Source organism: Sebastes umbrosus, chromosome 20, assembly GCF_015220745.1.
Source record: "Sebastes umbrosus isolate fSebUmb1 chromosome 20, fSebUmb1.pri, whole genome shotgun sequence".
Classification (NCBI taxonomy): Eukaryota; Metazoa; Chordata; class Actinopteri; order Perciformes; family Sebastidae; genus Sebastes; species Sebastes umbrosus.
The window spans coordinates 15,773,842-15,842,807 of NC_051288.1; the positions used below are offsets into that span (position 1 = coordinate 15,773,842).

The 68,966-nt window shown below is 38.6% G+C and overlaps 3 protein-coding genes across 3 annotated transcripts; 2 read left to right on the plus strand and 1 right to left on the minus strand.

The window, feature by feature from the left end:
- Positions 1-273: 273 nt before the first annotated feature.
- LOC119479149 (rho-related GTP-binding protein RhoN-like) lies at positions 274-33,332 on the minus strand. The gene is made up of 5 exons (XM_037754429.1): positions 33,006-33,332; positions 30,658-30,745; positions 10,057-10,166; positions 4,705-4,839; positions 274-1,331 (listed from the first exon to the last, which is right to left on the minus strand). The coding sequence occupies exons 1-5, from the start codon at positions 33,111-33,113 to the stop codon at positions 1,077-1,079; spliced, it is 696 nt and encodes a 231-aa protein (XP_037610357.1). The 5' UTR covers positions 33,114-33,332; the 3' UTR covers positions 274-1,076.
- Positions 33,333-39,561: 6,229 nt separating this feature from the next.
- Positions 39,562-56,770, plus strand: LOC119479143 (synaptic vesicle membrane protein VAT-1 homolog). The gene is made up of 6 exons (XM_037754424.1): positions 39,562-40,212; positions 47,091-47,298; positions 51,661-51,831; positions 52,036-52,125; positions 53,129-53,367; positions 54,435-56,770. Exons 1-6 carry the CDS (start codon positions 39,817-39,819, stop codon positions 54,663-54,665), a joined length of 1,335 nt encoding a protein of 444 aa, XP_037610352.1. The 5' UTR covers positions 39,562-39,816; the 3' UTR covers positions 54,666-56,770.
- A 5,322-nt stretch (positions 56,771-62,092) lies between these two features.
- LOC119479148 (probable phosphatase phospho1) lies at positions 62,093-66,094 on the plus strand. The gene is made up of 2 exons (XM_037754428.1): positions 62,093-62,228; positions 65,009-66,094. Exon 2 carries the CDS (start codon positions 65,045-65,047, stop codon positions 65,804-65,806), a length of 762 nt encoding a protein of 253 aa, XP_037610356.1. The 5' UTR covers positions 62,093-62,228; positions 65,009-65,044; the 3' UTR covers positions 65,807-66,094.
- Positions 66,095-68,966: the final 2,872 nt, after the last annotated feature.

Here is a 68,966-nt window from a genome sequence, read left to right on the forward strand (position 1 = left end):
TTCAGATTGGAAATCTATTTCAAGTAAAAAAGTTATATCTTCCCTGACAGAAGAAGCTTTTTCAAAGAGAAATGTTCTTGTCTTTCTGAGACAAAATGTTCATAGCTGGAAACTACTGTGCTCTCTGCAAAATAAAACTGAGATCCAAAGACAAAAGTCTAACGAATCCAAGATTTTCCCATTCATACACTTAAAATTTCCAAGCATAATAATTCAAGATAAAGGCAAAAGCACAGTCAGTGAATAAGTTACATATTAAAGATGTCCCAACAATCAGCAGAGCACGTTTTTTTATTTCATTATCACATTTACAACATAACAGTCACCCCCTTTACTCTCTCCGTGACTTTCCTTCCCAGTGTGGATTATTAAAACAATTTTAATTTCACAAAACTTTAGTCTTATGTGGTGAGTGATTATTCAGTTTTCAATATTAAAAGCACTTGTGGTTTAAGAAAATTAGTGTCACCTCAGCCCACGATGTTTTTTTTGTCTGTCCAGATTTTCAACTTGTTATATATGTGGAACAGCAGCGTTCATTTCCTGACATTTACGAATAACTCTGAACAGTTTGCGTGCATCGTCTTGTGCTTCATTTACTTAAACACTTAAAGAGAGAATAGCATTTCAAAACAGGAAACAACATAACAGAGGTCAAGACCAGCATTGTTACTGCTGGTTCCTGCAAAGTGATCTTTCCATTTAGTATTTTTTTTCCACTTTCATCTCTTTTTATTGTCCTTGTTTCATTTGCTAACCAGCCTGTTTGTGTCCATGACCATTTTTGTCCACTTGTTTCAGTAAAAGCATTAAAGAAAAAGAGGTTTTGCCACAACAATGACCTCCCCTGATGAGAACACGGCCACAGAGAAAAAATAACAAGGAGAGTTTTGCTAAAGATGGACAAACACTTCCTCAAAAAACTCCACAGGATAGCATTGGTTCTTGTTTTCATCATATTGTCCTTTATACAGTGCAAATATCTGACAAGAATTCACCAATAAATTAAGTTCAAGTGCAGTATGGTTTCATGTCCATCGGCACACACAGGTCAGGCTGCTGGTTAGACTCTGGTCCTACATGAGTACGCAGCTTTTGGCCCGGTCCTTTCTAATGGGAGGTGGATGCTCATGAATCTCAGTCCGGGGCGGCTGCTGGGAGACCCGCTTGAGTCCGCGACGCGAATTGGCGCGTTTGAGCTGAGGCCGACTGATACGGGACACAGATGCCAGTGTGGTGACGTGGAAAACATCACGGACGCTGTTCTCCGAATACTTCGATGTGCACTCTGTGTAGGCCACGGCTCCGATCTGCCTCGCCAAAGTAGTTCCCTAAAAACACAGAAAAATGCAGAATATGGGTCTGTTAAGAGGACAAATGAACAGCGAAGACACAGGTAGTACATCCAGCAGACAATTAGCAAAAGTAACATTCATTTTGAGCTGTGTTTCTGGCCACCTGACAAATGTAAATCCAATATTTACTCTGCTTTTTAGCTCTGGGTTTGGTCTCCACCAACTCCTGAGAGAAAAATCTGTCTCTTAGCTGCTAGTTGTTAACTTTGTTTTCTATTCCCTGCTGCTCATGGAGAAAAAAGGTTCATGAGAATAGTGAGGCTGAACCAAAACAGTAAATCTGTGGGTAGTAAAAACAAAAACAAAAAGCTTAAAGACCCTAAAATGCAGTCGAGTTGTAACTCTTTGTGGGTCCATCGCTGCAAGCGAGTTTGTGTTTGTTTGTAGTCCAAAAGAGGGTGACTCACGTAGAGAGCTGCTGAGAGCTAGTACTTACAGCTATGACAAATAAATTGTGTGTATGTGTGTGAGAGAGACAGGAAGGTCATATGATGGAAATGATGCTTTTTACACTCTTAAATGTCCTTAAACCATGTTGAACCTCTGGCATACTCTTGGAAGCTTCATGTAATTCAATAGAGGCAAAACATTTATACTTAATTTTTGCCACAGTGCTATGAGTGCACAAACAGTGGACTATGCAACGCTCTTTTAAAACGTCCTCTTTAGTTTATTATTATCACCATTTGTTACATGCTGTTAGATTATCCTTACCTCATCCTTTTGTGGATATCAGACCACTGGTCTTGGTCATGTACAGTAAACACTCCCCTCTTAATAAAAGCTCTCAGAAGCATGATAGTTAGCTGGGGCATACAAAAAAAGCTAAGATCCTCCACACAGCTATGAAATATTCAAAGGCCTATCTGTGCAGTTGTAAAACTCAAGCGTAAAACCTCAGCTTATTCCCAGTAGTGGTTATCACCATCTTAAATCTGGACTGGTTGAACTTGTATTTTGTGCTTTCATGTTGCTTACCTGTTCTCCAACACTGATTTTTCTTATAGTAAGAAAAGAGGGAACCTAGATTTTGTATTGATTTAACGAATCCGTCTTTAGATCTTATAAATAGCATTTCTACTCTGTCGCTTACTCACTATCTCTTGAGTTTCTCACTTTATGTCATTGGCGTGTGTCATCAATTGGAGTCATCAACTTCTTTGGCAATGAAACATCGACACTGTGTGACAGTGTGGGTGTTCATCCATCAGTGTTAGAGATATTCCGTATTGAAGGAGTATCTAGCAGTCAGATGTGGTAATAATATTCCTCTTCTATGAAAAACCTTAAAGGCTTGGGCTGTGCTTCCAGGGAGGCTGCATTATGTTTGCATTAATGGAAATGTTCCAACACTTCAAGTCTCTATTTTGATGCCTTTAAGCCGATTACAGCAGTAGTGTTAATAGTTTGTGTGCGGTTCATTCTGGTGAATGCACTTCCCCTGGGGATCACATCAGTTGGTTAAGTGGCTGAAGTGTAAAGGTCCCAGTTTGTGGCTGTTTGTAGTGCAGCCCATTGAATGGGGCCCATTAAGAAAATCTGTATAGCAACACTTTTAACTCCAGCTATTTTCAGCCTGTGCTCTTTTCTCCATCTTTTTGTATTGGTTAATTGTTTGACCATGCACAGAAGTACTGTGCTTATGGCTTTTTTTGTGCCAAGATTAAGGGATCTCTTGTACGATACTATAGAGTGCTACAGGAATGAGTCCTAAAACCCGGAAATGACTTAGCATTTTAGCACTTCCGGTTCCCTCGTCTGGAAGTCAATGGGTTTTTTGAATGGGTTTTTAGTTGGATGCCTCAAATAAGGTCTGTGGTTAAAACAACCTTAAGAAATGTTAACGTTTTGTTCTATGATATAAAATACGTAAGTAAATATCCCACTCATGAATTTTGAAGCCTTTATGTGTTTTAAAAAACGAGTGGCTAAATGAGACTACTAAATGTCATCACGCCGACTCGTCCGCCTTTACAGCCTCGTTGTGTTTATTCACGCTCATGCGACCGTGGTGTAGTTTGTCTATATAGCCTAATGTTAGCTTGTTACTTCTGGCGATTGCATTCACACTTCAAAAATCATAAAAGTGTTCACTTGTGAAGATTATCTTTCTGAACAAAACGTGTAAGTATCATAAACGTTTTTGCCACAAAGCTTATTTTCTCCAATTATCCAAAACCAATGGAAAAACACCATTTTCTTTTTACTGAGGGAACCCAGAGTGATGCTAACTTCCTGGTTGGCCTACAAAAACACGTCATCCCTGGAGCACTCTATAAAGCCAGTGGACACACAGTTCAGCCTCAGATGCACCGCAAGTGTTTCACTGTTGATTGTTCACTCTGTAATCGCTCACTTTGGCAAAAACAAGTAATTTAAATCATGTAAAGTCATTGTTTTCACACAGTTTTGATGCAGCTAAATTGGACACATATAATAAGACATACTATGGGTGCCTTTGGGATGATTATTTTAAATGTTCTTTAATTAGGACTGCACTGGAAAGCTACAATATACATCCAGCCAAACAAGGTAAAAGTGGCCCTTACAGTGAGGATTTTAGTCAGAGTGGATGGGAAAGAAAGAAAGAGTTTCAAAGTTGAAAATTGCTGCTGTTACAATTTCAGGAAAAACATTTGGCGTAATCAGAGGTTTCAGTTAATTTGGAGCTAAATCACTTTATCCAGAGAAAGTAATCTGAGATCTTGATGGATCAATTTTGATGCCATTACGGACGGGGAAATGAGGGTGGTTACCTTTGCTTTGTCGGAGGTATGGGAAAATATTAATATGTTGACAAAAGGCTGCCCAGAAGTGTGAATTCAAATTTACATGAAAATAGGCTATTAAAATTCATGCATGCCATGCCACTGTTCATCGCTCCAAGACACAAACAAAACTATTGTATTATCGCACATCCGGCTGTTTGTCTCTATCTCTGTTCAGTCCCAGCTCTTTTACTCTCCTTGTGTTTCCATATTTGTGTAAGTTATGATCTGAAGCAAATGTCATCCTCCCAATTCATTTTCAGAAGTTTTGTTTATGTGTACAAAGGGAGCAAAGTAATGGGTGTCATTTGTCTAGGATGATACTATTAGAGTTGTATTTAAGTCAGTGTTGTTATAGGCAAATGAAAATCGCTGCAGCGGAAAATTACAAAGGACTATTTAAAACCGTATCTCATGGATGTTCTTAATATTATAACATAAATAAATTAAATCAATACTGTTCAGTTCTTCGCACATGCAAAATTAGGCTATGGTAGCACGAGCAGCAGTTAATTTCAAGCTAGCTTTGGCACTGTTGATGCAAACAGATAAAGAGAGATGAGTTTCTCTGCACTCCTCACCTGTTCGTGGGTGACAGGAATGAGTCTGTGTTTGGAAAGCTCTCTCATGACGTTGAGGTCCGTCCTCATGTCCAACTTGCAGCCGACCAGCACCACTTTGGCATTAGGACAGAACTCCTGCGTCTCCCCCTGCCACTGTGTAACAACAGACAAATACATATGAGTGCACAGGGTCATTATATAGGCTCATATATACATTTAAATTAGGTTAATAGACAAAACATCTCATTTTCATTCTTCCTTCCACAATTCCACACGAAACTAGGCAAGAAAAAATACTCAACAAACTGTTTCCACAAAGCGGGACGCACAATTTTGGCTATAATATCATTATATTTTGTAGCATTAAGATTTCTCTTAATTTGAACAAAGGGGGCCTAGCGCAAACCCTGAAAAAAGCCCCAGTATGTGAATAGGGGTATGCACATATTTATGGCTATATAATGTGGCCGTGACAGTCTATATTTGATAAACATTAACCTGGAGTTACCGCCTAAAGGGTAACTTTTTGCGGACCTCCAGTGGTTAACTTCCCAACCTTTCTATTCAAAACAATTATACTTATTTGGATTTGTAAGAAAATACTAATCTTTGTTAGTGACATGTTGCTGTTACAAGAAAACCATGTTAATCAAATGCTGTACGTTTTTAAATAACACAAAACTGTGTACACCTTAAAGCAGGGGTTATCAAACTTGTTGGGGCTTATAGGACCCCCCTCTTAATCGTAACACCAATTAAGCCGTTGCTACTACCATTTGTACTTGATGCCATTGGAACTATTTGTATTGTATTTTATATTTTTCAAGCAATTTATCTTAAAAACTTCCAGTCTAAAGCTGACTTTCAGTAAGTGCTTCACCTTTAAAATAATGAACTTATTGCTGTTTGTCACAGTCATATCAGAGTTTCTATTGACCCAAAGCTAACGTGGGTGGGAGTAGAATGCGGACCCCCCTGACAGAGGGCCACGGACCCCACTTTGAGAATCACTGCCTTAAAGGACTGTGTTATATATACATATTTTTGCTACCTTGATAACTTAGTATTAGTATAAATCACTGTGTCTTTGTGTCTGATAAGCTGGACTTTCATCCTCTCACCTGTAACTTGGAGCAAAAATATATAAAAACACTCTGAGTTCTGAACTTGCAGCACATTACATCATATAATTGTCATTTGACATAAGAATCTTCATGCATGAAAATTGGCCACAGTAGGACAGATGAGAAGCAATGACTGAAACAATACACCATTATAGATGTTCCGTTAGTTACAACACGACAGCATGATGTTCATCGTCATAAATTCTTGAAGTAGACATAGAAACCGAGACACAACACAGACATGACTCAAACTATTAAACTCTTTCTGTCGTCTTCTTTCTCTCTGAGACTCTTGTCATTATCTCCTCACACCATGGCACAGACAACCACTTTGAGCATTGCTGCTCCATTTGTTCTTCCTTACAAAGAGATCTTTTCTCCCGGATGCCTGTGTCGCTGCTGTTACGGGCTGCAGCGTGTTGTGCAGTTGTGCAGAGTGAGCTGTTGCCTTTCAATAGACCGCTCTGCCAAACAGTGTGCAACTGGTGAATAGCAGCAATTTAGATGAGTCACAAAGGACCCATGGGAAGAGTATCTTACTGTTTGAGTTAATGTTAAGAATTGGTAAAAGTTTTGTCCGGGATAAAGAGCATGAATGCGAGCAGTTGAAGATGAGTGTCTGCTTTATCAAAGGAAGGAAATGGAGGCTGGTTATTTTTGATAACTTCGGTTGACAGTTTAGTTTGAAAATCTATGTTCAATCCAGGTAACTGCACTTTCAAAATACACATATCTAAACCACCAGGAAGGGCTGTAGCCATTGAGGACACTGAGGTCATGTTCACAGTAATATTTCTGGGAATTTCCAGGGGTCTAATTCCCTGTGAGGAGTTGGCATTATGTGATTACAAACATATAAAACATGTTGAGTTTTTAAGGCTGATTCTGATATTTTTATCCATGCTAGCAGCGTGGCTCTGGGAAGGGCAATTTCAGTCTTTTGGTTGGTCCACCACTTTGGTCCAGACTGAAATATCTCACAACTATGACTTTATGACAAAATATGACTATATTTTGTACACACATTAATGGTCCCCAGACGATGAATCCTAATGTCTTTGGTGATACCCTTACTTTTTCTATAGCTCCTCCATGACGTTGACATTTGTGGCTTTAATTGAAATGTCTATAATGGGATTGCCATGAAATTTGGTACAGCCATTCATGTTTTACTCAGGATGAATTAACAACTTTGGTAAACCCTTAATATTTGATCTAAAGCACCATCATCATGTAAACTTTCACTTAAACTTTCCAATACTTTGGTTTATGACTAACTAGCAAATGTTAGCACCCTAACCTGCTAAGTAAGGGATAATGTACAGCGAGCCGGTTATTGTTGTGAAATAAACCCCGACAGGGCGATGCCACGACGCGAAGCGGAGGGGTCTCTCATCGCCCTGAAGGGGTTTATTTCACAACAATGACTCGCTAGCTGTACATTATTCCGCTTATTACACGGCTACTTACTTAAGAAATCAATAATTTGACACAAAAATGGTCCACCAGAGTCCGACATCAGATCTACGCCCTTAGCAACGGTCTGTTATACATAGCAACGGTCTGCTATAAAGAAATAACAGACAGTAGAACGCTTTGATTGAACAATCTGAATTAAATATTCAACAAAGCCGTGTAATAAACTAAGATAATTAACAGGATAGATAACGTAAGCATTATATTTGCTGAACATCGGCATGTTAGCAAATGTGCATTTTAGCAGCATCTTGTATTCTGATGTTAGCATTTTAGCTCAAAGCATCGCTGTGCCTAAATACAGCCACAAAGAGCCGCTTAATCTGGTTTAGACTATTTATCTTCAAAGGTGACTGGGATTTAGTATTCTTCGCCACAATACATATAATACATGGTAGTAGGGAGGAGGCTTTGAAACATAAACAAAAATAGTAGAAAACATATCATTTAAATGTTAAACTGTGAAACTTTGGTATCTGTTAAATCTCTGGAAATTTTATTTAAAATTCAAGACTTTTTTGGCGGCTCGTCAAAGATTTCTGAGGTGGGATGAGTTGCTCTCAGGGAGAATTTGAACTCATGAACTATTTCTAACATATTGGCTACAGCTCTGCCACCAGGTCCCTAAGCTCATGAAAAACCTGTAACTAGTGTGTATGAGTCCTTCGAGCATTGATGCCGCGCTCAAATGTTATTAATATACTCTCTTTATACTGACTGACCCCGGGGTGCTTTATTCAGCTACACTGGTTGGTAGAACCTGTGATTACAATTATAGACCCTTTCATCATCAGCCAGTGAGTTTGTGTGTGTCTGTCATCCTCTGCTATTTTCGTGTAGTGTTTGTACAGCTCCTGGTCCTTATATGTACGAGTTGAGGATGCTTTATGTTGTAGCCTTGAAGGTTGGATGTAGAGATGTTCCCATCACAGCTTTCCAATATATAGAAATATATAGAAAGACAGAAAAGAGATAGAAAGCAAGAGATGCGGTGACGCTAGTCAGAAAGTTATGAAGAAAAGGTGAGAAAATGTTGCCAGCTGAAAAGGAAGGGTTGAAGCCTTAAAAAAAAAAGGTGATAGCTGGGTAGAAACTGGGATAACATCCTTGAGTGCGTAATGCTAGATGAGAAATCGAATGAGTATTTGAAGAGAGATTGGACTGAAGAGAACAAAGGATATAAAAAGGAAAAGGAGAAATGATAAGGAGTCAAGGGGTATTTTTGTAGCTTAGCAATACTGAGAAAAAATAGTCCCTCTAAGAGGAAAATTGGAGGGCACAAGAATTGGTTAAGCGGAAGGCTGTCAAAAATGGCAGAAGAAAAAGTGCTATGTACTGCAAAGGCGTTATTTGAAGATAGGGGCTTGCAATGTCAAAGTAAATGGAACGGAGACATGGTGGCACTTAAATTAGATAGAATAAGGATAAGTTCCTTTGTTTTGTCTCTAAACTTTGAGCAGAGTGACCCATCAACATGTCACTTTGGCATCCTGGGTATGCATTGTGAGATCAGTTTGTTCACCGCTATTACTAAGGTCATCTGATAAGGTCAAAGTTCAAGTTAGTTCTCAAGTGGACCCCCTGTCGTTGAATGAAGAATTTGTCCAACATAAAAGATAAATGTTTTTTTGTCTTGTATTGATGATGTCATTGATGAATGATGGTGCGCACTGCAGGAATGTCTACAGACTGAAAGGTCAAACGCTCCAATACATTTGATGTTCACATCTCGCATATGTTCGTTAGCAGTTAAAAGGACAAAATCCACAGTCCTAGTTTGTGCAAAAAGGCCTTCGTAAGTTTGGCCAAGGCTAATTTGAGGCTTCAAATAGAGTGGACTCTTTCAAAGTTATCAGTACAAAATTCAATATTTTAGCTTCATTGGACAGTGTCCACTTTGCTGAGCTACGGTGGAGGGCTATTGCAGAGACAAAGCACCAGCAACAAACCTACACACAACTATCAGGACGGAGACACCGACTTGGTTTAGCTAACTCAGACAGCTACAGGCTCATGTTAGCTTTGGCAAAACTTAAACTTTCGAATCATCAACAATGTGTCAAATGACAATTGAAAAAGGGTTTCTCGCTGTGATGAACCTACGGAGAATCATCACCCGAATCTGCAGCTTTACAGAGCGAGTTCAGCTCATTGTTTATGTGTCTTACTAGCGTCGTTTTCGGACCGCTGCAAGCTCTAGGAACCACTGCGCACTACCCGTCAGCACCAAACAGGAGACAGACACAGTTGGCGACTAGCTGGTGAATATAGTGGAGCATTTAGCAGCCAAAGAGCCAGATATTTCCCTCAGGAGTTGGTATAGAGATCAAAAACTGAGTGAATATTGGACTTTTTGTCTAAACAAATGACAATGATGCTCCGTAACTGCTGGATGTGTAAATAAGAAACTGTTTGCCAACAAGTTCACCATATCAACTTCATATGTCAATGTCGTTCGCAACATGTTTCCGTTGCCCCCAATTGGCCAAAAAAATTGCCAAAAGAACGACTGTAGATTTTGTTCCCTATTTCCAACTGTGTAGTGTTTCATGGCCAACATAGAGAGGAGAAATAATTGACCCATAACTCTCTCTGTGTACACACGACATGTGAGTATTGTATTAAGATTTGCCTTGAAAATATCAGAAGCTACAGTAATCCTTTAAGGCTGCTCTGACGCTTGCAGTCCTTGAAAACGGTCTCAGCTTTGTTAGAAAAAAAAAAAAAAAAAGACAGGACACATTCTCACTTCTGTTAATGTGACACTGACCTTTTTCAGCACGCTATCCAGTGTTTCCGGACGGCTGATGTCAAAGCAGATGAGGACAGCGTCTGAGTCAGGATACGCTAACGGCCGCACGTTGTCATAGTAGGCTGAACCTGCAGGGGCAAAAAATACACACAGATATGATGAACGTTTCCAGGTAGATTATATGTAATTTAGTTACTTTGCAAGAAGAGTTAACTTTTTTATCACAAAATGAGTCATTACAGAGCACCTTTGGCGGTAATAACTATGATTAAATGTAATTACCATGAACTAAACCGCTCTGCAGATGACAATGAGTGGGTGTTATTCATTGCTTTCGAGGCGAACAGAGGGGCCTCGTCCACAACCCCTGGTCTGTTCGTCTGACAGTCTTGAATAAGCGGACAGACATGTGACAGTGATATAATGAATGGCTCGCACAAAGCGTCACCTGGTATTTCAGAATGGCATGTTTTTTAGCCGGGGGCCCGGTCTGAATTGAGCATTGTGACCTGGGCAAGGGGACGCATTCCTATCCAGAGGGGACATTCCCTCTCCGTTTCCCTCATTGTGTCCAACACTACGTGTTATTGTCACCGTGCACAGGGCTTTGGCAACTTAACAAAAATGTGTTTGACAGAAAATTCCCATAGAGGCCGACTGAATCTGAGTCGCTGGAAAACATATGGCACAAACACCAAAACACAATTCACATAGACGTTGCTTTCAAAATAACGCAACTTTGAATTTTAAAGATACTTAAGGAGACTATTATTTATTTTAAAAAAAACGTTGGTATGTGTCAAAAATATTATCAATATCATGTTAATTATTAATATATTTAATGACTCATCCAGCGCTCAGGGATGTAAATATATCCAATCAAATGTGATATCTCATATAAATCCACACTTGACCATTAACTTGTTGATCGCAGTAGCCAGCGGAAAACATTGCTTAGTTTCCAACCGTGTGTATTTGTGGATTTAAATGAATTTCCCGCTCTGCATTTTCCATTTCAATCGCAAATATATCACATCACAGAAGCGAAAGATTTTCTAAAAGCCACTTCACTGTGACAAAAAACTAAAATCCTGTTTGTTACAACCATATTTTTTTTATTTTTTGACCACCTTTTTTTCTGTTGATGATTATTTGGAAGTTAAAATAAAGATAAACACACCAAATAAATCCAGTACAAATATCCATGGTATTGGAAAATACAGTATAGAATATACAGTTTACAGATTTGTTAACAACCTGTCTAAGAGTAAAATGTTATTATAACCAATAATATGGATGGCCAAAACTATGAAAAAAAAAGATTTTTCTTGAAGCTACAAAGTTGTTTTTAATTAGGATGACACAACATCAACACACCTGGAGGGCAATATACAGGTATAGTATGTGTGCCCAAAAAAGCAGTTATATTCACCACAATCTGTGTCAAAATCTGTCCCCAAAGCAAACCACGTGTTTGTGTACGTGTGTTCAAAAATGTCAAACTAAAGGCCACAACCATTTCCCCCTGTCTCTCTGACTAATTCCTGCTCCTGGGTTTCACACATACTGTATTAGCACACACACACAATCTCACTTTCCATTTCGTGCTTTAGCTTTTTCTCAGTCCTAACACAGAAAATGAGGATGATTAATTTAATAAAAGGTGAACAGGGGTGAGTGGAGGTGTATCTGACAGTCCCCATAAACCACCCGTAGGTCTCCACACACACACGCACACTGGCATCAACGAGCCGACAGCTGCACTGTAGCTCAGCTTCACACTGTCAGCTCCACATCTGCATCAGACGACAGCTGTGAGCAACCGTAGCGTCTTTGTCGCTGTAAAAAAATCCTCTAGAGATGAACAACAAGAGATCTTAGTCTCAAACCCACCTGAAACCACACAAACTGTATTTATGAGGTGGCCTAATCTGGGCAATAGGATGGGACGCTGTAAAAGAAGTCATTTGCAGAGCTGCCTAGTCAGCACTTTTGCCAGAACACCAGGCCTATATAGGCTACAGCTATGCAGACTAATGTCTTTTGGTCAGCTGTTATCATTATAACTCTTGCCGACTATTCCAAAATACTTTAACAAATTATGTATTTGTCCACAAAGATAAAGTTATTGCATGTACAGACATAATATACTGTATGAGTTAGTTGTTGCAATTTCCGCATTTTATCTTCCTTTGAATTTATGACTCACTGGCACTTAAAGCTGTGCACCAGAAATGCCAAATATATGTTTGACATCAGTTTTTCCTTCAGAGAACATTCAAAAGTATCCCGCTCAGCACAATTCTACTTGCAATTGTTTATAAAAAACAAACAAACAAAGGGATTCTTATCAAAAATGTGTGTTTATGTTATGTGTTACCATAAATAAAATGGACCAAAATGATACTTTTAACTCTCAAATATCGGTATCGTCATAGGCAATTGGTCGGGCTATAATAACAACAATTTAAAAGGTACCTTGGGAAGTGTTCTTGTAAACAAACAAAATTTCTGTTTACATTGTGTAAAACTGCACAGGGCACCTTTAAATTGGTTAAATTAACAACGTATTTGTCTCATACTTAACATTAAAACAAGGGAGGAATATTTCATGGTTATGAAATTACAACTTAAGCAATTTTAAAATACTTTGTTGAGAGAAAAGGTTGAAAAACAACTTCAATGTGAGTCAGTTTGCCATCCCGTTTATTCCCCAGCGTTCTCAGTATAAAACTTCAGATTCAGACAATTACGTTCCTCCAAAACTTTTCCCCAAGGCAAGAAGGAGTAAAATAAAAAAAGAGCATGGCAGAATACTGAATTATAACATCGTGAAACTCCATTATACTTTAATGTAATTTTAAAAAGGCAGTTTTAGCAACCTCATTCTACTCTTCTACATTTTTTCAAGCAGAAATAATGGAGGTGGAACTCTATTCTCCATTATAAAAGCGAGGACACATAACAGAGTTAGACAACAACATGATGGTCAATTAGATAACAGATGTTCCCAAATAAACAGATTTTTTTAAGAACTGTCCAGGGTGCTGATCAGGTGACTGGGGAATGTAACCACCTGCAGGCATGTAACCAGGGATCAGTCTAACATGGGATCAGTCTCAACAGAAACATCTCCCAGTGTTACCTAATGTGTGTTGAGTTTGCTTTGTCTAAGGACTGGCCGCCCATTAAAACAACAAAAGTTGTTTATTTAGCAGCCCGTCTATCGAGTTTAGCTGATTTCTTTCCTCTGGTGTATTCAGTTAGTTGGTACTCCTTCAGCAGCAGTAGTTGTTTATTGTTCTGCCAAGTCCGTCTCTGCTCAGTCTACCTAGCCCTGCCAGAATAAACAAGCACAAGACTCTCCTGAGACTCAAGTCTCTCTACACTTGAATCCTCCTCCTCCTCCTCTTTCTCTTATCAGTGATTCCAAAAAACAGATACACCCCCACACTAGTTTTGTATAAAAAAAATGATAAAGACTTATTACATTAAGCTGTCAAAGGCTTTTGACGTGTTATCAATGAAAAACGTAGAAGAAGCTCCGCACACTGTAGCTCCCTTTAAGTGCAATTTATTGGCACATCTTAGTTAGTGACGTTTCAAGCACAAGCTCTTCTTCAGACTATATAAATCTACACTGAGACGTCATCTTAAAAGGTAAACGCTCTGGTCACATGATACCGCCAGTGACCCAAGTATCTCACATATAATCAAATGTAATGTTATACTGTATGTATATTAAGAAAAACTCATATATACAGAATATTCAACAACATATATAAAAGTTCATACACAATAATTTATCAATGAATAATATTATAATAAGTATGTACCTCTTAGCTCATAAGAATAGCATCAAGCCCATGGCTGTCATACTTTCTAATTGGCCAGAATGAAATAGAGGTGCCTCTATATCAAAAAATAGGATGTACGTCAAACATAGATAGGAGCAGGAATCTATACAAATGAGCCCATGGATATGAAATGTGGGAGGGACTTCCCAGTATGCATATACAAACCATAGAAAAAGGCCATAATATCATGTAAAATAGACCACAAAATCACTTAAAGTGAAAAGTCCAGTTCATCACAGGCGAGGCATCCATATCATAATACTGATAACATAACACTGATCACATGAAATATGATGATTTAACAGCAAGTTATACAGATGTCACAAATGTTTCCTAAGGGAATAGTTACACACACGTGTCATGGTACATTTTGGGAAATGTGCTTTCTCTTCGTGAGTGCATGTCTGCGGTTAAAGCAGCTGCAATCAATATTTTCATATTAACAATGGATCACATGTCTACTTGTCTGTGAAAGAGGTTGCTCACAGTGATGAACATTCAGAGAATTACCACTTGACTCTGCAGTTTCCCTCAGCTCTACAGAGTGTTTCAGTGTCTTTTACCTCTTTGGTTTTCTAGACCGCAACTTAAGTGTTTTGGTTCACTCTAACAGCACTCATCAGCATTTTCAGCCGCAGCAGGCAGCTGTTTACAGTGAAGAAGTTCCGATAAACCCACTGCAAACTACCGTATCAGCACCAAATGGCAGACCAAGTAAACGACTAGCTGGTGAACATAGTGAAGCATTTAGCATCTAAAGACTTAGATATTTCCCTCAGGAGTTGGTAGGGACCAAAATAAAGCTAAAACAATAATGAATATTGGACATACATCGGGTGGCCAGAAACACAACTCCAAATGAATACTAATGTTACTCCGTTATGTGTTGGATGTGTAAATAGGCAACTCTAACAGGTTTGCAAAAGAACTTAATGAGGCGATAATATGTCAGTAAAGTGGCCAAAAGGTGAGTTCACCTCCTTGCTCGTGTTCCATACTTAATGCACAGACGAGATGAGAGTGGTATCAATTAGAGCTGTCAAAGTTAATGTGATAATAACGCACAAATTAGTTTCAACGCCACTAATTTCTTTAACACATTAACACATCTGCAGCGGGCTCAGTTTTAAAGCTAGAGTGAAGATACTGGTATCATGTGAATCTAGAAAAACCTAATAAATCCATTGGTACCAACCATGTCATACTAGCTGGTCAGGAAGGAGGTTAAATAATGCTCCAAACTTACTTAAACTTTAACTTAAATTTTGGAGAGGAAAAACTGGAATGGCCATTTTCAAAGGGCTCCTTTGACCTCTGACCTTAAGATATGTGACTGAAAATGGGTTCTATGGGTACCCACGAGTCTCCCTTTTAAAGAAATGCCCACTTCATGATAATAAGAGTATTAAATACTTGACAAATCTCCCTTTAAGGTTTATTTTGAACAGATAAAAAATGTGCAATTAATCGCGATTAACTATGGACAATCATGCGATTAATCGCAATTAAATGTTTTAATCGATTGACAGCCCTAGTATCAATATTCTCATCCGTCTCTTGGAAAGAAAGTGAAGAAGTATGTTCCCCAAAATGTAGAAATATTCCTTTAATGTTCCTATTGAATGATAAAGATAATAAAGGTATGTCCTGTGCAGAATACAATATAACAACTAGTGATCCTCATTTTGACGCCACTAAGAATTACGATTATGATAATTCATTATTATCATATTATTACCAACCGTGACAATTGGTCCGAGTTGGCATCCCAACTGGTGTGATACCACCGCAAGATGCTCTTTAGTTATATACGTTTTATATATATTAAATATTTTAGATGTAGGAAATCAACAAATCATTCATGCTTGTAATGTATTCCTCATAAAACTGGTGTTGGCACAATCTCGAATAATGGTAGTGCTTACTTGACTTTTCATAACACACACACTGCAACCCCTCAAGGTTCCATGATGTCAACTAATCCATGTTCAGCACTCGAGCAGCAGCTAATGTGTATTGATCTGTGAGCTTTTTTGACCCTCTCTGGGCCCGGTAGTATGATGCCCCTCATGGGAAGATTCCTGCTGTTGTAGCAGCAGCAGCACAAAGGAAACTTCAGCCCATCTGTCTCTGTCTAAAACCCTCTGATCAAAAAGGCACTCAGCCACTGGAGTACTGCATGTATTAAAACTATCTCAAAGGACAATGAGTGGCATTCACAGCGTTTATAGCTCATTTACTTCACTGTTTCCACCAATCATACAGAATTACATTTTTCTTTTTTAAAACTCCAGGATGTGAGAGATCACACACAGGTATATATTGAAGTTTCGCTTAAAAAGGAGTCAAACGAAAACGTCAAACGCGAGTTAGATGTGTGGCTGCTGTGCAACGTTTGGCACAGTGACGCACAGCAGTCTGGGAAACAGCAACAACACGCTGTGACTCCACATGGGGTTGTCATGCTTTTGATGTTTGATCCTTACAAAAAGCTGTTTCCCTTTTTTCTCTTGTCTGCTCGGTTGCTCGCAACAACAGGCTGGCGAGTGTGTACTGTCCACGCCTCCTTGTAACTTTATGTAATCCACTTGTGTGCTGCTTTTGACGGATATATCTCTCAGATTCAGTGGCTGCTTAGAGAGCTTCGTCCTCTCTAAAAGGCTCATTTGATGTTGCCTGAATGATATCTTTTAGGAGAGCTAAATGTGACACATGAAGCCAATTTACTTTGAAAATGTAAATGCACAAAGCCTGGTATGTAATTCACTTTAATGAAATGACACTGGGCTGCATTACAGGATTGGACAGGTTTGTATATCCTGTTCCTGTCACTAATGATCCCTTTAAGTGAGATCCTTTAATTTTGCGTACACAAAACACGTCATACAGACAAGATAAGCTACAGTAGGCAGGATGGTCTGATCCTGGGACTGCAAACGTGATGAAATTGCTGCTTTTCTGGGAAGCAGGGCTGCAACTAACAACTACTTACATCATCACAGTTTTCTAGAGCTGAAAATGACATATGACCAACAGTTTAAAACACACAAAGGGCCCTATTTTACACCCAGTACAAAGCGGCACACAGCGTCATTGCTAGTTATAGACTGACGCAGTTGTCATTTTCACGCCCAGCACCCACGTTGTGTAAGTAGCAAATATACTTGCGCCCATCTGTGCACCCATGGGCGTGTTGGTCTTAAAATTAGGTGTGGTCAGGTGCTTTGTTGCCATTGACCAACAAAAACCTGGTCTTAAAATGTGGCTTCCTGCTATTTAAAGGGCGCATTATTCAGATAGTAGGATGTGACTACAGTATAAAGGCGGTTTCACAACACGGGTACACTCTGCTTGTTACACATACACACACAGGGAAACGCAGCAGCTCTCCTCGTCCTCAGTTAAACACAGTGTCAGCACGTGAACAATGTTTTTATTTTAAGCCCAACCAGGATGTTTTTCCTAAAATTAACTGAATGGTTTTGTTGCCTAAACCTAACTGCGGCCGTTACCGTAGTTTTGTCACGAGGCGTACAAATGACACGCGAAAAGGCTAAATAGTGTACTCGTGAGACGCAGAATGTCCTTTTAATGTCATGCTATTTATACGCCTTCCCATGAGATCGGGTTATGAAATCGGGTTGTAAAAAAATACATCATCTGTACTGACTATACTGTGTATAACTATATGTATGACTATGTATGAATGAATGAAGTTTGTATTGTTAAGTCATGTATATAACTATGCCCAGCCTGCGTGGGCATGCAAGACACCAGAAATTAATATAATCTAGAATAAAAAATGCAGCGTATGCATCCAAAATTCATAAATCACTGATAAATCCTGCATTGCATATTTTTAATAGTTCAGAAATCTGAATGAATACTAAATAAATTGCAATCTTTCGAAACAAAGTTGTGAAACACATCAAAATTCAACATCCGTTCCAACTCATCCTTTCCTGTGCACTAGAATAATTCCGGGTTTTGGTTATGGCAAATAGAGGCTTTTCAATCATCATAATACAAAATGAAATAATTATTCAGCACTAAGTAGATGCAGGTCAGACCAGTATTTTCCTACATAATTTACCCACAAATACATTTCCTAAATCTTTAAATCTAAGTGTTATTTAAATTGACTGTGTTAACACAAACGGGAGATCGCATCCCATCATTTTCATTCTCATCAAACCTTTCAGTGACACTTCATTGCATTGCGTCTGCATTTGTTATGTTTCTCCACTCATTTATTCCGTTTTTTTTCTTGAATTCATCCCCGTCTGACTGTACTGTAAATTCAGCTTAGAGGAACAAAAGCTTTTTATGAAGTTTAAGTTTCTTGATGAGCGACCTTTAATGAGTCCCACTGGGCCGGTTTCTTAATTATGAAATGAAGGGAGGCGTGTTATCTATTCTGTTTAAATATGGTAAATCTTGTTAGTGACTTTTTTAATGCTCCGGAGATATCTCCCTTTTTCTCATTTTGTCAGAACTTGTAAATCTCGTTATTAAACATCCGCTGTTGTATTTTTGGACTAACCAAAAGAAAATACATTTCTTTGGTTAGTCAAGCTCAAAGCTGTAGTGACTGATAAGAGACTATCAGACTGCATGACGTATCTTTCAGCATTCACGGCTCTGCGTGATTCAGGAGGAACACAAACACACCTTGAGATGTTTTGCACAGAAAATCATTTTTAATCCTCTCTTACGACATTTTGCCTGCCAGCTTCCATCACAGCGCAGTAATGATCATTAATATTAAAATCTGTTTGTCCCAGTCATGCCCTTCTGAAGAAATAGTGCCTTTTTTTAGGGGTTTCATCCAGGTCTGAATTCCTGAAATACATCCAGAGAGGGAACGGCAGTCAAATTTTATGCTACTGATTAATGTATTTTTCTTCCACCACCGGAAAATATAAGTAATGCCTCCCACAGAGATTAAGCATTATAGTGCTACACACTCATGCCGTGTGAACTGTGGGGACAATACGACTGTCTGGTAAATAACCGAAGAGAAATCAGCCTGTACGTTCAGATGATTATCATACAGTAATAGAGTCCACTCAGTAGACACACGCACACTCAGCGTGGATAATCACTCAGAGTATATGCATAAACACCTTGAGACACCCTGCAGAGCCGACACTGTGCCGCTCCGGCTCCCTTTCCCTGCACCGAATTGCACATAATTTTAACACAAAGGTATATAATGCCTGATATATTTTCCTCCATTCTCTCATTTTGTTTGCAATGTGATTAAAAACAAGCCATCCATTAAACCAGATAGATCAGATCAAATAATGGATTTCTGACAAAAAAAAAAGTTTCAATTGTTGATTTAATGATCTTTTTTATACAATGGGACAAAGCTTATTTGAAGAAAAGTGAGTGGAGTCTCAGTGGAACTAAAACCTTAAAGTTAAAGGGGCACTCGGTTCACTAGTTATGGAGATTAACGTTACTACTCAGCCTGTGAAAAACAGTTGTATGTCTTCTGTGCCTCTGGAGGAGCTTTGTCAAGTTTGAGTAAAAGACTACCCCCCTGAATGTCATGCAGGTTATCTTGGCGTGGGCATAGAGAGTACAAATTTACAGGAGAAAGCCTGCGTGACAAGCTGGCTGAGTGAAGTTAAAGACGTGGCCTTTTGCCAGGCAGGGAGGATACCAAAAATATGCTCCTCAGTTGCATTGTGGGGAATGTGGCATCCAGTGTTTTTTGGAGTCTTTTTTTTAGTCTTCAGTCTGAAAATATCGACCTCCTCTGCTTTCATTTGTGACTTTTTTTTTTTGTCTCTTGTGAGTCCCCAAACTTTATAGAAGTGCAGCAATAAATCACTGAAATACTGAGGAAACATTCTGCATCTGCTGAGTGCAAACGTTCATTCTTGATGAATTGAAATAAATGGAAGCCAGGTTTAACAACAGCAAAACTATATCAAAACATTTCTCTAACACAACTTCCACCACTACCGTCTCATACACGAACTCGCAGCTCGGAAGTACTGAGCATACAACTGGATAAATGAGACTTAGATTTCACTGCACAGGTTGTGTGAGTTTTGTAAGTGTTGTAAGCGAATGTTTTAATATAAATTTGGCCTCCATTTACTTCAATTCATCAAGGATCATTTGGATTCTTCAAGAATTCAAGGTAACAATGGACATTTTAAGGGCGAAGTATTCCTTTAAGTCAAGTTTTTTTTTTTTTTTATTTAAACTGAGACTAGTAACAGAATAGCTGGCTGGATTTCTGTGAAAAATTCTCCGTAATGTTCTTGCATGTTTCTGATTCAGTTAGCACAGAGGGAGAGCGCTGCCAGTGAGCTGAGTTTTGCCTGAAATCAGCAGAAATCCTGCAGGATTCCTTCAAATTAATGACAGGGGGACATCTGGGCATATCCCCTTCACATTAAACCTCCCAGCTCCTGTTGTGATTTTATATGCTGTCTGAGCAGCCTTATGTTCCTCAAACCCAGAGAACACATGAACCTCTGATCCATGTATCTTGTTTATTTTTGTCAGGTTGCTCCTACGCTACAGGGACAATTTCAGAAAATACTGTGTCGGTTCATAATAAACGTTCCCATTTTATACTTGTCAATCTTTGAAAATGTGTCACGCCCAAGTCATAGCAAACACAGTTTTACTACAAAGCTGTTTATAAACTAAAGCAGTGATTCCCAACCAGGATTACTAATATCCCCATGTGTTGCAATTCAGAATTTGTGAAAACTAGTTAGCCTGTGAGCACAGAAATAAGAAATAAATTGTTGAAACGTCCAGCCTCTTTCACTCCATGTAGTCTCTATGCAAAGTTGAGGTTGCATCAGTCAAAAACGGTTGAGAACCACTGAACTTACCTGTACAGTAAAAATAATATCCTGGCTGTGACATGGGTTCATTTTCTACTTTACAATAGAAATTACAGTATATCACAATGCAGTAGAAATAGGGTCATCACCATCCACCCCCTCCAGCCCTCTCAGTAATGGCTGAGGTGTTGGGGGTTGAATGGAGTGGTCATAGCTACGTCTTGCATTATAGATAAGGGATAGAGAGGGTCTTAAGTGGATGGATAGACCCCTTGAGTGCCCTCTGTGTGCTTTTGTGTCTAAACAAAGTGCACTACACAACATAATTACTTTTTCCAGTCGCATAATAATAACAACTGAGCCATTATGGTTTCAAACCACTGCTTAAAACATGACAAATGAATCCTCTATACATTGCTATGGCCTGATGACATTTCAGAATACCTGATTCCGTTGTCTCGTCGAGAATATTTAATTTCCATGAATATGTTCAAGCCGACATCCATTTCACTTAGCGTTTGCACTTTAATTCATATATATCCCACGAAATCAATTTTCTATGTAATCCACAGAACCAAGCCACGTAGGAGGAGTTCGGGGTGGATGGGTGGGTCAGAAATACCAGACGTTTGCCCAGGAGGCCAGTGTTTGTACCCCGTGTGAAACCAGAAGTCAATATTGATTTATTTATCACGTAACTTCCGTACTTAAGTTACGCCACTTCCGGAGTTATTTTAAGCCAAACCACGATCTTCCTAAACCTAACTAAGTCGTTTTTTTTTTGCCTGAATCTAACCAAGTTGTTTCCTGTGAAGATGGCAGTTTAATGAGCGGAAATTGACACGTGTTGCTGGACATTCGTAAGAAAACACTGGACTTTCGCCCAGGAGACTGATGTCCATACCCCATGTGAAATCAGAAGTCAACTTTGATTTATTTCTCTCATAACTTCCGTACTAAAGTTACGCCACTTACAGAGTTATTTTAAGCCAAACCATGATCTTTTCCTAAACCCAACTAAGTAGTTCTGTTGTCTAAACCTAACCAAGATGTTTCCTGTGAAGACGAAAGTTTATTTAGAAAAGACTGTATGCATTTAATGTGTTGCTGGACATTCGTAGGAAAACGCATGAAACATGAGAAATAACTTTTCTTAAGATATCCTACGAGCCGTTGTATGAGGATACGTTGCTATACATTATGTTTTGTGGTACATGTCAGGTTTGGTTGATTATTGTCTGACAAAAATCTGAAAATTGTAGAAAAAAAAACAAAGATGGTGAACACAGTGCCTCTGTATCTAAATGAACATTTAAATCACATTTTTTTGGAACATGGAAGATGAATAAAGAGTAAATAACTGAATATGTTTAAAACCAGTTCTGAAAAAAATCGTAGGCCCCAATGAGCACTGAAACAGATCTTTAAGATTAAATACACAAGTCTGTATTCGTCGATGTTGGAGAGTCTCATACAAAACTAAAAAAAAAAAAAGTTAGCAGTCCTTTGTGCATGTTCATCCAGACTTGCTGTCTCTCTTAGACAGACTGCTCAGTTACACATGCACCGGTAGCTGAGAGACGGACCGGGTGTCCCCTGAGAGTGAGAGCGGAGACGCATCTAGGCCATTGATTTTCAATGTACCCTTGGTCTTCTAATGGGCTGCATGAGCAGAAGAGAACCACACCAGGGTGACTGGGGCACAGGCTCGCTCTATGAAAACCTACTGACACTCATTTAGTCCAGCATGCTTTCTCCTATACATGACTCTGAGCACTTAAAACTCACTCCACTTTGACACTATATCCTTCTATATCTCTATTTATATATTTCACCACTCCTCTAATCTCTCAGAGCACTTACTCATACAAACATACAGACATGTTTAGTATGAAAAACCATCAGCACTTGGACTAAAAACCCGGATCCTACGCTGTCTGCACTTCTATCCAAAAAGCCTCCGAATCGCTTCAACGCATCAAGCTATTTTCTCCGCTCGTTCCTGTCATGGAGCCAGGTGCCATTCACACACGGATGCTCGCTGGGAGCACATCTGGGTAGTGCTTTCAAGGAGCCAACGTGTAATTGGGGTCATAAAAGCTGCTCATGAATGAATGATGCATTGTTAAGGCAATCTCAGCCACGGACTCCGTCGACCTGGGATGGATGGATGGATGCAACAGGGTCTTTAGAGTGCCAGAGATGTTTGCACAGAAAGAAAGAGCAGCATGTGTAGAGTGAGTGCAAGCAAGCATCCGTGTGTGTTTAAAAAACTGACATGTTCTTATTGACTTGTCAGGTTACATGCTTCTGAACAGGAAGCCGCCTGAAGGGCAGAGTTCAAGGCGGCAAACCTCAAAACGTTCCTTTCATTCCCTGCTCGCTGTATTAAGGTGTGACACTGCAGGTTCAGCCGGTTGCTTTATCGACTGTTACCTCACACTTTCACAAGGCTAAGACTGTGAAACCTGCATGTTTTGGAGGCTTGTGTTTTTGTGGCAAAGGTATCCTGCAGGCAACAACAACAATTGCTTTTTGTCGTCTGCCAGCCACAGAGGAAAATAGATATAGAAGAGAAATTGAATTTATTTGCAGCAGCAGTAAAATGCACTGTTTCTTCATGAGTCCAGCCAAGACAACAAAACTTCAAACCCTAATTTCAAACCCAGTGTTATGTGTGTGTAAGCATAACTATGTGACTACAATTAAAGTGTGAATTATGTTGCTAAAACCAGTTTATTTAAGAATAGTCCTTAAAACCTGCAAAACAGACTTTTTCTGGCTACTTGGGAGCTGCAGAAACGAGCTATAAACACAACACTAAAATATTATCACCCTAAAGGTTCAGTGTGTAACATTTCAGGGGATCTATTAGAAAAAATGGAATATAATATTCATAACTATGTTTTCATTGGTGTCTAATCACCTGAAAATAAGACTCGTTGTGTTTTCGTTAGCTTAGAAGGAGCCCTTCATGCCTATATAGGGAGCGGGTCCTCTTCATGAAGTCCGCCACATGTTGCTCCGCCATGTTTCTACAGTAACCCAGAACGGAAAAAAACAAACTCTGGCTCTAGAGAGAGCCTTCAGCGTTTTTTCATTACCTGAATACCACCATAGTTCTCCGTCACGCTTGTGAAGCTGCAGTAACGTGAGCTGCAGAGTGCAAAACTGTGGTTCCGCCAGCCGCCGTCTGAATCCCGTTGCTCATAAAGTAGTGTTATGGTAAGGATGGCCTCTGAGCGAGGCTAACGGCGTTACCACGGTTTTGCATTCGGCGGCTTATGTTACCGCAGTCTTGTAAAGGGAGGAGTGAGCGGAGGGGTATTCAGTTGGTTGCAATCTGCAACCACACACCTAGATGCCGGCAAATCCTACACACTGTCCCTTTAAGTTTATATGGCAAATATATATTACATGGCAACCTAATAACCGTCTACATGTCATCCATTTAGAAATAACCCCACACTATAGTTCCTTTTCCCGACATTTTATATATATTCAATTTGTTTTTATTGTGTAGCGTGCTTTGCCCAAATAACCTGTTAGCCTACCACCTCAATATTTTCATGCTTGACAAGTCATTCACATGTGCACTCATAAAGTTCGAAGGTGAACCAGGACAGGTTTTTAATACCAAGTTTAATATTATTATACGACATACTGTATGATTACCTCGGATTCTAGAAAAGTGATTTTAGAACATATTCATAATTAGCACCAGACAATTAATTAAGAATGTAAAGGTCACTCCTGGAGTGTGTCTACTAATATAATTTATGACCTTTTTAAGAGTCACATTGGCAAATTGGTTATAATTGACCAGATGCGTGCGAAATTACACTCAGCACCAAGTCCTTTTTTTTTTTTTTGTCACAGCCCATAAAGACAGATTAGAGTGAGTCATATGTGGTATCTGAACTGCCAGGACACGCCGGGTTACGGATGGAGGCAGCATTGGGATTTTTCAGAGGAAATGAGAAAAAGATTTAGTGAGAAGTGGAGGAGAGACATAAAGAAAGATAGAGAGACTGACAAAGAAAACGCAAGGTAAGCTAATCAAGTGCAAGAGTGCTGAGAGGGCAGTGCCCCAATAGAGTGGGACTCCTGACCTTGGCTTGTTGGAAGCAGAGTGGAGAAGAGACCGGTGAGAGGTTGGCAGCCAGAGTTATAAAGAATGAATGAAATTAAAGAGAGGAAAAGGAAAAAAAGTGCAGAGAAGGGTAAATCAAGTCATGAAAACTGGGTTATAGCCGAAGAGGTCGGCTGGGATCCCATTTTAAGTTCGCAGTCTTGTTATTTATTTCATTTGGAGACCAAAAGGTCCCTCACTATACAACTGCTGCGTCATCACAATCAACAGTGCTTGCAAATTGAGACTAATTTGTTGTTTTGTTTTATGGTCATTTGAGCTAACAATTGCTTTTTGATGACTCCACAAGGCACATTGCACATTAAAATATTGCAGAAGCTTCTTACAAAGGAGAATTTGACTTATTACTTTAGTAATTTGTTATGAGCAGAAATTATTTTGTTTCCCAACAGGCTTTCGACTTCAAATGCACATTTTTTTTTCAGCACCATACAGCACAGAGCAGTACAAAAGGGAAACTGTAAGACTCTCAGAGCGTGGGATGCAGCTTACAGTTTAGTTAAAGAGGGTACGGCATGATCGACTTTAATGTATTTCTTTTTGTTTTTGGGAAGAGAGATCAGAGGTGGGGGTGGTGTATGGTTCGCCATTAGGAGGGCGGGGGGATGTAGGGGTTTGTTTTAGGCCTGGAACAATTAACCCTGCTTGTGTTTGTACGTGTATGAGGGCGGGGGATGTTAAAAGGGGTAAAATGTACAATGTGTAATTATCTTCTTGTGCCTGAGCCACACGGCCACAAGCATGAATGAGATTGACGTCGCTGTACAGATTGTTGTATGTCAACTTACAGAAATAACAACTTAAATCAGTGTATGCATTTGATCGTCGTCAAAAGGTTTAACTGGTGCTTGCTACTACGGCTTTTCCTGTTGACCCACTGGTGTCGGATCAGTACTCGGTGTCGGCCAATACTGCAATTTCAGGTATCGAATTACCACAAAACTTTTATATCTGCAAAACTTTCCAAGAGTCAAGAAAAGCTGTACTTTATTTAACATCATCCCAGTAACGTTTATGAGCCGAGTGGGAACACGTGGGGAGAAAAACACGTGTGTAAAAGCAAACTAGGAAGCGGGGAAAACTTTTTTGGCTCATGCGCTAGACGAACAATTTTCATTGGAATGAATGGGCGCTATTGCTACTGATTGGTTTGGGCAACCTCCCAAACAGAGTTGGCCAACATGAACACTATGTCACAACACAAAAGAACAGTTCAGTCTGATTATCAGGCCTGGGCAGAGAATCATCTCAAAGCTGGCAACTGCCCTGAGACCCCAGGACCTCGGAGGGCCGGAGGCTTCCAGATTCACCATGTGGCAATTTTGTTATTTGCAAATTAGTTTGCTAATACTTTATGCACCACTAAAGCACAATATAAACTAAAATATTAGAGGCCTTAAGCTGACACCACCTGTGTGTTACCTCATTGGCCTTGTGTTGTAGGGAAGGCCTTTATTGTTTGTTTATATTACAAGATGATATTCCTAAATGATATTGAGTTTAATCAAAATACCCAAATTACTGCTGAATTACTAATTGCTAACTAATATATATGCAGTTCATTCAGAGTGGGAGAACGGTGAGGCTGGTTTGTCAAGGCCAACAATACACTTTGAAACTCATCATATTGTTCTGCCTCTTGATCTTGACTCAGAGCCACAAACAACCCCAGCATGATGAAAGACAGAAAAAGAAAGCGATGAGGATGGCAGAGAGATTGAGAGAACGATGAAGGCTAACAGAGATGTACGCAGAGTAAACCGAGGGAGGAAATTAGTTTGGCAGGAAGACAGAATAAGAAAGAAATAGAGTTTAACCTACGAGGCAGGGAGTGTGAAAGCGAGCATGTGAGGATGTAGAGGAGAGAGGCAGGAGGCTGAAGAGGCGGTGGGTGGTGTAGCGAGATGAAGAATGAAGGAGACAGGGGGCAAGTGTTTGGTCACACAGCAAGTGCCTGATTAATTAAATCCACTGTTTGTTTCTGCACAATGAGCGGGCAGCTCGGAGGCTCGGTCTGGCACCTTGCCTAACGCTCTCTCACTCTCACAACACTCCTTATCTTCTTATCTGCCCTGCAATCTGTTATCCACACAGGAGCTTACAACTGTGATGAGTTTGTGTTCTTTTTATCATCTTAATTTTGCATCCGCTGGTGCTCTGAAGCCACTTACAACAAATCTGTTTTGTTGATAGGCACATTTTGTAATGAATTTGATATGCAGTTGGTACCACTTTGCCACCAAAATGATAAATTAAACTGTTTTGATACTTAATCAAAACTTAATCGTAATTTTTCTATAATGTTTGTTTGATTTTTGAGTTTCAGTTTTTAGCAATTCCGGTTCCCTTGTCTGGAAGTCAATGGGTTTTTTGAATGAGTTTCTCGTTAGATGCCTGAAATAAGGTCTGTATAGTTAACACAAGCTGAAGAGATTTTAACATTTTGTTCTACAACATAAAATACATCAATAAATACCCCACTCGTGAATTTTGAAGCTGTTATATGTCTTAAAAAAGGCGGTTGCTAACAAGTGGCTAAATGAGACTACTAAACGTCATTACGCCGGTTCGTCCTCCTTTACAGCCTCGTTGTGTTTACTCACGTTCATGCGACCGTGGTGTAGTCCGTTTATAACATTAGCTTTTTACTTCTAGCGATTGCGTTCACACTTCAAAATTCATAAAAGTGGTGTTCATTTGTAGAGATCTTGCTGAACAAAACGTGTAAGTATCATAAACCGTTTGTTTACCACAGTATTTATTTTCTGCATAATCTAAAACCCAATAGAACAGTCCCATTGGCCTTTTGTCGAGGGTACCAGGGCGATTCTAACTTCCTGGTTGGCCTACAAAAATACGTCATCCCTGGAGCCCCTTATGGTCGCAAAATCGATATCGAGGTATTTGTTCAAAAATATTGTGATATTTGATTTTCTCCATCTCCTAGTTTCAGCCACGGCCTTTCTCCCACTGGTTCGGTTCACCTGCGGTCATGCAAACTGCACACACCGGCCACGCCATACACAGACAAACTGAATGCTAACAAACATTTGCCCGGCTGTCTCTTACGCATGCCTGCACATGCCTGTGAATACTCACACACACACACACACACTCCAGTAGACGTATGTACATTCTCAAACAAAACTGTGGTTGCATAAGAAATAGCAAATGTAAGTAAGAACAGAAGTTCAGAACTCAAGGGTATTACAGCCACTGTTACAGCAGCACACACACACAAAACCATCCTTGTAAGCACGCCAAGTGACTGTAATACCCGTATTGAGTCATTAGTAAGACGAGGCAGGTACCGGGGGGGACTGTGGTAATACTGATGTAGGTGCCGATGCACCTGTCTCCTGAGACAGACCCAGAATAGCTCGCAGGGACGCTGCGAGGCAACGCACACAATTCCTCTCAGAGCTGGAGGAAACCAGCTCAGGTCAGACACGGATCACCTGCCATAATCTAGAGCAGTCAAAGTTTGTTTTTTGACAGAAATCCAATTAATTATATTTCAAATATAAGCTAGATGTTTCCCCTCGTTTCCAGTCTTTAAGTTAAGATAACCATCCACTGTCTGTAGCTTCATATTTATTATAAACACATGAAAGTAGTATCTATTTTCCAAAATGATGACCACCAAGGTCTTTTCTTTACCTTTATCTCTACTACTTTCAGTAGAATTTAGCACATTTTCAAAGTTATAGCGAATGGTTATTGCTTTATAAATCAATAAAAAGCCATTAATAAATGTGGTATTTGGGCTGCCAGGTTGTAAAAATAATCAATTTTGGCTGGTGTGTATCCTCCCATAAACCTTTTATAAAGTATTTCTTAATAAAAGTAATATCTTTTCTTTAAAGTATACAGCGCATAGAAATAGATTTTGTGTTAAATGCATTTATGGAGAAGGCTTAGTGAGGCTTTGCTGACAAAACACCTTCCATCTTATCCATGCAGGTAGACGCATTCACACCTGGGAGAGCCTCCGCTATTTTGTAGCCTCTATTGTCTGCCAGAAGATGCCTTTAATATGACATCATAAAGTCCCGAATGGCACATGAAATTACTGTTTAAGCATTCATTTGGTGTAATTGTTATTATCCACCATGCAGTTCAGTGTGTGTGTGTGTGTGTGAAACAACCAGCAATTTCAGAGGGTGTTGTTCAAACACAGTGGAGTGGCCTCTCCCACTGCGAACCAACAGGCAACACCAGCCTCGGCAGCTGCAGCTCTTAATCTCCAGCTCGTCTAGCTGGTCTTTCTGTGTGTCTGCATGGGCGGAGGTTAATGGAACGCTGGGCATTAAAGCCGCTCTCTGTAGTTTGTGCGAGAACAAGTTTTCGGGTGTCGTTATGTAAGTGGAAATGAAATGCGAAAGGCCCTGAAGGGGAGAAAGTTAGCTTATATGCAGAGACTGAGAGAATCCGACTGTTTGAGCTCCACAAACTCTCAGCTCTTTCAAGCTGCCGTGGGTAGAAATGGAGCAAATATGATTAAAAAAAGATATTTTTATTAAACGTTATTTTTATCCTCCGGTGCTCCTAATGGCATCTGCAATATTTCACAGACCGAAATATTCTGTTACTGTAATAACTATTCCTCACCTCAAATGTTTCCAGAAACATTTCTTAGTGTACTTTTTTAGCTGTAACATTTGATTTTTTTTTACTCTGCAGCCATGTTGAGATCAGTTCGAGGAAATACCAAACGCCGCCCACCAGCCGGAGCAAACTTTCTCATCTTACAGCTAAACAGTACACTACAAGATGTTTCTGGCAACATTTGAGGAGAGAAATAGGCATTACAGCAACAGAATATTGATTCATATTTGATCAGCGCTGCCTAGTTTGACCGTTTGATCGGCGTTCACGAATAACTGACAGCTGCCTCCGTTGAATGAACAGCCAATAGGAACGCTCTCTCTCTGAAATGACCTGTGATTGGTCAAAGTCTACCGTCACGGGCTAGATTTCTTAAAGCCTGAAAACAGAGCCATGAGGAGGTGCAGAAGTCTAGTTATTTGAAAGGTTATCATGGATTTTTTGCCCAATGATGCCAAAAACATTCTGCCTACTGAAGCTTTAAGTTTATCTAAAAAAAAATGCAAAATAACTCAACTAAATAACAACATTATGACATCAATCCTCGCATATCACAGTTCTGAACAGCTGCCCCAAAGCCATATCAGCACTACGAGTGGACAAACAACTTTTCCATCAACATTTCAACACACTCAAAATAACTGGAAAAACCTGCCATGTTGCATGCATTTGACTATGATGCCAAATTGTAACTGTAATGAAAGTCCCTGTTTGCAGCCAGATTTACAGCTTTCATAAGTGATGATTGTGCTGTGACAGCTACTTGGAGCCGGCATGTGCCGAATGACAAGTTGTTTATCCTCTCGGAGAGCTGATATAACTCTGAAGCGGCTGTTCAAAACCAACTACAAGTGTCAAATTTACTCTAAATGTGGCAACAGGACTGACGTTATATAAACACTGTATGGAGTTCTGTGTCTGCTAATGGTGCATCTATATTGAAAAACATAAAAAAGTGTCATTCACTTCCAACAAATTATCCTGACGCACTCTTAGTGGTTGCTAATGTTTTTGGCCCTCAGCCTGGATGTTGTCGAACGCTCCGAGGAGTCAGATGCTTTCCAATCTGGAGCGTCTGTTACTCCTTCACGGGCCGATGACGCGGCGCACCTCTCTCATCACATTGGCATGATAATCTTGCCGCCACACAAAGGGGTGAAACCTAAACTCAAGTGCGTCTTACCTGAAGTGTCCCACATGTTGAGCTCGATCCTCTGTTTGTCGATCTCGAAGCTGGCTGTGTAGTTCTCAAACACCGTGGGAACATAATTCTGAAAGGAGACACGTGGGGCTAAAATTAGAAGAAAGCTCAGAGGGGTGTTGTGTTAATTTAAATCAACATAATTTAAGGTAGACAAGAAAACTATTACTTCAGAGTGTGTAAAGTAGGTGAGGCCAATTCTGAGCTTTGACCTATTTCCAAATTCAGACATTTAGGTCACCAAGCTTTGATTTCATTACCCTCAACAGTTCAAGAGTTTCAGTTGCAAAATAAAGTACAGAGGATATTCTAGTTTTTCTTCTACTTTCGGGTACATTTTTTGTTATTTTCAATACAATATCTGCCAATTAAATGTATTTCCCCTTGTTGTTTATCTATTATCATCAATACACTGTAAGCATCGACAAAACCACAACTCAGACTTGATTATAATTTATATCCTTGTATTTATCCATTCAAAAATCTCACTTGATATTGTCCAAAATATCCACTGCTCATTGAACAATGCATATTAGCTGCAAAATATTTAAAATTGAAGAGTTGAATCCTTTATTGTACTTCATGATAACTTGTTTTTATGCTGTTCATCTTTAAGATTAGTCCAGCAGATTATATTGTGAATTGTTTTATCTTGATTTATATCATTAGTAGGGCTGTCAAAGTTAACGCAATAATAACGCGTTAACGCAAATTCGTTTTAACGCCACTAATTTCTTTAACGCAGCTTGCAATTTTTAGGTTGTAGCAGGCTCAGTTTTGAAGTTATGAAACTAGAAAAACTAAGGAATCCATTGTTACCAACCATGTCATAATAGCTTGTCCGAGGAGGTTAAATAACGCTCCAAAGTTATGCTAAATTTTGGCGAGGAAAAAGTGGTATGGCCATTTTCAAAGGAGTCCGTTGACCTCTGACCTCAAGATATATGAATGAAAATGGGTTCTATGGGTACCCACGAGTCTCCCCTTTACAGACATGCCCACTTTATGATAATCACATGCAGTTTGGGGCAAGTCATAGTCAAGTCAGCACACTGACACACTGACAGCTGTTGGGCTTCAGTTTGCCATGTTGTGATTTGAGCATATCTTTTGATGATAAATGCAGTACCTGTGAGGGTTTCTGGACAATATTTGTCATTGTTTTGTGTTGTTAATTGATTTCTAATAATACATATATACATACATTTGCATAAAGCAAGCATATTTGCCCACTCCCATGTTGATAAGAGTCATTAATACTTGACAAATCTCGATTTTGTTTTGTTTTTAGTCCCACATGAAAACGTTATAATTGTAAATTGATTTCTGTTCCACACACTCTACAGGCAGGTGTTGATTCAGTATGATTAGAGGCAGTTCAGCTCACTGTTTGTTGTTGTTGTTGTGGTCAAACCAGTGATGTTTCAGTATATTTACAGACCAGACTGCTCCTGCAGCCACCGAAGCTCTCCATGCGTAAAAGCGCACAGAACCCAGATTTCTGTGGCAATGCCTGAAAATGTCTTCATTTAATCTGGCTGTTTTTACATTTATAATAGACCACAAAGATCAAGCCAAATTCTTATTACAGAGAAACACATAACCTGTGTGAAGAAATCACCCATGGGCATGACTGCATCTAATTTAAATGACGTCAATAAAACAGGAACAAAACCTTAGTTTTAATTAGACATAACATAACACTAAACATAAACCAAAACAATATAGAGAATGTGTAAATCACTCCATTACAATCATTGTTACTCCTAAGCAGTAACAATGTACCATGGTCGTATAAGAGCAAATGTCAAGCAGCTGTTTACTTATCTTTAAATCGAAGAATAAAAACACCCAGCCGGTTTGCATTAAGAAAGAACAAAACACTCCTTAATTTATATTAAAATCAACCACCACATACAATGAAATCTGGCTGAAATGTAAGCTTCTAATTAGCTTCCTAATTAGATTAATTAAATGGGAATAAGGTTTAAGTGTCAGTCACTTCCCATAATTTAAATGACATGACATATATTTAGATTGTTTATTATCACTATTATGTAGTCATATTATTTCTTTATATTAATCTTGTCTCTAGGTGGAGGCTTCAGATAAGCCCAGTGTTTTTTTTTGCCTCTTCCTGCACTTTATATTATTCATTTATTTGTTTTGTTATGTTGTATAGTCTTAAATTGTGCAAAACAAATAAACAAACATCAGCAGGTTTTTGAAGTTTCACAAGAAACGTCCTGCTGGATGGAGACTCCATCGTGCACTATGTGTTTTTTAGGGACTTTTGCTCGTGTTTATCTTTATGAAATCATGTCTCTTACCTCTGGGTACGAGTCTTTGGCAAAAACGTGAAGTAGAGCCGTCTTGCCACACTGCGTATCTCCCACCACCACGATCTTACAGCGGAGTAATCCTTTACTGCTCTCCATGGCATCCAGAGTATCACTGAGTGGTTCCTTTCTGCTGCTTACTGCTCATCTAGCTCCAAACTAGTTGAGTGTCTGAAGAGCAGCTTTAAATGTTATAAATATATATTTCTCTCTTGAAGAAGAAGAAATCACTTCAGATCCAGAAACTTCAGCACCGCAGTCTGGTGTAGTTTCGGCCACATGCTCTGCGTAATGCTGCGCTCCTCTCTCTGCTCCACTGGCTGAACTCACCGAGGCGCACTGACAACACCTGTCAAGGTGCGACTCTAAAAAACGCTCTTCCTGTGAGATCCTTCAAAATAAAGCAGTATAAAAAGTAGTTGTTTATGAATGTATATCTGTCTAGATCAGGGGTCTGCAACCTTTACTATCAAAAGAGACATTTTAGGCAAAAAAATTAAGTAATAATCTGTCTGGAGCCGCAAAATGTTTGAGCATTGTGATTACGGTAACACAGTTTATAGTCTAAGTATATAGTTTATAAGTCTAATGCAGTGAGGGCCAAAGAGATAATGTACTACAGAGTATTAGGACCAGTATTAGGAAAAACATCTGAGATATCCAGAATAAAGTCATAATAATACAAGAAAAAAGTTATGACTTTACGAGAATAAAGTCGTAATATTATGAGAATAAAGTTATAACTTTACGAGAAAAAAAGTCTTAATATTACGAGAATAAAGTCATAACTTTACGAGAAAAAAAGTCTTGATATTACGAGAATAAAGTCATAACTTTACGAGAAAAAAAGTTGTAATATTATGAGAATAAAGTCATAACTTTACGAGAAAAAAAGTTGTAATATTATGAGAATAAAGTCATAACTTTACGAGAAAAAAGTCTTAATATTACGAGAATAAAGTCATAATATTATAAAGTAATATTATTTTTTCCTCAATGTGGCCCTAATACTCTGTCGTACCGTCATACCATAGACCTACAACAATGATAAAGAGAACTGAAAATGTAAACAAAAAACAGTTATTCATTTCCATTTTAAAAAATCCACAGGGAGCCACTGGAGAGGGGCTAAAGAGCTGCAGGTTGCTGACCCCTGGTCTAGATGGATATTCGTGGGCTACATGGTAGATTAGAGGTAAACTTTTAACATATGTGGCCTGTGTGCACCAAAACAATATGAATTGCTTATCTTATGGCCATAATAACCAAACTCTAACCACACAGCCAGATTTAAAGCCATAGTGTCCTTAAGAAAGAAACGAATATGCCCTCAAGCTATGTATACAGTATATATATATATATATGTATATATAAATAGATTTTATTTTATTTTATTGTTTTTAATTTTATTTTTTTACTTGTGTATATTCTTTTTACTTATTTATCTATTTTTTGTATATAATATTTTTTCACTGTATCTATACTGGCTTATTTTATATTAATATTAGGTTTGTTAAGTTTTTTTGTACTGAGAATGTTATTATTGGGGACATTTGTGAATGTTTGTTCTGTTGTTTCAAAATGAACAATAAAAACAATAAATATAATATTAAAAAAATATATATATGCCCTCAAGCACCAATAACACTCTATCTAGGTAGATTAGATGGATAAATTCCTAACAAGGTTGGATAATATAATACATCTATTATTATTATTATATATTTCTGTGCTATTATTTTGAAGGAGACCATCTTACTTCCGGTCTTTCAGTAGCTGATTCTGGTTGTCTTCTAGTCTCAACCAGTGACAGGCATTCATATCAATTGTCCCCAACAGTGAACAGTAGCACATATGAAATGTGGATGTTTCATTAACATTACAGAGGAAATCTGACATTTTTTCAATATAGTGAAACCTTTAGGAAATTATATTTTTTATAGAGTGTTATTATCACAAGTGTCACACATTATAGCCTACAATAGGCTGATCATGTAAACTTCATACATACAACTTTTCTCACATTTTGTTTTTCAAGCTGTTGTAGTCCCTGTACAGTGGAGAGCTTTTAAAATGTACTTTTAAATCAAATATACTGGATTAACTGGCATGTGACCCTGCATAGAGACCTGTATCCTGACCGTTTGGTAGCCTATGAATAACATTTAACTACATTATTCACTTTGTTATAGGCTATTTGTCATTTACAATAAGATCAGTGAGCTGGCTCAGATAGATCTAGAGAGAGCTGAAGAGAGTGTTGTAGCTCCATCTTCTGGTCAAACTGAAGTAGTAAATTTACTTTCCACAGGCTACAGTGTAAATGTAGTGAGTCTGATTTCATTCAGTTGTTTATTTTAATTGGGAAATATCATATTCACAAAGCAAAATTGACAAATTCCATGCCCTTATCTTTATTAAGTTAAATGTTACAGCAATACTGTATGTACGATTAGTAGTAGAAATGTAACATGATGATGCTATTATAATATTCCTGGCAATGTTAACAGTTAATAATATCATCATGTTATCAGTTTTCTTGATTTCCATCCTCTTTTCACTGTTGAAGAATTTACTTTTGGATCCTAAACTCAAGTAAAAGTAAAAAATAAAAAGTAGAAATACTAGTTCGGGATATTCAAAATCTTACCAGGGTAAAAGCACAGAAGTATAATGAACAAAATGTGCTTAAAGTACCAAAAGTACTCGTTATGCCGCAGAATGGCTCCTGTCCATGTAATGATAATACGCCACTTAATTAATATTGCATTGTACAAGGAAGACAAACTTTAATTTAGTGGAAGGTGAGGAATCATTTTAACCAATTAATATAAATTTGGGTAGTTTAATCCAGTGCATCATATTTTATTAGGGTCATCGCAGGTGAGCACCCTGGTGGCGTTATTAGATGTCTGGTGACGTTAATAGATGCTGTTTTCACAGCCAATACATTAGAAATGTAATCCTCCAATCAGTAAAGAGGAAGGGCAGACCATATTAATCAAGTACTGATCTCCTTTGCTGTTTGTTTGGGTAGCCTAAAGAAAATCCCAAGTATGCACTTGGGTGTTGTTTATTTATTCATTGATTTATTTATCGATTTATTTATTGATGTATTCATTCATTTATTTATTTAATTATTGTTATTATTATTATTATTATTATTATTATTATTATTATTATTATTATTATTATTATTATTATTTATACATAGTGTGTTTTCAAATATGAGAGGTAGAGTGTAATTATATCAGCCATTTAATAAGTAAAGGCTGTTAATTTTTTGTTCAATCCAGAGGGTGGCAGCAGAGGAACATTTTTAAATTAATTATTCTCTATAGACATTTAGATCATCTTTTCTATGTAAGGAATCCATTCTAGTTTTGGTAGAACATAATCATTTACAATATCAATACCACTCTATGACATCAATATCTACACAATCGTACCAAAACTTGAATGGATTCCTTACAATAGAAAAGATAAAATATTTTCCCCTGAAATGTAGTGGAGTAGAAGTATAAAGTAGCAGAAAATGGAAATACTCAACATTGTGCTAAGGTACAATGTGTGTTTATTAGATTCCACCACCTCTTCTTTTATTGTAGATATGTTGTTACTGGAAACATGTTTAAAGTGTAGGTTTCAGTTGTTAAAGTTAGTAAGACATAAATTAATTCAACACTGTAACTCCAACAATAGTGGAAATTCAGATAGTGTCACATTTTCCTTTTTTAGGCTAAACTTCCACTTTAAATGAGTTCACAGCAAGTTTAGAAATAACTGAACTTTTTGAGAGGAATTGTGGTAAAAAAAAAAAGAAGAAAATATGTCATATTGGTTGTTATGACAAGATGCTTTGAGACAATAATGTAGCTGACAGCGACAGTTCACCAACAAGTGGTCACATGGTGCATCCAAAAGCATCCTGTCACTGAAAAACTGTGATCAAAGAGTGTGAAAACACAGAGCATCTGAGAACACTTCAGACATTTCCCTCAGACCAAACTTAGTTACCACAAAATGTTTGTTTTCCAACTAAGTGTGTTGATGCCCGTGTGGACCAGTGTAAACATCTGTGCAGACAAACTCCTCTCGTTGAGTCTCGGTGACAGATTCTTATGAACTTGAACGGGAGGAAAGAAGTGTTTTGACCTTAACACGTGTCTTTATATTAGCAAAAGGAATTTCCTGCCCTTTAAAAATATCTCTATCTTTCTCACCATCCCTCTACTTCCTGTCTGACAGACTCAACCACCATGAGAAAGCTGCTCCACTTGCAGGGTGCAAAAAGTGTGCACAGACTGTGTGTGGGCACATGTTGGGCGACTGAAACAAGTCATTGCCATTATGAAGGGAAGGAGCTTACCTATAAATATTTCACTTGAGTGCGTCTTAATATCAATTACCCAGCTGTGTCTGGTGTTTTAAAACACACACAAAGGCCTTAAATACATCAGAGTTTTTTTTATTAGAATAATGGATTACAATGTCAGTTTATGCTGATGCTTGCATGAGGATATAGGGGAGGAACCCACCTCAGATTGGTTCCCATTTGGCTGTGAAATTAACGCGATAATAATGCGTTAACGCAAATTTGTTTTAACGTCACTAATTTCTTTAACGCATTGATGCCACTTGCGATTTGTAGGTTCTAGCGGGCTCAGTTTTAAAGCTAGAGTGAAGATACTGCTATAAATTTAGCTACATTTTGGTCAGAAATGTTTTTCAAAGGGGTCCCTTGACCTCTGACCTCAAGATATGTGAATGAAAATGGGTTCTATGGGTACCCACGAGTCTCCCCTTTACAGACATGCCCACTTTATGATAATCACATGCAGTTTGGGGCAAGTCATAGTCAAGTCAGCACACTGACACACTGACAGTTGTTGTTGCCTGTTGGACTTCAGTTTGCCATGTTATGATTTGAGCATATTTTTTTAATGCTAAATGCAGTACCTGTGAGGGTTTCTGGACAATATTTGTCCCCTGTGTTGATAAGAGTATTAAATTCTTGACAAATCTGCGATTAACTATGAGCAATGAGCAAAACTAAAAGCACATTTTTATTTAAAAAAAAAAAAAAAGTAGCGACTTCTTTAGATTGTCACAACCTGAAGATAATAATGTATTCACATCTGTATGCACCAGATAGTTATAATATTATATGACTCCTCCTGAATAACAAATGGGAGCCAAACTGATTTGTATCCTCCAGGAGGGACCTCAGATAATCCCATTTCTTCCTCCCAGTACTCCAGTATCCGGGGTTTGAAGCTCTCCACAGCTTTCTGGCTCACATCTCTCAGCTTTTTGCCAACAAAACGGATTGGTCACTTTTTCAGCTGCATCAAGCCAGCCACAAAGAGGTAGGAAAACAGTGGAAGTTGCAAGATTTGACATAAAAATAAAAGCTTGTTCAAGTCAGTTTCATAAATGGAATCCTGTCCACTATAAATATTAAGTACAACCAGACACAAACATGCTGATAATTTATCATGGCTCATCCCACTGAGCAATTTTAATGTCAATTAGCTGAGTAATTGAAATGCTATATATAGGCTGATATCACATTTGGTTATACTGAGTTGAAAAGTGTGGAACTCATTCAGTTACATTCACAGAAAGATTGCTTCAATATTTAGGTTACATTGGTGATGTGTGGAAACAGTGCACCCACAAAGAGACTAGGTGTAATTATTCTTTCATATTCTGCACTTTTCAACACATCTTTGCTGATAAGTGCTATATAAATATGATTTATTATTGTTATTATTGTTGTTGTTCAAAAGAAAATAGCCTAGATTTCTTGGGTCACAGTGACCTCATGGACTGATTTTAAAGGTCCCATATTATGCTCATTTTCAGGTTCATACTTGTATTTTGTGTTTCTACTAGAACATGATTACATACTTTAATGTTAAAAAAAAACTTAATTTTCCTCATACTGTCAGCCTGAATATGCCTGTATTTACCCTCTGTCTGAAACGCTCCGTTTTAGCGCATTTTGACGGAATTGTAACAGAATTGCGTTTCTAGGCAACAGATTGGGTCCATGTGTACTTCCTGTCAGCTGATGACATTCACATACACTGCAACCAGGAATAAACTGGGACACATTTAGAATGTTTACATTTAAAACTGTGTCAAGGGTCTAAATATTGTATATTTGTAACATCAAGAATGGGCAGAAATCCCGACAGCTTGTTTCAAATGCAGAGTTTCTGAATACGGGCTGTGTGTGTTTCCCTGTGGATTGAGTGTTTCGATACTTTCACAGTATTTATATAGGACTCAAGTCTGCTTTATAATAAAAAAAACATGAAAATCTCACTTTTTTATAATATGGGACCTTTAAAAGATTAAAAGAATAATAACATATGTTTTCATTAATCAAATCTTATTTTAGTCATTGCTTTTTCTCTTTTTGAAATTGGTGAGATTATATATATTATATATAATTTTTTGACTAATTGCTTTTGAGTCCACAGGAAGTGTTTTATTGTGAAAACCAAAACCGGAATTAGTGTTTAACACGTGTTTGTGTTGACGTCAGTCACTTGTTGAGCGCAGACAGGAAACCCCGCAGCAATAAGCTCATTTTACAAAGGAAACCTCTGTGTTTGGTGAGGGACTTCTTTTATATCACTTTACCAGAAATATTGTCATTCAACAGGACTGTTTTATTTTCCTTTAGTGTTACATCTTTTAAAAAGAAAACGCCCTAAAACAGGCTGAACTATTGATCTGGACTGAAAACCACAAGAGAAGAAGGTGCGCTCATCACAAGTAGGTTATTATCATGTCTGGTGAAGAGGCTCCAACTCCTCCGCCGCAGCTGCAGCAGGAGAAGATGCCCGACGAGGAGCCTCCACCGGCGGCTGCAGAAGCTCCGCAGGAGTCCGGCAGCCCCGCAGCAGCCGAGGAGGAGAAGCCCGTCTCCTGCAGGGCTCTGATCCTCACCGGCTACGGAGGCTATGACAAGGTGAAGCTGATGCACGTGAAGCCGCTGAAGACGCAGCAGCAGCAGCTGGAGGCTGGAGAGGTCCTCGTGAACATCAAGGCGTGCGGGCTGAACTTCGCCGAGCTGATGGGCAGACAGGGACTGTACGAGCTGCTGCCTGCACCGCCTGTCGCAATGGGGATGGAGGGGTCAGGGGTCATCGAGGCAGTCGGGCAGGATGTGAAGGACAGGAAGGTGAGTCAGAAAAGGCCCTCTGAATGTGCACTCACTTTCTATATCCACTAAATACCACTACTACTTACTGAAGTATGCAAAGTGTTTCTAGTCTGTAAATCTGCATCCTATTGGTTCTCCAGTGGACACATGGGTTGTCACTCCTGGCCAAAACATGTTGGTAATCTTTTCCAAACATTAAAACAGATCTTTTTCCATCTCCCCCATTTCTTTTGTGGAAGTTGTAGAGAAACCTGTAAAAATGAAAACAGCCATTACTTCACTGTTTATCTGAATATATATATTTCAATCAGGAGAGACTCATATGAATTGCATGGTAATTTATTACAAAGTGCACACATTTATGAATAGTAACAGTCTTTGGCGATTTACACCCAATGTGACATAGTAAGGGGGAAGTGATGCTGTAGTTGGATTTAGGATTATTCACCTAGGTGATGGTGGTAGTGAAAAGATTGATGCAGATCCGATGAATGAAGCGGAGCAGGATTACTCTGATGTGATGAATCTGGAGGTGATGGGGCGATGGAGGGTCGCATCAGTTTGTGCTGATATACTGACACTGAAAGCAGCATAGAAGAGAACAGTTTTAAACTTTTGACAGCAACAATGTGATTGGTTTAGGGAGATATGGCAAGATCTGATTGGTCACTGAATAGAGAGAGACGCCCATAATCAGCTGACATGGTAATAGCCCATGAGAGAGAGACCCAGAATAAATGAGAATGAATGAGATTGCACCCCTAGTCTTCCTGACTGAATTTGTGAATGTCTGTAAAGGGGAGACTCGTGGTTACCCAGAGAACCCATTTTCATTCACATATCTTGAGGTCAGAGGTCAAGGGACCCCTTTGAAAAATGGCCATGCCAGTTTTTCCTCGCCAAAATTTTGCGTAACTTTGGAGCGTTATTTAACCTCCTTCGCAACAAGCTAGTATGACATTGTTGGTACCAATAGATTCCTTAGGTTTTATGATAATTAAATGATATATATGATAACAGTATCTTCACTTTAGCTTTAAAACTGAGGAAAAACACTAGTTGCGTTAATACGTTAAAGAAATTAGTGGCGTTAAAACAAATTTGCGTTAACTTTGACAGTCCTACTTCAAATCATTTGTTTTGTCAGACCAACAGTAAAAAAAACACACCAAAATATTCAATAATATAAAAATTAAAGCAGATAATCCTTACAATTGACAAGCTGGAACCAATAAATTAGTCAATTTGCAACATCTACCAATGCCATCTATTTGTACAAGCAGCCTTATTCTATGTCTTAAAACATCTCCGCACATTATGTTGTGTATGCAGAGGGAAAGAGCCGAACCCCTTCATAAATAACCTCCATCAGTCTAACAATCCATTAATGTAATGCGGTCTATTCATGTGAGGAAAGAGGTTTTTTCTTGTAAAATTCTGGCGTTATGAACAGTTACAGTGTTTGATTTACAGTGTGTCCTTGAAGAGTGTTTACATTCTTCTCCCCAGAGTACATTTACCTTCTCCTTGATAAGAGCTTTCCAGAGGTCGAGTTTTACAGATTTTAATTCATCAAGTCTGATGAAAAAGGTTCAGAATATTTATATGCTATATGTGTCTGTGCCTCCTTTTAAATCCAGTCAGCTGCAGACTGCTCTATTTGAAGCACCTGATATCCCTGCAGTTAAAGCACATTTTCCTGAGATGCTGCAGAGCTGATCCCAGAGGCCACTGGTTATGTGTACTGTGTTTTATTATTTTTCAACATATGGAGGATAAAAAACATAGTGACTCATTGGAAGCAACCTCCATGACTTCATGTCACAGGCTTTTGCAGAAACTCTCCAGCTTTCACTTGTTTACTTGCGCTGCTACAAAGAATCAAAGCAGCAGAGTTCGCTTATGTTCTGCGTGAGTACACTCGTAGTACATATGGAAGACACTCATATTTGAATGAGTAACAGGATTTTTCAGCTGTGTCATTGGGTTCGAAAGAGGCGATGTATTTGTTCTGTATATAAATCTCAGCAACCGATGACTCCCATGCAGAACTCAGGGACAAAAATCTGACGTTATTTTCTCTCTCATTTTTCTTCTAAATCTTCATCCTTCCATAAACTGAAGAAGCTTTTTTTTTTCTTTATGATCTGAATAAGTTGAACCTTGATCTGCTGTTCTTGTCAAGAGAAGTGAAACATTCAGGGAGCTTTTGCACAGTTAATCATTGTGAATCCTAGCCCCAGTTTGTGCCTCTTGTGCATTAATTAATTATCCTTCTAACCGTCCGGATGGAAAATATTCTGTCGCATGATAAAAAAAAAAGTTCCCAAGTTCCACTTTTTCCTAATCCAAACAAAGATGGCAGCAGGAAATGACATATTTCCTTGCTCAATTTGTAAGGAATATTTTTTCATTCATCAAGTCTTGTTAAACAACTTAGTTTGTTTCAAAGATCGCTGGGTATAAATTCTCAGTAATAATATCTGCTGCTTCGCTCTGTGACTAGATGTAATGTTAATACATGAGAGGCACAAACTGGGGCAACGTGCATCCATAGAGAGGCGAAGTCCCGCCCCTTCCGGTGGACCACCACATTGGGGGAAAAAATATGAACGGTAGTCAACGGTGAGAGACAAATCATTTGATGATCCTGTTTGAATCGCGCCATGAATCACACATACGATGTTTGTCAGTTTACAACATCATTTTGCAAGTCAAGGAAGTCGCAGTTTGTCGTAGTATAATTTAGTTTTGTGTGAAACCGCTCAGTGAACTACATCTCTCGTCTGAGATATAATAAACGTCACCAACACTAGCTAGGTAGCTGCCTTTGCTATGTTCCACGCACAAATGAAACGTTATCTTACCTGATGTGTTTTATCCAGCGACTCCTGGTCTTTTTTTATCAGCTCGTGTGAGTACATCCCAGTAGGAAACACACACGCATCGTAGCTTTAGTGAGAGAGAGACGTCACTTACGCGACTTTTGGGTGTGTCATCTTTCTAATTATGTATTTTCACAGTCTGATACAGTTTTACAACAAACTGCGACTTTTTTTTACTTAAAAAATAATGTTTTAAATTGACAAACATTATATGTGTGATTCATGGCGCTATTCAAACCACAGACCATACTAATCACCAGCATGAGACACAGTAACTATATTTAGCTGTAACATGAACTGGGTCTTAAAGCGGAAGTGGGTAGAAATGGAGCGAATATGATTTAAAAAAAAAAGTCATTTTTATAAAACGGTCACTATATCCTGACAGTAGTGCATGAGACCGTCAATCTGAAAAAAATCATGTCCCTCTGGGTCCTCCAGTGTCCTCCGGTGCCCCTAATGACATCGACACGACAGCCTGCTGTGTACTGTGTACTGTTTAGCTGTAAAATGAGAACGTTTTTGACCCGGCTGCCATGTTGACATCATTTTACAGCTAAACAGTACACTACAAGATGTTTCTGAAAACATTTGAGGAGAGAAATAGGCATTACAGTAACAGAATATTGATTCATATTTGATCAGCGCTGCCTAGTTTGACCGTTTGATCGGAGTTCAGGAGTGATTGACAGCTGCCTTTGAACAGCCAATAGGAACGCTCTCTCTCTGAAATGACCTGTGATTGGCGAGATTTTTTAAAGCCTGAAAACAGACAAACAAGGAGGTGCAGACGTCTAGTTCTCTCTCAGAACACTTGAATAACAACATGCTGAAAGGTTATTATGGAATTCTTTGCCCACTAATGCCAAAACCATCCTGCCTACTGCGGGTTTAACTTACACTTTGAGGTCAGTCATCAGTCTTCTTTTCAATTAGTCACATCTTTAACATGTTTAACACGTGTGTTTTGGATTACCGAAGCTCCTCCGTGTCCCTCTGTGTCAGTATGGAATTTCCCTTCTTCCTCCTCCATTTATTACGCTCCTATCCTGCCCTCCTCTCCTTCCTCCCTCCATCCTTCTCTCCTTGTTCAAGAGCAAGAATCCTATAGAGGGAGCGGTGGGTTCCCAAAATCCCTTTTTTTGGAAGGAAGCAACAAAACACCACATGCAGCAGTGCAGGAAATGGTGTGAATTTAAGGATTCCAGTAAGACCTTTTAGGTGGAAAATGGTTACGATTCAAGATGGTTGGTTAGGTTGGTGTAAGAATCTGGGTGGGACTGCAGTGTAGGCACAAAGAGCAGCGGACAATCACATTAAGGGAAGCCAAAGTGTTTACCGAGAGAGGCTGATCCTGTTTTTATCGAGCAGCAGCCAGGTTTCTCCAGATGAGGACAGCAGGGTGTGGCTGCTTCATAAGACGCTTGGAAAGCAGACAGAGCTGATGTGTGATGTAGGATCCCATTACAGCATTACCTCGTCACAGATGCTTGGAGATAAAAAGCATTGACGGTCAATAATTATGCCTCATAACTTGATTGATGTTTGTGTGTTAAACTGTTCCAACTGGCCGCTTTGAAAGAAACACACCATCTGTTCTGCAAAATAATCTCTTTAATCAACTAAGTGTTGTGTGATGAGAGGATGTGTAGCAATGTGTTCTGTATTCAGCTGCACATAATCCGGTCAATTTAAAGCAGGTGCCCTGTGTTTATATCTTCCATGTATTGATATAAACAGCAGTAAAAACTGTACTGTCCCACTTAGTTTGCTGGCCAAAGTTTCGTAGTAACTGATTCAAAATAAACAGCGGGTTTCCACACAAACTGTCACTGTCCTACTTCAAACATCACCTCAGTTACCTCGGGTCATGTCGGCGTTCCAGGAACTGAGCTCAGCCTTTTTTAAAAGTTGACTATCGTGCGTTTTTTTGAGTTTCATAAGACCCAGAGGTTGAGAAATGTTATCAACCCCAAAACGGAGCATCTGAGTCATGTGAGGTGGAAGTTGAAGCTGGAAGTTTGAGCTATTAGAGTTATCTCACTATAAACAGACATATGCTGCAAGATGTGTTTGTGTGTGTGAGTGTTTTTTAATGTGGTGTGTAATTATTTGTGTGTCATCTGTCTATTGTGATGGGTTTGTGTGCAGCAGGAAGTGGGCGTGGCTCGGAGCTCTCGAGGCTGTTTTAACAGGAAGCAGTGCAGCGTTCACAATCACACTTCTTTCCTGAGCCCTTCACTTTCTTGGCAAGTTTCGCAACACCAGTGATCACTTTTATACTAGCGCGTCCCCGTGGAAGAAAACAGGACACAACGCAGGAACAACATTTCCCATGAGCCCCCTTGTTTGTGCAAAACTTTTGCTGGTTCAAATTTCTCAAATGTGAGGATTTGTTTTGCTTTTCTGTGTCATATATGTCAGTAAATCAAATTTGGGTTCTAAAATGTTGGTCAGACAACTCAGACAGTTTGAAGATGACGCTTTGTGCACTTGGAAATTTGTTATTGGCATCTTTTACTATTGTGTAGGCCAAACAATAAATCAGCAGATTAATCGATAGTGAAAATAGTCTTTGCTTGTTGCCATAATTTCACTAGTTCAAATATATGAACATGATTGTTGACAGAGCACAGCAGCAGAGTAATAACTTGCCCTCATGTCATTCAACAGCAAAGATACATCAGGTGATTTCCTGCCTGTTTGACCTCAATTTAGCATTTGCCGGCACTGCAGATGAGAGCAAAGTGGTGGTGACACAAGAGAAATGAGCTCATGGAAGAGGCAGTTACTTCTCCTTTTCACAGTCAAACAACATCTGTCTTATACTCATTCCTTCATAGCCTTAAAGAGTCAGGACTAGGGATGCAAAATTACAGGAATATTCAAGTTGGAACTCTCCATGGGCGTTAATGGATGTTAACAAGAATAAAATGGAAATATAGCAGTTATCTGCTCAAGCTGCATTTATCATGTCATATACAGATAGAAACTCACCTTTTACGATGTCAAATAAATCAATTCTCTCAGTCAACCCTCACATTGCACTCTGGGCTGGCGGGCCACACAGAATCTCCCGTTAGTTAAGCTAACAACAAGCTTAAAAATGTCTCTCTCAAAGCCAGAGAGACGTAAAGCCGATGGTAAAAATCGCCAAATATTAGTACTTTACCAGCCGCAACAAGTAGTTTATTGTGAAACGATTGCATCACCGTGATGAAAAAATACACCATGAAGAGGCACTACATGTCAAATCACGGCTCGTTTCCTGCCAGTTTTCCTGAGGGCTCGGATGAAAGAAAAGGGAATGCGTGTGACTTGTTTATTCCATGTAGTAATGTCTATTAACATTATACTGTAAGAGTTATTTGTAGCCGTTAACTGACAAAGTATTCTGTGTGGCCCACAAACCCACAGTGATTTTCTTATTTGGCACCACTTGATTTTGAAGTTGAATAGCCCTGGTTTATAGTGAACAGCCAATCTATAAAATAAATGTTTTGCAATAAAGAATGAATGGAAGTAGATTAATTCAAACTCCTCAATTAGCGTGCTCAATCAAGCTACATCCCACATGATAACAGCTAACTAGCAAAAGGTGTTAACAAGTTATAAACTGTGTACTTTTACTTTTTAGGCTACTACCTGCTGGTTAACTGAGATGTCATAAAAATACAAAATATATTCACTCCAGTAATATAATCAAAACTTGCATGAAAGCATGTAGTCCTTTGGCTCAGACAGTGCAGTAGTGTTGGCAGCACATGTGATGGGAGCATGCACAGGGTTGATTCCTATTTGATGGGATGCTGGTGAATGATCTGTGCATGTGATGGAAGAGCATCACTTCAGATTTTTATATTGAAATTGTGCAAAAATTTCAAAAATCCCGAAAAATTTCCCTTAGAAATTGTCCAGAAATTTTGCAACTCTAGTCAGGACACAGACACAACATCACCACCAAGATCCCCTCCATAACTTTCTCTCCTCTCTTCCTCTTCCTTCCCTCAGGTGGGGGATCGAGTCATGGTGTTGAGCCTCTGTGGCATGTGGCAGGAAGTGGTTGTCGTGCCCGCCAACCGCACCTTCCTCATGCCCGAGCAGATGAGTTTTGAGGAAGGTGCTGCTCTCCCAGTTAACTACTTGACCGCTTACATGATGCTGTTTGAGATCGTCAACGTGAGGCCGGGCAAGAGTGTTCTCATCCACATGGCAGCAGGTAAGAGACGCACGCACACACACACAATGAATTTCAGTGATTACTGAAAACCTGAGGCAGCGAGTGATCCGTGTCATCTGAAAATATTACGCCATAATAATGAAGATGCATCATTCCAGCAAGTTATAACAAAATCCAACAAATTACAAAAAGTAATTTCTCTAAAGTCTGGATTCTTCTCTCCGTTTAATTTAAGTATGCTGTCGAATTTGTGCCATTTAAATGACAATTTTTATAATTGAATCATCATTTAAAGGACCAGTTTTCTTATTTGTTTATTTATTTACACATGTAAAAAAATGTAAAAGATACAATATATAATTTGCAAGGGGATGTGAAGGAGAATTGCCTAAAAACCCTCCAGGCTGCATATTATATGAACTAATTACAGTAATGTAATATACACGATGTGTATGTATCTATCAATAATTTTAGACATAGTAAAAAACAGACATAGTTTAGCAAAATACTTGACAACAACATACACAATACACTGAATTTAATTGGAAAAAGATATCAACAGTATAAACATTATACATGATAAATGAACAAAATTGTGATTTTAGACACGATTGATCTCCTCAAAACTAAATTAGTGGTCTCCATTATGTTGTGTGCGGTTGGACAGACCGTCTCCCACATTGTGACGTATAACAATCGTCCCCCACCAGTCTCCTGGGTAACCTGTGAAGAGTCACACAGTTCGTTCACTCCGGGACACTAATCACTTCTCTGAATGCCGCCGCATTTCTGTGCTGAAAAGCCGAGAGACCGTGGGTCACGGGTGAATATAGAGACAGTGTGTGTGTGTGCGTGTGTGTGTATGTGTGTGTGTTTTGCGGTCTCATAGCAGCTTATTCATAAAATGGAAAACAGGATAATTATCAGGTGTGGTTGCTTTGGCAACACCTGACATTTCAAAAAGGGGCTCCAACATTGTAACAAGCAAATACGTCTCATTTACTGCAGAGAATTGTGTGTGTTTAAATAACCAAGGTGCGTGTAGTATTCTTTTTTTAATCACAGTAGGATGATATGCATCTTTTAACAATGAACTTTGAACCTCAGCTTTTGCTCAGAAACAAGATTTGGACATCTACAATTGTATGACAACTGGGAAAACTCCATATTTCTGATTTCTTTACTCCTGTATGACAGTAAACTGAATATATTTGACATTTGAGGACGTCATCCGAACACTGATTGACATTTTTCACCATTTTCTGACATTTTATAGACCAAACAACTAATCGATTAATTGAGCAAATAATCAACAGATTAATCGACAATGAAAAGAATCGTTAGTTGCTACTCCAGAACAGCTACTAAATGGTAACCTGACGTGCCAGATGGTTTGTTACACAGAACAATCTGAGAAGCCGTCATTGGAAACTGTTTGTAAAAGGGCAGGCACGTACAAAAATACTAGGCAGGTGATTGGATGAAGCATCTGTCAATCAAACTCTTATCGAAGCCAGTCGGGAGAAGAGCGAAAACATCTTTTCCACAGAGAAAAGCCTTCAGTGTTGTTCTTTGCTCTTCTTTCAATGAAGAAGTAATCTCCAGTTCTGATATAACTGATGCTATTGCAGCATCTCCACTAACCTTCAGGAGCCCCTATTGTTTTTTAGAAAAAAACAAAAACACATTACTTGAAGCCTGATAACGATGGATTTTCGTGTGATATTTGATCCTGATATTTTCCACATGATCTCGTGACATCGCAAGAATCCAGCTGCCGTGCAAGGTAAACTAAATGGACCTTATAGTGGGATTTGTTTTATCCACTGCTGTTGGAAATACTCATGCAGTGCAGCCAAGCATTGTTCAAAACAACATAACTTTATTTAAAATTCTAGTGGAGACCCCAAACTTTCCAAAGATATCAGTTATGTCCAGCTGAATTCTGGGACAAATATGTATAAAGAGATGCAAATCACACATAATTTAGAGTTGGAACAAGCTGAAACAGAATATATACAGTATATGTATTACTGTCAGTTAGAATAAGATGATTTTTCAACCTTTGAGATACTTAAAGAAAATGAGTAGGGGAAAACTGGATTTCAAGGGGTTAAAAGGTCATACATGTAGAGTAGATTAACAGTGGTGGGATTATGGTCAGATTAATTTCGAATAACTCCAGTGACCGTAGTGGCACTACACTTCTAAACCTTAGAAGATTGAGAAACAAATAGCAGACAGTGCTTTCAGCCAAATCGACATTTTATTCACTTTCAAAAAACACTGTTATTTTAGCTAAAAATCTGAATAAATCCCTGATTGATCACACATTACCTGTGCCTTATTGTGCTGTACTTTATATGTGTTACAATGTGATGGAATAGTTTAACCTGAGCAGTTGAGACACGCCCTCAGATGTTCCTCTCTCGAGGGTGTGACGACCATAAAACCTTTCAGACGGTCAGTGAAACATCTTCAAGACAACATAATGTGTACTTCAGTTGTTTAACAATAGTAATTATGACCTTATTATGTGAGTGCTGGGAATTTTGCACCCAGTGTCTGTCCAAAACTGTAAGCATGGATAAATTAGAGATAAATATTATGTATTATAAAAGCCTGCTTTGTAGTCACTAGTTAAAGCTGGGGTTGGTAATGTTCTTCAAAAGCATATTTTTGTTATATTTGTTGGATTTTTCATTTCATCCCGATGGCAATCAATAAATCAAATGCTCTGACTAAAAAATGTAAAACCGGCATTTCCGGCTGTCGCAGGACTGTAATAAACCTGTTCAAACATTTCATTTGGAGTCTTCCACAAGCTGCCAGCTTGTTAGCTGTGAGTACTAACAATAGCCATGCTCATTGTTCACATTCATTAAGATATATTTATGTCCATAATGATAATTGTAGGGGAGTGGCTTTGGAGGGAAGCCTGAAGTGACGGACTGTCAGTGTTGCAGACTTGGCGACTTTCTCGCTAGATTTACTAACGTTTGGAGTTAGTGCTGCTAGCTTCTTTCATTGGAAAAGAGTTGGCAACCCCGGGCTGTTTTTTTCGGTAGGATAATTTTTTAAAATTTATTCTTTCTGGTTTCTCAAGATTACTAGAGATGTTTCGGATGCCATTTTTCCTTCCCGATACCGATTTTTATACCTGGACTTGTGGTATCGGCCGATACCGAGTACCGATCCGATACCAGCATGATAAAAAAAGATTATATAGTTATTATTATTATTCAACAGCTGTTTACTACTGACTATGTATGGATGTGATATTATCACTGTCTTTATTGTATGGCCTGGCTCAGGTTAAATCCTTAATAAAACATGAACAAATACATACAGAGAATGAATGCAATAGAACTTTCTTTTCTTATTCAGTTTGTCAGTTACAGAACATAAATTAATAATATATAAAATAATCTGGTTCAACGAGTGGATTTTTTTCTGGGTTAATAAATTATGGTATCGGAGTGGAGCATACATAACATACTCGCCAATTTTCACAAATTTTGGGCCGTTTCTGACGTATTTCCGATACTGGTATCGGTATCGGAAAAACAACTCTAGATTACCACTCCTAGCTTTAAGACAGATCAGCATAATGTCTCAGCACTTGAGCTTTGCCCGTCTACTCAAATGACTCCTCCGCCTTTTTGAATGAGTCACAATGCCATTTTTGTCATTTTTAGCTTTTGTCTATTTGAAGTTATTTATTATATGTTTAAAAGACGTTAATGCTGCAGTGACTCAAGAGAGCTCAGTGTTTATCAACCGCTCTCCAGTCCAAGTATATAGGTCAGTTAATATCAGCATCCACCATCACGGTCCAGTGCTCTGCTGCATGCATCCCCTCCTTCTCTCAAAGACCACGTTTCAGGGTTGAGCGTGTGGGTGGCTGTCAGCTGACCTGTATGAATCAGCCAGGGTGAAGGAGAGGGCAGGAAGGATTACTGGTGAGTCTGCACGTCCAAGCAGCCATCATTGTCCAGACAACACTGTCTGCTATTTCAGCTGTTTGTTCCTCGGTCTTCCAAGATTTCAACCACCCTACAATCACCAACCACTGTAGAACTGAGTGTGATGCCACTACCATCACTTGAGTCATTAGAAATGAATCAAACCATAATCCCACCACTGTTAATCTACTGTAAATTATGTGGGTTTTGAACAATGTTTGGCTGCACGGCATGAGTTTTGAATGACTGAGCCATACAACACATCCTTGCAAGGTATTATGAGTTAAAAAGCACTGGTTTAGATTCATTGTTTCATGATTTAAATCACTCATTTCAGATAGGAATCACAGAGGTTGAAAAGCTTTTAATGTGAAAAATGAAACACCTTCAGTTACTATTCTCACTTCTGTCTGTGCTGCTGTCTGCACATCCCTAGGTGGTGTTGGTACCGCCGTTACCCAGCTGTGTCGGACTGTGCCAGATGTGACTGTTTTTGGCACGGCGTCAGCCTCCAAACACGAGACCATTGCCCAAGAAGGCGTAACTCACCCCATTGACTACCGCACCAAAGACTACGTGGAGGAAATCCACAAAATCAGCCCGAAGGGTGAGAAAACACACAACTGTTTTCACTGCACATCATAAGTGTTTCAGCACTCAAAGCACGAATCAGTAGCTTACTCGCATGGCCAGGAAAGTTCATATTTCCATATTAAATGTTAATATGTGTTTTGCTTCATGAATATAAAAGTTCCTCATCTTTATTTTTCCTTCCCATCCATTTCCATTTTTAAATTCTGTCTCTCTGCAGGAGTGGACATTGTCCTCGACCCACTCGGTGGTTCAGACACCCAGAAAGGCTATAATTTGTTGAAATCTATGGGCCAGCTTGTAGTCTTTGGTAAGACATCTGGAAACAGAAAAAAAACACATTTTAATGCATTTGATGAGTCTCCCTTAATGTATTTGTATTTTTGCTTTGTTTTACTTAAATTGCTTGAGTTCTAACTAATTATAATGATGCTGTTTTGCATCATTTTATCAAAAAATGAATAGACTTGAATGGTAGCTAACAGAGGTGGAAAGTAACACAAGTACATTTACTCAAATACTGAACATTAGTTCAAATTTGAGGTACTTTACTTCAATTTTTATAATTTCATGCTACTGTATAATCCAATTCAGAGGGAGATATTGTTTGCAATTTTTATCTGAAAGCTTAAGGTAGAAGTTAATCTGAAGATTTAAATTTTACATAAAAAAATCTATTTTTATTTTTAGAACATGTGATGCATTTTTGTAGATTAAACTACAACACAGTATAAAAGTAGTTATAATTGGCACCGTAAAATGCTGCTTATGAATCAATAATAATAACTCAGTTATATACTATAATATATACTGTAATAGTACATTCACAGGGACCATTTTTCTGCATAATGAGCTATTTTTCCTTTTGATATCTTAAGAACAGTTTGCCAATAATACTTCATACTTTTAAGTGACATTTTGAATGCAGGGCTTTTACTCGTAATGGAGTATTTTCATATTGCAGTATTACTACTTTACTTAAGTACAGGATCTGAAAACATCCTCCATCACTGATAGAAAACAATCAGATACTTGATGTTAAGTTAGACATAGTAGACTACAACTCTTGCATCTCCCAAAGAAATAAAAAAGAGAATATTACCTTATTCCACCCTAATAAATAAGTATATAGTACATACTTTATACTATTACTCAACAAAACAAGATCTAAGGATCAGCTTCAGCTCAGGTGCCGAAACTGAATTGGGACACCACTTAATTGACAACATTTTCATCATCTCTAACTTTCTACATGACAGCTATAAATCTTCTATGCGGTTGTTAATGAACTCTGTTCTATTATGCGTCATTAGGTGCGGCCAATTGTGTGACAGGCCAGAAGAAGAACCTGTTGGCCATGGCAAAAACCTGGGCCTACCAGTTCTCTCTCACCACACTCAAACTGATGCAGGCCAACAAGTCCGTCAGCGGCTTCCATCTGGGCTACATCACTGATGAGCAGCTCATCAACAGGACTATGTCCAAGCTGATAGAACTCTACGAGCAAGGGAAGATCAAGCCCCGCATTGACTCATGCTATCACTTTGAGGAGGTTAGTTTGATCATGTTTTAAATCTCAAATGTGAAAGAGGAAGTATGCATGCATGATTGCACATTTTTGGGGCTGAGGTGAAACAGTATCTACCTCTGCTACTCGTAGAAATGAAAAGAAATAAAATGACAGTGGATGTCTTGCTGATTTGCTGCACATAATTCTTAAAGGTTCTATACGATATCCAGACTATTCCAGTCTTTATGCTAAGCTCAGCTAACCTGTTGCTGGCTATAGCTTCATATTTATAGGGCGGTATCAATCTTATCATCTGAGCCTCGGCAAGAAAGCGAATAAGCGTATTTCCCGACATGTCAAACAATATCATAAAGGTTTGAATACAAAAGAAGCCCTTATTGTTTTCTCAGCTGCACACTCATGTATTCACAGACATGAGATGAATGGACATCGCACAGGAGGAGCTCCTCTGAAGCTTCTTCTGCGTCACAATCTTCTGGTGTTTTCCACTTTCCCATCACTCATGTGTGGCAGGGGAGCAAACCTCGATCCCCCTCATCAGATGAGTCGGTGCTTAAGGGCCGTTGCTAGGTGACGGTCTAAATTGTTACCGTGGCATCCACGGGATACAGGGGATATCTCTCTGTGTTTCGAGTTTCCCCGGCTGGCTTCAAGGATAGACAGGCGTGTGATGCGAGACGACCCTGGCTTTGTGTTTGCAAGCAGGAAACGGACAATAGCTGAGGCAGGAAATAATAGGAAGATGACTTATGGCAGAGATACATAGATAGCCATTGTGTTCGTTTGTCTTCCTCCTCATTTCGACTCATCGGTCGTTAGCGTGTGCTCATGTAGAATATATTTCTAAGTTTTAAAAGGAAATGTATTCTGGGTATGTCGCTGTTTTTTTTTATGGATTTGACTTATTTATGGACGTATTTAACGCAGAGGATAAAACATATTTCTGACATGATGTTAAAAAGCAATGCATAACCTTAAATTGATCAATAGAAATGTTTTAAGTATACATTACATCAAACTAGCCCCAAAAATAGGTGGGAAAAAATAGCTATTGTGCCCATCTGTTCTGCTCTTCTGTCTTCTGTCAGGTGGCTGATGCCATGAAGCGCATGCACGAACGCCTTAACATCGGGAAAGTCATCCTTCTGCCTGAAGCGAAGAAGGAGGAGGTGAAGCCAAAGTCCGAGCCCGAGAAGCCAAAGTCCGAGCCCGAGAAGCCAAAGTCCGACCCTGAGCCGGTACAAAACGCGGAAAAACCTGAAGGTGCCGCCAACGAGAAGAAAGAAGAGACCACAGAGGAAGTTAAAGCCGAGGATTGAGTAAGAGTGTTTATTTGAATGATATTTTCAAGCACTTCCTGAATGAGTTCCCTATTGTTCACTTGTCAAAAAGAGAAGAAAAGCAAGATGCCATGAATTATTTGACTTTGTCAGTATTTTCAAATGTTTATGAGGATTTTGTCGTGCAATATGTCTACAGTGTAGTGTCTGTGTTGGGGGATTGTTGGGGTTGTATTCGTATTACAGATGGTTTTTAAAAATGACAAAATGAAGGGGTGCAGCTTCAAATATTTAGGTCAGCTCAGCAACAGCTCAAGAATAATATTTGTTATCACAACAAACCAGGGTCAGTATGTATGAAACCTCTAAGAAAGGGTCGCATTTATTGTTCTATACATTGACTTCTGAGTAAACAATGTAAAAAAAAAAAAAAAAGACACAGCTTTGAATATAGAAGCTGAAAATAATGCATCAGTCATCATAGTCATGATCCAGATTACCCATCATGCACTGCAGCCATTGCTTCACTATATTGCAGCGCACAAGAGGAAAGATTATATACTATAAAAAAGCTAAAATATTCATAAAAATGTTAGATGAATTAAAGATAGTAACCATTTTAAGTGAGAACCAGAAAATGTTATTCAATGACATGCTTAATTGTGTCGCAGAGGTCGACCTAAAAATGAAGCATTACCATGAAAAGATTATAAAAAAGTTTATATATTAAGAATCGTTTTGATTTGCACTTTCTTTGTTTTGTTATTCATTGTCTTTCAAAACAAAATCATATATCAGCTCTCTATTAATTTGGGAGCTGACGGAAGACTCTTTTTCTTATGACACTTATTCTTAACTGTAAGAATAAGAGCATCATGATGTCATTAATAGAATTTGAACATATTTAAGATTAAAAAAAAAAGTGTCTTCATACATACCGGCCCTGGTACTGTCTTCAAAGTAAAAGATTTAACCTGAAATGCATTTCCCTTTTTCACTTTTTTCTTTAATCGGCATCGTACCTCATATCTGGCAAAGTAATTTGAATGTAATCAGAATATATTACTGTGTTTTGGTATTTCCTTGGATCCTGTTACAGATTATTAATTTGAAGTAATGACTAACTGTAATCAAATTTGCCTGTTTTATCAGTAAATATTAGTGTAAGACTTGTCAGGAATGTCAGTTATCATTCTAGTTTCATGGGTTGTGATGCACTACTCAAATTCCTCTTTGATGAATGTTGTCAGACGATAGGTCTGTATTGTATTCTCGTTTAAATTGTTATATTTTTTGCGCATATTTGTGCCAAATTTAAAGCCAGCTTTCACCGCTGCCGTCAAGCCAACTGTGAATAACTATTAGCGGGACTTCCCTGCCTTGACACTCGTCGCCCCTGCGGGTTTTCTTCTGATGTCGGACGCTGGCGGACCATTTTTGTGTCAAATTATTGATTTCCTAAGTAAGTAGCTGGGATAATGTACAGCTAGCGGGTCATTGTTATGAAATAAACCCCTTCAGGGTGATGCAGGACCCCTCCGCTTCGTGCCGGTGTTTATTTCACAACAATGACCGGCTCGCTGTACATTATCTCTTACTTGGCAAGCCATGTGAAGGCAGGTTTTCTCGCCTTAATTGATTTAGCTGCTTTCTTAAATCCTACATTGCCTCTTCAAAATCAAAAAATTGTGCCAAGTTTACAGAACTACTCTATGTGTTACTTAGTCATTCCTCTTATAGATATATGTACAAGGAGTGGGTTCAAAAATTATGAAGAAAAACTTTGCTTTGCTTTTACGCACTTTGTATTTCTGTGTTCAATACATATTCATGTTGAAGCTCTTTACAGTATAGTGATGGATTATTCAGCTTCCATTTTTTTTTTTAAATGCTTGCTGTTTCTTTGAATGGATGATCTTAAATAGTGGGCTCAGTATGTTTTGTCCAGCTGTGGGTGTAATTCAACGCTGAGACGCTACCAAAGCACAAGAGAGAGGAGTTTTCCCTCCATCCACACCAGAGCAGCGCCTCACATTCCTCTCCCCACCCTCTCAGTCCTGCTTTCTGTCTCGCTCTACGTCTCTCAAAACTCTCTCCCTCTCCAGCATACCTTGTTTTAAAAAAAAAAAAAACGCCTAGAAGAAGTTTCCCAAATAATTCTTCTTGTTATTTACATTTGTGACATTGTTTTTTCCTTTTTGGCCACTTGGACAAGTATTGTTAAGTTTGGCCAGGTCTCCTTCTCCCAGCATGAAGTAAGATCTGATGTGGATTTTTGAATGGGAACTGGAGTCGACTCATTGTGATTATGTGAAGTTCATCCCAGTGTGCTCTTATGTAAGATTTTTGTATTCTTTCCAACTTTCTTTTGGGAGGTGTTGCTCTACCCCCCTCAAGCCTGATGTTTGCCTGCATGGTAGATGGAAATGTGACCATTTAACTACTGAACCAACTGATCGAAGAGTTCAATCTAATGAGCATGCTGCGTTCTCCAGATGTTCGAGAGCAATTAGGGAAGATAAAACATAAAAAAACCACACGGCTAAATCCTATTTGCATATATTTCTGCAATGCTATAAGATTTAACACATCAACATGTTCTCCTCCCAACTCGTCGCATACCGCCCCTTGGCGTCTTTAGGCAACAAAACCACTATAGTTAGGTTTAGGAAAGAACTACATGGTTGGGCTTAATACTAATACATTTGTACAGTGTGGGACACGAACAAACAGCTGATTGTAACGTGACGCACGGGACACGAACAGGTCTCCTGGATAAAAGTCTTGTGTTTGTTGGACCCATCCACCTCCTCTCCCGCCCGCCCACCCGATGTGTCTCTTTCGCTCTTGAAACTACGTCACCACACTCCAGGTGCACTTTCTCAGAGCGGTAACTGTTGCCACAGATGGGTTTACATTATAGTTAATGGAACGCGCAGTAGGCTTGGCACGGTAGTCGGTGTTACACGGTGGTCGGGCACACACTGATTACATTACTTGCCCACCGCCCCCACCGTCGTATTGCTTTTTTTATAGAAATAAATCACATTTAGTTCATTTTGGCGTATCAGCACCAGTACATCGCAGCATCAATACATAGTTGGACGACGGATGCTACAGTCTGAAAGTGAAAGGGTCTGCTCCGTATAGAGTCTCAGCACAGAGTAGCTGGAGTCAGATTTCACACACGGGACGAGAGAGAGTTGACAAACAAGACGATGGTGGAGGATTTGGCGTCAAAACAAAAAAGCAAAAGCACCTATTTGGCAATATTTAGAATTTAAACCCAATGCTATGAGAGAACTATAACGTTAATGAGGCAATCGCCGTGAGGAAGACGTAGCGGTCACAGCCGGTGTGCGCGGCGCAGCGACTCCAGGTGGAAATCTGTAGCCTCGCAGCGAAAGCTGAACCGGAGAGGCCAGAGGTTAACGTTATAGTTAATGTAACGCCCAGTACGGTTCATACCAGTGCCTTGTGCGGCGGTACCAAATGCTGAGGGCTGGACACATTTAACATGATTGCAGTGACAGCCAGGAAATATAACTATAAAACTACATGGTGCCTCAATGTAACCTTCAAAAGTGGTTGTCTAAAATGTAAGAAAAGTGTTTCCCATAATGATTTGACAACTATATAGCTAAACTGATCTATCATGCAGTGAGGGACATCTGGTGGTGAAATTGTGCCTTTAAATAAATAATTAAAATACTCTACACAGTGTTGCCTATGAACAAAATGTACTGCAACCTGCCTTGTCAAATGTTTACGATAATTAAAACAGAGCCTCCTCAGTTGGGTTTTTTACTTTGAAAATACGACATCACATTCGTTCAATAATAAAATTCTATTATAGCCATAAAAATAAATGTATAATAACCCATTATAATAATGACCCATTCAAAGATTCTAGCACGCTTCATTCAAACATGTTGCAAATTAAATGCAATGTTTTTTGTACATATAAAAGATATGATAATGACCATTCTGTGTGCTGAGCCTATTAATCTCTAAATATGATGTTGAGCTCCAAACTGTTTTTATGTTTCAATAAGTGAAATATTTGATGTGTTATTGCATTCATGATGATCAAACAACGCTGCCTTTTTTTCCATTTTTATACACAATTTACGCACACTTGCCTTCTGTGTTAAATGGCACTAACCTCTCTGTATTATTAAAGTGTTATCACATAAATTGCTCTAATCTTGTCAATTACTCAATTGATTCCATAGTGGTTAAATTGACCCCTGTGATTGGATATAATCCAACTAAATAAGGCCAAGAAAGCAAACCACAGGTGTGATCATTTCAATTTAACATTTGTATTTTATCAGTTGTCCTACAAAGATCCTGGAACCAAATTGGTACTTGGTTGACTAATATTCTCAGACATACATGGCGACCAGCAGGGGTCCTCATCGGGTCATTTTTGTTTTTGCACTGACAGTTTTTCTTCTGCTCAAGCATCTGTGATTCATTTTTCTATTCTTTCCAAAGAAACCAAAACTTGTGAGGAAGTTCTCATGACACTGTCTCATGATCATGGATGACTAATATGGGATTTCAATGACCAGGGCTCTGTTCTTCAAATGTGGTTTAGTTAATCCAGACTAACATCCTGTTATCGGGCTGAAATTGTCATATGAATACTCATACAGCTGATTTGGTTCTTTGAAAACAGCTTGAGGATTTTTATTTTGAAGTAAAAGCAAACTGTGATTGCAGTTACATCTGGTATAAGTGTGTTGAGAACCATCCCAGCATAAACTGCCCGTTTTAATGTTAAATTAAATGCCATATATTTCAGCTCTATTAGTCTTTTAACAGTCAAAATCTTTTAGTTGAGTTTTTTTGCTCCCAGGATTTCAAACTACATTTGGATCGACCGTCAGTAAAGCCTGCGCTTTTGCAAGTTTGGGCTTGCAGTTTGCAAGCCAGCATGCTTTTCTGGCTCTTCTGACCCACAATCCTCTTCCCAGCGGATATATGAGCAAGAGGGTCAAAGTTCAAGGTGCAATGTTAGGACGAAGTAGTATGTCCCAATTGTATGCATACTGCATTTTAACAGTAACAGTAAGGGCAGCTGCAGTACGTACTAAAAATAAAAAAGTATGCAATTGGGAACGTAGCCTGAATCACACTGACATAGTACAGGAAAGAAATTAGCATACATGCAAGTCAGTTTTCTTTCAATTGGAAAGATTGTCACAAAAGATATGATTGTGCTTTTTTGAAGTCTGCAGTATTAATATAGATTGAGATTTAATGGCTAATGTAAAATACAAGGAGACATTGCTTTTTACCAAAGCCAGCAACAAAATGTATTTCAATAAAACTTCTAAAAACACAGAGGTACGGCTTTTAGAAGTTACACAGTAAAGCAGAAATAATATTTTTACGGAAAAAAATTCCCTCAGATACATAACTGTGTGTGAAACATTACGTGTAAAGGGTCAGTGGAGATCTGGGGCTCGTAAATTATTATCATTACGACTTCAAACACATTGTTTACTGTCAGTAAACCGCTCTTGTCTCCGTTTAACATACACTGCAAATGATCACAGATGAACTACATGAGTGTTTGTAAAGGGTGGAGATGTTCTGATACCAGTGATAACATTTAGCTTATTATCCCCTTTTTCTATCAGCAGAGAATGTAACTCTGCATGTTTATCTTGTTCTTACCTCACGACGAGTCTGTCCGGTTCTTTGTACAGTAGATACTTTACTCTGTCTTGAAGATGTCCTTTGTTTAACTCTCAGCTATATACGTAGCTGCTGCTGACTCCAACAGAAATGCCTCCATTTATTTTTAGATGGACATTTCCAGCACGGCAAAGTGATATGTGTTTTTCAGAACTACAACACATGTTTCTACCGCAGTGTAACAGCCGTTTGTCAATTAGGTCAGTTATTAGTAGGCAGTTAATATTGTTGCTACTGTATCAGCTTGAGTTGCACTTTGAATACAAATTCAACAGACAATATACAGCACTGTACATTGTGGCATAGTTACATGACTGGTACTGAATTATAGTGTCCAATTACTGGAGGGAGGCCTTTAGCTCCAAAAGTGCTGTGTGAGAAACACCATCTTGTTTGCAAGAAAAATGTAATATATATATATATAATATGTGGCACAGAGAAGAAGTACTCATATCTTTTACTTTAGTGAAAAGTAGCAATATCAGAGTGTAAAGTATTGGCTTCAAAGTAAACTAAATAAAGTACCTAAAATGCAGTATCCAGTAGGCTACAGTACTTCACTTACCAAAAAGAAGTTTATTCAAGTGTGCTATTAGTATACTTATTTTAAACTTAAAATAAGAGAGTATACTTTCATTTTACTTTTTATGTACTTATCAGAGATATAATTAACAAAAGTATACATAAGTATACTTGGCTCATATTGACAAGTATACGGAAAAGTCTAAGTATATTTGGCATATACAGAAAAGTCTAAGCATATTTGGCGTATACTGACAAGTATACAGACAAGTCTAAGTGTACTTGGCGTCTACTGACAAGTATACAGAAAAATCTAAGTATATTTGGCGTATACTGACACGTATACAGAAAAGTCTAAGTATACTTAGCTCATACTGACAAGTATACAGAAAAGTCTAAGTGTACTTGGCTTATACTGACAAGTATATAGAAAAGTCTACTTGGCTCATACTGACAAGTATACAGAAAAGTCTATGTATATTTGGCTTATAGACCTACTTGTACTTAATCTTTTGATCGAGATATACTTAAGAAAAGTATAATTCAGTATTCTCGCCTTATAGGCCTACAAAAAGGTATACTTGGCTTGTAGCTTACTTTTTGATAGAGTAGCCTATTAAAGTGTGTGAGCTAAGTGTAGGATACTAACTAAGGCCTACTTTCCACCACTGAAAGTGGCCAGGGAGTGTATATCTTCGGTGACATTGACCATTACCTACTGCTACAAATTAAATTATATATATATACAGTATATATATGTGTGTGTATATATATATATATATATATGTGTGTGTATATATATGTGTATACATATATAAACAAATACATATATATATATATATGTGTATATATATACAGTACACACATATATATACACATATATATATATTTATATATACACACACATATATATACACATATATATATATATTTATATATACACACATATATATATGCACATATATACACACACATATATATATTTATATATATATATGTATATTTATATATATATATGTTTATATATATATACTTCATATACTGTATATATATATATATATATATATATATATGTGTGTGTGTGTGAAATATGGCTATAGTTGCAATGATCTGCGGTTGTTTCTGTTTAATTTTTCCTATTTTCATATTTCTACAGTAAAACATCAATTAAAAAACAATGTTACTCTTTTGGAGCTTTTAATTTGAAAGGTCACGTCGGAAGTGCCGTGTTGACGCTGTCTGATTTGACAGCAGGGCTTTAAATGGGAATACCCTCTGCGCTGCGCTGCTGTGGGAGTCTGCCGCGTCACTGGGATGCGGTCTCCGGAGCCGGGCATCTAGCCTCCCGTCCCGGTCATATGTCCACCACAGGTAGGCCTGACATTTATGTTTTATTCTGCACAGTTTACCTGTTGTGTGTTTTTTCTCTGTGTATGATTTTAAGGTTTAATTTGCCTTTTTAATCTCTGACACACACACACACACACACCCGGTCAGCCTAACGACTCCTGACAGAGCTGCCTCTAATGACTTTCAGTGGTCACCTCTCTCTATACAGGAATAGCTGCTCCAGGGTTAAAATTAGATAGCTTAGTGTGTAAATATGCTCTATTAATAATGGAGCTGCTGAGGGCAGAGAGACCATGCAGGCTCACTGGGGCACAATGCGTCTGTGCAGCCAAACCTGCAGGTTACTTATACAGGACATTTATTTACATTACTGAGCACCAAAACCAGCTGCTCTGTTGTTATTATATTGTCAATGAGCTGACATTGTCATAGAAAAATGCATGCATTTCATCATTTCCTGTCAGGCTCAAGCTTTTCCTGCAAACCCAGAGAAATATATTAGATACATAGGTGTAATTTATATTTTAAAAATAAATATATTTTTTTTAAATATAATGGCGGGGTGGGTTACACATGTTTATGTATATAAACTGTATGTCGCCAATGTTTCCCTGACTTGTGTGCCTTAGGGTGTTGTCTGTGTTTTATTTATTTATTTTATTTTATTTTATCTATTTATTTATTAATTATTTTTTATTTTTTATTTTATATATTTATTTATTTATTTTTATTTTTATTTTTTTTTATTTTTTTTTTTCCTTTAATTACTTATGTTCTTTGTATTTGCTTGTCTTGTCATTTTTGTTTGCCCTTAGTTCCTAGTATTGTCTGTTTTTGTCAATATATATCAGAAATGAGGCATGATACACACCCCACAGAAGTCTGTATATCTGACATGCACATGCTTCCTAATAAAAAATATTTGAAACGTAAATATAATGTAATATGTATAGTATAAGGCTCTGCTACAAGGGGTGTGTGGATTTAGATAGTTGGCATGTAAAGGCTGGCACATGACCTTAAATCATAATCTTAAACTTATCAGGGTAGTACTAGTAGTAGTAGTAGTGCATTGTATTTTATTACTCTGAATATATCTGTCAATATATACCATTTGTAGTCTACTATACTGTATATCTAAGTTACATAACTGATTTGTCAGTCCCATTACACAACTTGTTTTCGGTGGTGGAAGAAGTAGTCAGACCTAACAGCAGAGTACTCACTGTGCAGAATGTTATTATACCATTAGGTTATATAACTAATGCTGATTACTGATGTGTAAATATAATTTAAATGTAGCTGGTTGAGTTAATTCTAACTACACGACTGTATATACAGTTAGGCAGTGTAATCTATAACAGCAATTGTGGTTGAAAAATATAGGAATTTTATTTTGACTGTGTAACTGTGATATGAGCTGTAATGATTTTTATACCGTTTTAACAGTTGTCACAGACTTTACATAAAATCTTCTTCAGCTTTCTTGTCCATTTGAACTAATGAGCTAGTTTCATAAAATCACTTTTAATTAAATACATTTAAACATGTGATATAAAGGTACAGTGTGTAACATTTCGGGGGATCTATTAGCTGAAATGGAATATAATATTCATAACTATGTTTTCATTAGTGTATAGTGTACTCAGTTGGTTGCAATCACACCACTAGATGCCACCAAATCCTACACACTGTACCTTTAAAGGTAGCTTAACCACATCAAATCATGTGAATTCCTCTGCAGACACGGGATGATTTTTCAATTACTATTACTATTATGAATTAGGAAATAGTAAAAGTGGATAAATTAGCTTTAACTAAGGCTACCAGCCAGCCTTGACTAACCACAGTGCACTCTACTCACTGCATTTTGGTTTTTACATCTGTTTTCTAGTTCTTATAATATTTTTTATATAGCAACACATATGTCAAAAAGTCAAAGATTCTGGTCTTTGCTCCATTTTGACCAAATATGTAATTACTGTGTTTTGGCTTCGTAGGGCAGTATAGTCCTATAGCCTATATAGCCTCCTAGAGTAAAAAAAGATCCATATGTCCTCTGAAATGTTGTGTATAAAATGGCATGTAAATACATCAAAAGCAGTAATTGTAATGTACACTGCTTGTGTAGCTTTACTTTTTCACGCCTCACCACTGCTGGTTTGTCATCACCGCTCAAACGTTTTATTCCATTTATGGCAAAGGTATGCTGTGACATAACAGCTTCCTCTTCACTCAAGTTACCAAATGCCTGCAACAGTGAAAGCCCTTGTGCTGCAAATATATCTGCTATGTAAATATGGAATTGGCCCTGATCCGAAATCTGGCATGTATAAATTTAGTTTTATTCCCTGCAATCCTAAAGGAATAAAGGAATGTCTGTGTGGAGAACTATGATGATGATAGGACGTGTATGTGTTGCATATCAAATGCTGCAGTGATTTTAAGCAAAGATATTTCCTGAAAACGAACACGGGTGACTTTGCGGTTGTTTTCTTTTCGCTAAGTGTGATGAACATCCTGTTTATGTGTTGTTTAATTTAAACTGTTCCCTTCCTTTCCTCTTGTAAACACATGTTTCCCCTACAGCTTATAGCCTAATTAAGAATATTTATATATTTGGATGTGGTGTGGTTCGATGTGGCAGTTTAATTGAACCGTGTGATGTCATACTGTATGGCATCCTGCCATTTACATTTTTTGTTTAGAGTAGGATGTAATAAAACAGTAAAATGCTCCTCAGAATCTGTTGAAGAAAAAAACTGAAAATTTTCATCCCCTCTCCCGTCTCCTTTTCCCAGAGAGGGACCACTCACCATTTCCTCCACACACCAAAGATGACAGCTCCATCAAACTTGGCGGCGCCACAGCAACAGCGCTTTTTGATGTTGTTCGACTTTGACGAGACCATCATCAATGAGAGCAGCGATGATGCTGTGGTGCGTGCTCTGCCGGGCCAACAGCTTCCCGACTGGCTGAGAAACAGCTACAGGGAGGGCCACTACAACGAGCACATGCAGAAGATCCTGGTTTATATGGCGGAGCAGGGCGTGTCTGAGGACTCCATCCAAGCAGCGGTGGAGAAGATCCCGCCCTCGCCCGGCCTCCTGAACCTCTTCCAGTATCTGCAGAGCCATCAGCAGGACTTTGAGCTGGTTGTGGTCTCCGACGCCAACGTGTACTTCATCGAGACGTGGCTGGAGCGCGCCGGGGTGCGACACCTTTTCCGCAAGATTTTCACAAACCCGGCCAGTTTTGACGCCACCGGCCGTCTCGTGCTGCTCCCTTTCCACTCCCACTCGTGCTCCTGTTGTCCTGACAACATGTGCAAGCAGAAGATCCTTCGGGAGTATCTGGCGGGCCGACAAAAGGAGCATGGTGGTGCTCCCTTTCAGAGGGTGTTCTATATCGGAGACGGGGCCAATGATATCTGTCCTTCTCTGGCTCTGGGGCCGCGGGACACAGCCTTCCCCAGGAGGGACTTCCCCATGCACAGGCTGCTGCAGTCCCAGGCAGCCACGTTCAAGGCCAACATCGTTCCTTGGGTCAGCGGCGAGGACATAGTGGATTGCCTGAAGAAAATAATGGAGGAGAGATGAGATGCGTGTGTTTGTGTGTGTGAAAGGGAGAGTGAATGAGGGGGGCAAATATATAGCAAAGGTGCACCAAGCCCCAGTCCTGGTGAGCAGCAGGATATGCATGATTTTACCCCAGCAACACTTGGTACAACCTGTAAAGACTTAGCCAAATAGTGGGAATCTATTTGAATTAAAGGAATAGTTTTTTGGAATTTGCTTTCTTGTGGAGTCAGGAGATACTCCTGAGAGAGTGCTATCGGTCTTCTCAACCAACTCTCTGCAAATAAATGTATTTTCCAAAATGTCAAACTATTCCTTTAATGCTAGCCTGGTATAAAAGCCTATAGAGTGCTCCAGGGATGACGTATTTTTAGCATCGCCCTGGTTCCCACCACAAAAAGCCAATGGGATTCTTGCATTGGATTTTGGATTATTGCAGAAAATAAGTTGTGTGGCAAACAAACGTTTATGATACTTACACGTTTTGTTCAGCAAGATAATCTCCACAAATGTACACCACTTTCATGATACTTTAAGTGTAAATGCAATCGCCAGAAGTAAAAAGCTAACGTAAACACAACGAGGCTGTAATGGCAGACGAGTCGACGTGACGACGTCTCATTTAGCCACTTGTTAGCAGCCGCCTTTTTTAAGACACATAGAAGCTTAAAAATTCACAAGTGGGGTATTTATTGATGTATTTTATGTTGTAGAACAAAACGTTAAAATCTCTTAAGCTTGTGTTAACCACAGACCTTATTTCAGGCATTTAACTAAAAACCCATTCAAAAAACCCATTGACTTCCAGACGAGGGAACCGGAAGTGCTAAAATACTCATTTTCGGGTTTTAGGACTCATTCCTGCAGCACTCTATTGCCATCTTAATTAATAGGTTTTAAGTGTGTATGCAATATTAGATCTTGACTCCCATTAAAATGCAAATAAATTAACTCACTGGTCAAGATAATCATGAAGATTAATGGAGATATACAGTATTGATGAAGCTCTAAGTTCTGGTTTTTGAGTCTGATCAAAATGCTGAAGATCTTAACCAAAGTTGTATCTAGTGTGCTCTGGGGATGAGCTAAACCCAATGCAGTCAGCTCATTTAACACACCACCTCCTTCAATATGAATGTAATATAGGTTACATTGAACTATCTCACTGTATCTGACGTTATTGAGCAATCCTAGCTGTAAATATTTGTGTCACAGGTACTAGTGTAGAGATTTTAGTGACCATGAGCAACAGCTTAAATCTAGTCCAATCCTGTCGGTCTCTTGTGTTGACGTTTATTTTTAAAACACTTAACGCGGCATTGAAGGACCTCGACGATGGACACACAGAGTAGGATCAGGTGTTGTAGCACTACCTGGGACAAAAGACCACACATGTCGTGTCGGGCAGGGACACGGACGGCGTAGAGCAGGGATAAGGTGACACAGTACCTGTGCTCTCTCCACCACTCATTACTGATACCTAATCTAGGGCTTGATTATACAACAGTAATCTACACCAGCATGAGATCCAAAGGGAACGCTGTAGCCATTCGCTTGCACTTTGGCCCCAACATTATACCCTGTGACTCTGAAACAATGAAAAGTACCAATTGAAGACTTTAAATTGTATTTGTGTAGTTATTATTAGCTAGCACTCACTGTACTTGTACCCTATTAAAACTCCCAGTGAATATTAGTACTGCTAAAAGGCTATCTGTTTAGCTTGAGGAGGATTTACAGTCTTTATGTTTGAATGTATTCCCAGTAAACTGCAGTGTTGTGAGTGACTGAAGATGAGCCTCTTTAGTATATTTGCATACTGAACTCAACATGTAACCTCATTCTGCCTCACTAAATCCATGACAGGGACTGGAAAATATATTTAAAAACATCAATTAGGAGCACTTGTATACACTGAGATGGTTTACAGGGACATTCATATTTTGTTTAAATTCAGGAAATTGTGAAATATGTTTTTCCATCCTGTTTACAAAAAGCAGATTTTAATGGGGCATATGTATACTGTGCATTTGCTGATTTTTGCAGCCTGTTTAAGGTTTCCATGTTAGTATACACACACGTTAACAATCACTGATATTGGTCCTGTCTTTAGTATGAATAATTGAGCGTATATGTGCATTTATTCATATACTTGTACTGAACATCTTTTCAAGCCATTGCGATTAACAATGATAAAGTTTGGGTGCTGATGAAAAGCCGTAAAACAGATAAGTAATAAGCTTTGATGAAATACTTCTAGCCTTAAAAAAAACATTATGCTGTATAAGTGCTGGAAATTTCCTTTTCAGTGTTTTAGTTTCTCAGGGAGTAAAGAAGAAAGTGTTAACAACCAAACATGTTTTTTAAAAAATATGTTTTATTTGCTGCTCTAAGAGTATACTGTAGAAGTAATAATCAACACAGCTGGAGTGTGATCCTGAAATCCTTTGAGATCAAAACCTAATCCACTAATGCTTTGTGATCAGGAGACTAATGTTCTGTGAGCTTTACTCCTTCAGACGCTATGTAAACAGGGGGTATTTTAATTTACTTTAACTGTCTGTGTATTTGTAAAACTTCCATGGAGTTTTGTGCAATAATTAAATGCTGTTTACTTGATATGATGTTAAAAAGATAAACAGGAAGATAAACTTGACATTTGACATTTTCAGGGATGTGAATCGACACTAGATCACCAAACTAAAGAGTTTTTTATAATTAAACTTTAAAATGGTATCATGGCTTCACAACAACCAAATAAAACTGTGTTGTTAGGAATCTGCTCGACTAATATGCTACTTGTTTTTTCGTGGTTTGCTGTATCTCGGGTGTGTGTGTTTTTAATCAAAAACCCAACATTGTGTGTAATGCATCAGTGTATCAGGAATATAAAGCCATTATCTGATTAATCTGTTTCTGTTGTGTGTTTCACAGATGTGACTATAAACTACGAGTTTCCTCTTAAGGATCAATTAGGCTCATCATAACTTATCAGCTGCATTAAAGACCCATTTTGGCAACAAGAATCTCACCTCAAGGTCCATTTAGTGGCTGTTCTTGAGCTTTCGATCACACATGAGTTTGCTCAGTTTTCACAAAAATTTAAAAATTTAATTTTTTGAGTATAAAATATTGAACATAAAAGAAATATAAAAAAAATATTGTATAAAAAAATGGAAAA

What these genes read in the sequence shown, in the direction of transcription:
- LOC119479149 (XM_037754429.1), bottom strand. Translation starts at nt 33,113, where the DNA reads ATGGAGAGCAGTAAAGGATTACTCCGCTGTAAGATCGTGGTGGTGGGA. An exon ending in CAACATGTGGGACACTTCAG is followed by an intron (nt 10,167 to 30,657) that starts GTAAGACGCACT and finishes TTGCCCCTGCAG; the next exon opens with GTTCAGCCTACTATGACAAC. An exon ending in TGGATAGCGTGCTGAAAAAG is followed by an intron (nt 4,840 to 10,056) that starts GTCAGTGTCACA and finishes GTTGTTACACAG; the next exon opens with TGGCAGGGGGAGACGCAGGA.
- LOC119479143 (XM_037754424.1), top strand. Translation starts at nt 39,817, where the DNA reads ATGTCTGGTGAAGAGGCTCCAACTCCTCCGCCGCAGCTGCAGCAGGAG. An exon ending in AGGATGTGAAGGACAGGAAG is followed by an intron (nt 40,213 to 47,090) that starts GTGAGTCAGAAA and finishes TCCTTCCCTCAG; the next exon opens with GTGGGGGATCGAGTCATGGT. An exon ending in CCACAAAATCAGCCCGAAGG is followed by an intron (nt 51,832 to 52,035) that starts GTGAGAAAACAC and finishes GTCTCTCTGCAG; the next exon opens with GAGTGGACATTGTCCTCGAC.
- LOC119479148 (XM_037754428.1), top strand. Translation starts at nt 65,045, where the DNA reads ATGACAGCTCCATCAAACTTGGCGGCGCCACAGCAACAGCGCTTTTTG.